The 59,978-nt window shown below is 38.5% G+C and overlaps 4 protein-coding genes, 1 non-coding gene and 2 pseudogenes across 6 annotated transcripts in view; 3 read left to right on the top strand and 4 right to left on the bottom strand.

The window, feature by feature from the left end:
* LOC126615525 (receptor-like protein kinase FERONIA) overlaps nt 1-1,386 on the top strand; it is a 2,559-nt gene extending 1,173 nt beyond the window's left edge. The window contains exons 2-3 of one of the 2 annotated variants that reach the window (XM_050283348.1): nt 1-756; nt 1,194-1,386. The exon at nt 1-756 is cut by the window's left edge and continues 658 nt beyond it. In XM_050283348.1, coding sequence (XP_050139305.1) covers nt 1-736 — 736 coding nt within the window. In that variant the 3' untranslated portion in view covers nt 737-756; nt 1,194-1,386. Of the gene's footprint in view, nt 1,105-1,193 lie in introns of those variants that run through there. The other variant, XM_050283347.1, reaches the window with a different exon arrangement.
* A 13,755-nt stretch (nt 1,387-15,141) lies between these two features.
* LOC126615524 (receptor-like protein kinase FERONIA) lies at nt 15,142-18,350 on the top strand. The gene is made up of 2 exons (XM_050283346.1): nt 15,142-15,556; nt 16,617-18,350. Exons 1-2 carry the CDS (start codon nt 15,376-15,378, stop codon nt 18,041-18,043), a joined length of 1,608 nt encoding a protein of 535 aa, XP_050139303.1. The 5' UTR covers nt 15,142-15,375; the 3' UTR covers nt 18,044-18,350.
* An 859-nt stretch (nt 18,351-19,209) lies between these two features.
* Nucleotides 19,210-26,126, bottom strand: LOC126615534 (SAGA-associated factor 11-like; annotated as a pseudogene).
* A 1,591-nt stretch (nt 26,127-27,717) lies between these two features.
* Nucleotides 27,718-29,073, top strand: LOC126615476 (receptor-like protein kinase FERONIA; annotated as a pseudogene).
* A 603-nt stretch (nt 29,074-29,676) lies between these two features.
* On the bottom strand, nt 29,677-31,801 carry LOC126615533 (SAGA-associated factor 11-like). The gene is made up of 4 exons (XM_050283358.1): nt 31,639-31,801; nt 31,391-31,466; nt 30,237-30,548; nt 29,677-30,130 (listed from the first exon to the last, which is right to left on the bottom strand). Exons 2-4 carry the CDS (start codon nt 31,439-31,441, stop codon nt 29,948-29,950), a joined length of 546 nt encoding a protein of 181 aa, XP_050139315.1. The 5' UTR covers nt 31,442-31,466; nt 31,639-31,801; the 3' UTR covers nt 29,677-29,947.
* Nucleotides 31,802-31,893: 92 nt separating this feature from the next.
* TRNAE-UUC (transfer RNA glutamic acid (anticodon UUC)) lies at nt 31,894-31,965 on the bottom strand. Its single transcript has one exon. It is a non-coding gene; the product is annotated as a tRNA-Glu (tRNA).
* Nucleotides 31,966-35,672: 3,707 nt separating this feature from the next.
* LOC126615528 (probable phytol kinase 3, chloroplastic) lies at nt 35,673-39,013 on the bottom strand. The gene is made up of 6 exons (XM_050283351.1): nt 38,601-39,013; nt 37,405-37,472; nt 37,196-37,327; nt 36,383-36,498; nt 36,143-36,257; nt 35,673-36,049 (listed from the first exon to the last, which is right to left on the bottom strand). The coding sequence occupies exons 1-6, from the start codon at nt 38,946-38,948 to the stop codon at nt 35,872-35,874; spliced, it is 957 nt and encodes a 318-aa protein (XP_050139308.1). The 5' UTR covers nt 38,949-39,013; the 3' UTR covers nt 35,673-35,871.
* Nucleotides 39,014-59,978: the final 20,965 nt, after the last annotated feature.

Below are 59,978 nucleotides of genomic sequence, written 5' to 3'. Positions count from 1 at the left end.
CGATTACATGGCACGCGGCACTCTTGGTGACCATCTCTATCGCACTGGTAACCTTAAACCTCTTCCTTGGGAACAACGACTCCAAATTTGTATTGGCGCAGCGCGAGGATTGCACTACCTTCACAGTGGTGCCAATGGCTCCATTATTCACCGTGATGTTAAGAGCACAAATATTTTATTGGATGAGAAAATGGTAGCCAAGGTTTCGGATTTCGGGTTGTCAAAAATGGGCACGACCAACACGTCCAAAACGCACATCAGCACGGTGGTGAAAGGTAGTTTCGGGTATCTAGACCCGGAATACTTCCGACGTCAACAACTGACTGAGAAGTCTGATGTGTACTCATTTGGAGTGGTTCTGTGGGAGGTATTATGTGCGAGACCAGCTCTGCTGCATACGGTGGAGACTAGGCAAATCAACCTCGCTGAGTGGGCCAAGAGTTGTCATGGAGACGAGACACTTGACCAAATCATTGACCCAAATGTGAAGGGTCAGATTGAAGTCGAGTGCTTGAACAAGTTCGTTGAGATTGCAATAAGTTGCGTACATGATAAAGGAATCGAACGACCGTCGATGAATGATGTTGTGAAGGGCCTTGAGTTTGCACTGCAGCTTCATCAAAAGAGCATTGGAAGTAAGGGTGACAATGGAGTTCAAAGTTGTGCTACCAATGAATCCAAACAACATATATCTGTGACAATCTTCTCTGAGATCAACGAAACAAATGGACGATGATGAGCAAAATTTTACAAAAAGTGAGCAATATTCTGAAAATGATACGTTGATAGGATTTATGTATACATGTATATTGTTGGAAAATATTAGTATTTAAGTTTATTTTAATGTTTGGTTTTTTGGGGCTTGCCCCTAATTAATAACAGAGTTTCGTTTCCTTGCCTATTAGGGTTAGATTAGTTCTCTCTCTCTCTCTCTCTCTCTCTCTCTCTCTCTCTCTCTCTCTATATATATATATATATATATATATATATATATATATATGATACTTTGTAGCTCTGTAGAATAATAAATCAATCACAATGTAATCCTCAGTGATTTGTAGGCGTCATTCCTTATTTTTGGTTAATAAAATTATATTCATTTGATATTCGTTTGTTCATCCATTTGTCCATATGATTAGTTTGTTCATCATGTACTCGGATTTTCAACCTATATGACATTGGGTGATACTCAGATGCAACATCAGACCTATATGACATTGGGTGACACTCAGATGCAACATCAACAACAATGGAAGCCGAAAGATGCAACAAGAAGCCAGCAAGGAACGAAAGTCTGAAAAACTTACTGTCAACTGACATTTGAATTCATACATGAAATGTTTCAAATTTTGATGGTTTGAATCACATTACGAAGACTACAACAGACTTTAGCCGTTGTAATTAACAAAGCTTGGATTGGGTTTTCTTATATATGTAATATAAGTTCAGCAAACCATTAGAATTCAGAAACAAAATCAGCTTTTATGAGATTCAGAATTATCATTCAAGGTACGATCAAGAATGTTATATACACGGCGCTCTTTTTTGTACTGGAAAACGAATGTCATCACATAATTCCTCCAGTCATATTATATAAAGTGGAAAGTGGACTAAACCAACAGACTGCTATTCGAAATTTGGCTTCAATTTCCACAAACATCACGACCTAAGCAAGTAAGCAAGATCCATAGCATCCAAGTAACTTGGGCGCTCTTTTTTCGTAAAATCAACATCACACTAACGAATCGAATACTAAAACAATCCATTGAATAAAAAAATATTGAAAAGCAAAATATAAATTCAAAGTTTTGATTACCTTAAAGTACAATCTTCAAGACCATGTGACAGTTGGTTTAAAAATTCGATAGAAATAGAGAGATTGGGAAGTTGAAAGAAAAAAAGATTGCAAATGGACTTGAGTTTTATAACTTTATATGCATTTGGACTAATGGATTGGCAATAAATTTGAAAAACAAGAAAAATTTAATGACTAAAAAAGGCATCTCCGTGTTTTGAACTTAATACTCCAAAGAAAAAGAAAGCCGAACATTTCCACTGAGCCAACAAATAAATTATGGTATCTTTTATTTTTTCTATATTTATATGTTATTCACATGATATAAAAAAAAATTTGGGCCCCTTCGAAGTAGGGGCCCTAGGCGGGGATCCTACTTGGGTTACCCTTAGGGCCGGCCATGTAACTTGGCAATTGTAAGTAAAGTCATTGCAATTTCTAATATATGCCTATATTTTCATTCAGCAATACCATTCTGTTTAGGTGTATATGGACATGAAATCAAATGAACAATTCCTTTAAAACTCATATATTTCTTAAAAACAACACTCATGTATTCTTCACCACCATTAGATTGAAATAACTTTACAACTGCTTGAAAAATGAGTCTGAATAAAGGCATAGAAAGATTGAAACACTTCAAAAACTTGAGATTTGTCTATTAATGGAAAAATCCAAGTGAATTTAGCACAATCATCTATAAAACTGACATAGTACTTGTAGCCTTCCACATATACAATAGAAGATGGACCCCATATGTAATACCTTAAAATTTTAAATATATAAATATGTGGAGAAAAATTGAGAAAAAAATCGATTTATGGTTATGAAAATAAAAAAATAAAAAATAAAAAAATAAAATTTCGTTCTGGGGGAACGATCTCACTTCCTTCCGTCTCTTCCACCCATTTTTTTTTTGCTGGACTCTCTAGGCGGAGTGCCAATCCCCATCATCTTCATCATCTAAGCCAAATTCGTTTCCCGAATTACCGAAATCACAACATGTGGAGCTTGGTGAGCAACATGCTGCCCTTGCATGTGAGGATTTATGTTGGGTTTAAGTACAAACCCACCACACCGAATCATTCCGACGAACTTGAGTTCAATCTTGAGGGAATTAGATACTGCTGATCAGAATTCATATGCGCAGTCAACAAAGTGAATGGACACGCCAAAAAAGTAAGGGCTTCATCTCTTACTCCTAATGTTTAACATTTTAATTGAATTTAAGAAAAATTTAATGTGATGAGTTGTTCTATTAGCCATTGAAGGCATAAAAAGAAAAATTTATATCCTACCATATATTGTAGGAATGTTATGAGCACTTTTGTTCAGGATGTGGTTTTGAAAATTGGGTTTTTCACCTTCACGTCAAATATCAATTGGAAATTCTGTGGAATCCCCCTCCCACTCCTCGCAGTTTTTACCATTTGCATATGATCTGTTCATGCTGTTTCTATGTTATTTAATGTGAAAAATGGTTTAATGTAAATGAGGAAGAATTAAGTATGATATGGGTAAGCTAGCACATAGAAATAGAAGTTAGATATGATTCCTGGATAGTTTGGGCCTGAAATTGTAAATTGGATTAAAGGAGTATGGGTTTAACATTGCAGAAAACTTGTTCATTTACAGAGAGAAACTATGTTGCAAGTAGCCTACTTTGGCTCTTGATTTCTATGTCCTTGTGAGTTCCTTTCAATCTAATATTGTGGGTTTTGAAATTAGACATGTCTGTGATCAAAACCCATATGATTTCACTAAATTCTGTTGAATTTTGATTGATAAAACATTATGTCCAAAGTTGAGTCACAAGGCTGCCAGACAGCAGCAGAAAACTGGATTTCCAGTTTCAAGACACTCTTTTCTTTTTGGCGTAACTTCCAATTTAGAGCTCTATTTTCTACAAACTTTGTATGCCTTTAAAGTTCAGAAAACAAACCTTAAAACCCATATAATATTATACGCTTTGGTTTAGTTTTGAATGCTCCAAAGGGAGCCTAAACTTGGTCCAATAGCGCTGTTTTTCTTCAGATTTTGTCGAGACATGTTGTTCTAGAAGCACAATGACGAACTACGAATGGCTTGATCCCTTCGTAGGGTACGTAGGCAGTCTAACGAGGAGGTTAGATGCAGCCATAAAGCAACCCAAATTTAGTGTTGTACTTGATTTCTTTAAGGAAAGAAATTTATTAAGTGTATTAGCGTAGAGTTTAGCTATGTTTTATTTCGGGCCTATCTTAATAATTGGCTTCCGAATTAGAAATTTCGGGTCTTTACACCATACATCAGTACTAATTCTCTCAAAAGGTTGTACAAACCCCAAAGTTCGAGACTCAAACACTTGTCTAGACATTTTCCATTGAAGACAAAAACTACATACATGCTTATTTATATCCCTAGTGTAAGTAATATGAGATTGAGACAGTATACTATGAAGAATCTCATTGGTTGGATGCCTTAATCGATGATGCCACAATGATGCTTTGACTAACTGCCTAAGAAAAGCCTTCTTAGTAGACTGTAATAGCTTATTATACTTGAAGAAAAGCCATTTTGGAATATGATATAGGCCCTTATTACTCTTTCCTCTCATGAGTATTGTCTTTGTTGCCTTGTTTTGCACCCAAAATCCAAATTCATCAAGAATAACATAACAATTATTATCTTTGCATAAGGTATAGACAGAGATAAGACTTGCAGCTAACTCCAGTACATGCAAAACAGTATAAAGATTCAAAGGTTTATAAGATGTTTTGATAGAAGATGAACCCATATTCTTCACTTGTAGGCTTTCACCACTACCAACTATGATTTTCTGATCTCCTTCAAATGATGCTATCATGGTCTTGTCTTCAATATTTCCAGTCATGTGATGAGTTGCTTCAGTGTCCATGATCCAAGATTGATCAAGATTAAAAGTAGTTGTGGATTGAGCAGTCATATCATTGATAGATTGAGGGGGTTGAGCTCCCTGGAATGAGTAATTACTCCTATGGAAGCAGTTGAGGGAAGTGTGTCCACGTTTGCCACAGATCTAGCACTTAGGAACATAAGCATTGGAAGAAGTTTGTTTGTTTCTGTAGTAGCCATTGGGAGCAGTGTGGCCTTTCTTGCAACAAATTTAACACTCTGGTATAATCCAAGAATGGGGAAGCTATCTTGGATTTTGCAATGGCATATGATCTCTTCTTAGCCAACACCTTCTTTAAGAAGAGAGAAGAACATGTGATCACCTACAAGAGTGGGTCGTCAAAAACACAAATAGATTTTCTTCTAATGAGGAAAGGGGATCGTATAACTTGTAAGGATTGCAAAGTTATACCAGGAGAGAGCGTGGCTAATCAACATCGCTTGTTGGTGATGGATGTACATATCAAAAGAGTAAGACAAAAGAACAAGACTTGGAAGTGCCCAAGGACTAGATGGTGGAATCTAAAAGAAGAAAAACAAGCCATTTTCAAAGAGAAGGTAATCACCCAATGTGTGTGGGATAGAGAGGGGGAAGCTAGCCAAATGTGGGATTCCATGGCTAGTTGTATCCGAAAAGTAGCAAAAGAGGTATTAGGAGAGTCCAAGGGCTTTGCCCCACACCAAAAGGAATCTTGGTGGTGGAATGAGGAGGTACAAACGAAGGTGAAGGCTAAGAAGGAATGTTGTAAAGCCTTATACAAGGAGAGGACCGATGAAAATGGTGAAAGGTATAGAAAAGCGAAGCAAGAGGCGAAGAAAGCTGTCAGAGAAGCTAAGTTAGCGGCTTACGACGATATGTATAAACGACTAGATACCAAAGAAGGAGAGTTGGATATCTATAAACTATCTAGAGCAAGGGAAGAAGACAAGGGACCTAAACCAAGTGAGGTGCATCAAGGATGAGGATGGAAAGGTTCTTGCTACAGAGAACGCGGTTAAAGACAGATGGAGAGGTTATTTTCATAATCTTTTCAATGAAGGACATGAAATGAGTGCTTCTTTAGGGGAGTTGAGTAACTCAGAAGAGTGTAGAAACTACTCTTTTTATCGTCGAATCCGGAAGGAAGAAGTGGTTGTAGATTTGAAGAAGATGAAGCATAAAAAAGCAATAGGCCCAGACGATATACCAATCGAAGTGTGGAAACTTTTGGGAGAGACAGGTATAACATGGCTCACTGACCTTTTCAATAGGATTTTGAAAACGAAGAAGATGCCAAATGAGTGGCGAACGAGCACTTTGGTGCCTATCTACAAGAATAAGGGCGACGTACAAAATTGCATGAACTATAGGGGTATTAAGCTAATGAGTCATACAATGAAGCTTTGGGAGAGAGTCATTGAGCATAGATTGAGGCAAGAGACACGGGTTTCGGACAACCAATTCGGGTTCATGCCAGGGCGCTCAACCATGGAGGCAATCTATCTCTTACGAAGATTGATGGAAAGATATAGAGATGGGAAAAAGGATTTACACATGGTCTTTATAGATTTGGAAAAAGCGTATGATAGGGTCCCAAGAGACATTCTTTGGAGGATTTTAGAGAAGAAAGAAGTACGAGTAGCATATATCCAAGCTATAAAGGATATGTATGAAGGAGCAAAGACTGCCGTAAGAACTCATGAAGGACAAACCGAAAGCTTTCCCATAACTGTAGGATTACATCAAGGCTCATCCTTAAGTCCTTACCTTTTTGCGTTGGTAATGGATGAGTTAACAGGACATATTCAAGATGATATTCCTTGGTGTATGCTTTTCGCAGACGATATAGTGTTGATAGATGAAACTCAGGAAGGGGTAAATGCAAAGCTTAACCTTTGGAGAGAAGTGTTGGAATCTAAAGGTCTTCGCCTAAGCCGATCAAAGACAGAATATATGGAGTGCAAGTTCAGTGCAAATGGAGGCCAAAACGAGTTAGGGGTGAGGATCGGAGATCAAGAAATACCAAAGAGCGACTGTTTTCGTTACCTAGGATCTATCTTGCAAAAGAACGGAGAATTAGATGGAGATCTCAACCATAGAATACAAGCTGGATGGATGAAGTGGAAGAGTGCATCCGGCGTGTTGTGTGACCGCCGTATGCCACTGAAGCTCAAGGGAAAATTTTATAGGACGGCAATAAGGCCGGCGATGCTGTATGGCACAGAATGTTGGGCGGTGAAACATCAACACGTACACAAAATGGGTGTAGCGGAGATGAGGATGCTTCGTTGGATGTGTGGGCACACGAGAAAGGATAAGATTAGGAATGAGGATATCCGGGGTAAAGTAGGAGTAGCCGAAATTGAAGGAAAGATGAGAGAAAATCGGTTACGGTGGTTTGGACATGTGCAAAGAAGGCCTACTGACGCTCCGATTAGAAGATGCGACTATGGGACAGAGGTTCAGGGCCGAAGGGGTAGAGGAAGACCTAGGAAAACTTTGGAAGAGACTCTAAGAAAAGACTTAGAGTACTTGGATCTAACGAAGGACATGACACAGGATCGAGCACAATGGCGTTCTAAGATTCATATAGCCGATCCCACTCAGTGACTTGGATTTTCCAAGTCTCCAACTGAGAAGTTTTCCTCACTCGGGAAATTAAGGGAACACTACCCCAACCTACATGCTCCACTCAGAAAGCTTCAACATACAAGCTTCAACAAAAGAAAATTCAAAGAACTTAGCGAAGAAGGCTTTGGTGTATTTAACACAATACGTTGAAATGAAGGAAAGCTTATTTATTGATATCCCCGATAAGCTACAAATATGTACATATACATGAGTCAAAATAAACACACAAGAGGGAGCCTTCACAAAGGTTGCTTAGGAGAAGTCTCAGCAGTCGGTAGAGCCCCAGAAAGAGAAGGCACCGGAGGGGGATCATTTGGAGCCTCAGTACTGGACAGAACCCTAGAAGGAGGAGGCATCAGAGGTTGATCATTTGGAGCTTCATTACGCGGTACAGCCCCAGAAGACGAAGGCAATAAATGCCTTTGGAACAAACCCACAAATCTCTGATGATCAAGTAAAACCTGACCATCAGTTTCCTTCATCTGGTCAAGCTTCCTCTTCATGTTTGTAGCATAGTCATGTGCGAGCCGGTGCAACTGTTTATTCTCATGCTTGAGCCCTCTAATCTCCTGTTTGAGACTCATCACTTCAGCCGCCAATGATTCAACTTGGCGGGTTCGAGCAAATAGGCGTTGGGCCATATTAGACACAGAACCTGCACACTGAACACTGAGAGCCAGCGAATCCTTAACAGCTAACTCATCAGACCGTTTGGAAAGTAGTCTGTTATCTTTGGGAGTGAGAAGGTTCCTGGCCACCACCGCAGCGATCATATCATTCTTCATCACGGAATCCCCAACGGTAAGAGGACCAGTAGGGGAGACGAAGGATGGGCGCCATATGTTGTCTGGAGAAGGCGGGGCTGCCTCTTCAACAAGGTTCAAGTCAAAACGACGGTCGGAGGGGCCAGACATTTTCAAAGGTGTTGAAGAGAGAAGAGGTCGGACAAATCAAGATCTTAGAAGTGCAAGAATGAAGCTTCTACTGGTGGAGATTCAAGTGTGCTTTGGAACTTAATGCCAGCCCCTATAAAAATCTGCACTCGACGGAGCTTCAGAAATCGAAGAGGCGCCTGCTCAGAAATCGAAGAGGCGTTTGCTTTCTCAAAAGCTGAGCTGCTTAGAGATCACGAGGGTTGATCTCAGAAATCGAAGAGGCGTTTGCTTTCTCAAAAGTTGGGTTGCTCAAAGACCACGAAGGCCGATCTCAGAAATCGAAGAGGCGCTCGCTTTCTCAAAAGCTGGGCTCCCCAGAGATCACGAGGGCCGATCTCAAAAATCGAAGAGGCACCTACTTTTCCAGCCTTGTCAGCACCTGTCACACGCACACTCAGCTTTGCGGAAATTATGGGCATTCTGTCGAAGACTTCTGGGGAAGTAGAAAACACATGAATCTTACTGTTCAATCACCCACTTCCCACACGCAACAATAGCTCATGGGTACCACAGATAACTTTGCCAAAGTTCTCTGCCAAGGTTGAGCACGTGAAGCTTGCAGCTCCCACTACATCGCTCTGACCAAGAAGGGTAAAAGAATAGCAAAGAAACAGCACTAACAAAGTTTAGACCCATAAATTTTGAAGGTCTAGCTACCATATTATTACCCACAAGGGTAAAGGAACAGTACCACTGCTGGATAATTGGAAAGTCCCTGTGTGTCAACCTCTGTGCTTCGTGGCAAGGTAGACTAGCAAACATGCCCAACCTTTACTCACATTCGAGAAAACACTCCTAATAAGATTGCTTGCTCCAAAATCGAAGAGGCACCGTCCTCCGAATCTCGAGAGCCAGACTCCCAACATGACTACTTTATTAAAAATCGAAGAGAGGGTAAAGGAACAGTACCATTGCTGGATAATTGGAAAGTCCCTGTGTGTCAACCTCTGTGCTTCGTGGCAAGGTAGACTAGCAAACATGCCCAACCTTTACTCACATTCGAGAAAACACTCCCAACAAGATTGCTTGCTCCAAAATCGAAGAGGCACCGTCTTCCGAATCTCGAGAGCCAGACTCCCAACATGATTACTTTCTCAAAAATCGAAGAGACACTGCTCCCCGAATCTTCGAGAGCCAGACCCCCAGCCTGATTGCTTTCTCAAAAATCGATGAGGCATCGTTCTCCGAATCAATCGAAGAGGCGCTCGCTTTCTCAAAAGCTGGGCTGCTCAGAGACCACGAGGGCCGATCTCAGAAATCGAAGAGGCACCTACTTTTCTAGCCTTGTCAGCACCTGTCACACGCACACTCAGCTTTGTAGAAATTATGGGCATTCTATCGAAGATTTCTGGTGAAGTAGAAAGCACATAAATCTTACTGTTCAATTACCCACTTCCCACACGCAACAATAGCTCATGGGTACCACAGATAACTTTGCCAAAGTTCTCTGCCAAAGTTGAGCACGTGAAGCTTGCAGCTCCCACTAAATCGCTCTGACCAAGAAAGGTAAAAGAATAGCAAAGAAACAGCACTAACAAAGTTTAGACACATAAATTTTGAAGGTCTAGCTACCATATTATTACCCACAAGGGTAAAGGAACAGTACCACTGCTGGATAATTGGAAAGTCCCTGTGTGTCAACCTCTCTGCTTCGTGGCAAGGTAGACTAGCAAACATGCCCAACCTTTACTCACATTCGAGAAAACACTCCCAACAAGATTGCTTGCTCCAAAATCGAAGAGGCACCGTCCTCCGAATCTCGAGAGCCAGACTCCCAACATGACTACTTTCTCAAAATCGAAGAGAGGGTAAAGGAACAGTACCATTGCTGGATAATTGGAAAGTCCCTGTGTGTCAACCTTTGTGCTTCGTGGCAAGGTAGATTAGCAAACATGCCCAACCTTTACTCACATTCGAGACAACACTCCCAACAAGATTGCTTGCTCCAAAATCGAAGAGGCACCGCCCTCCGAATCTCGAGAGCCAGACTCCCAACATGATTACTTCCTCAAAAATCGAAGAGACACTGCTCTCCGAATCTCGAGAGCCAGACCCCCAGCATGATCGCTTTCTCAAAAATCGAAGAGGCATCGTTCTCCGAATCTCGAGAGCCAGATACCACAGACCACTTTTTCAAAGTGCTCTGACAGAGTTAAAACATGTGAAACTGACAGCTCCCACTACCGTGCTATGACCAAGCAGGGTAAAGGAATAGCATTACTACTTGTTGTTAGGGAGACTCCTATATATGTCGACCTCCATCCCCAACGGACAGGCAGACCTGCAAAAATGCTCAACCCTTCATCATATCTGAGAGGGCACTTCCAACGAAGCCTTTCGAAATATTCAGCTTTCTTTCCCCCCGATAATACCTCTGCAAACAAGCTATACTAGAGCAAGAATATCTCATATCATCAGGGTTAAAAGCAAGAGTATCCCATATCATGCTTTTTCCCTGTCTTTTCCTTTGGCCTTGTTTTTACCTGTAAGACAAGGAGAAAGAGAGCAATCAGTCAGCACTTGGAATCAAGCTTCCAGCCAGGAACTGACTTCCTGGAACCCCTTACCTGATTACTTACCTGGCATTGCTCTCGAGTACTCATCTTCAACATCTTATGTTTCCAGGGAAGATTCCGCATCTGCTTGAGGAACAGATAGGGCAAGTGCGAAGGATACAAGGAAGCATGTGGAGACAAGCGTAACAGCACACGTGCCGATACATCCATTACTCTGTCAAAAGCAAAAGTATCCCATATCAGCAGGGTGGAACGTACTCTAGATTTGATGGACTTGTTTTGACCCTCAAATTCTTCAGTCGGCCTTATACTCTGGAGGAAACCAGAAAACCCTCCAGCTCAGTTCAAGAATAAGCCTGTGGAAAGTTACTTCTTCAAAAGCAAAAGTATCTCATATCATCTCTTCTCATTTTTCTTCTCTTTATCCTTCATGCTGTTGCAAGACGGGGAGAAGGTGAACAATCAGTCGGAGCTCTGATTGCTTACGTTGTCTGTCACCTCTTTCAGCAGACCCCCTAGCTCGGCGACTTGGGGGACTCCTACTACATGATTTGTATCGCGCTTGACCAAGCCTGAAACTACAAGTAAGCTTCAAGTGAAATTGATACATTACCTTGTGCATCTCCACCAGTTAAAGATACCACCCCTGGATGAAGGAAAAGTACTTCCAGAGAAGATGCCACATCTACTTATGAGACTATTAAGGCAAGTCAAGACGACACCACACTCCGATACTTAGAAGTTTCGTGATTACGAGATCATTCTCCCACAATATTTCCTAATGTCATTTGTACTAAATCATTCACTTGTACTCACTAAAGGAGAGCTTGAACCTATGTACTTGTGTAAACCCTTCACAATTAATGAGAACTCTTCTATTCCGTGGACGTAGCCAATCTGGGTGAACCACGTACATCTTGTGTTTGCTTTCCTATCTCTATCCATTTATATACTTATCCACACTAATGACCGGAGCAATCTAGCGAAGATCACAAAAAGCGACCGTTTTCGCTACCTAGGATCTATCTTGTAAGAGAACGGAGAATTAGATGGAGATCTCAACCATAGAATACGAGCTGGATGGATGAAGTGTAAGAGCGCATCCGGCGTGTTGTGTGACCGTCGTAGGCCACTGAAGCTCAAGGGAAAATTTTATAGGACGGCAATAAGGCCAGCGATGTTGTATGGCACAGAATGTTGGGCGGTGAAGCATCAACACGTACACAAAATGGGTGTAGCGGAGATGAGGATGCTTCGTGGGATGTGTGGGCACACGAGAAAGGATAAGATTGGGAATGAGGATATCCGAGGTAAAGTAGGAGTAGCCGAAATTGTAGGAAAGATGAGAGAAAATCGGCTCCGGTGATTTGGACATGTGCAAAGAAGGCCGACTGACGCTCCGGTTCGAAGATGTGACTACGGGACAGAGGTTCAGGGCCGAATGGGTAGAGGAAGACCTAGGAAAACTTTGGAAGAGACTCTAAGAAAAGACTTAGAGTACTTGGATCTAACGGAGGACATGACACAAAACCGAGCGCAATGGCGTTCTAGGATTCATATAGCCGACCCCACTTAGTGGGAAAAGGCTTTGTTGTTGTTGTTGTTGTTGTTGGTATAATATTAGATTTATGACCATTATTTCCATCCAAGAATTCCAATTTGAACTGCCTTTGTGATTATTAGAAGAGCCAAAAAAACCACAATTTCTGTTTGTAAAACTTCCAGAATTGCCTCCTCCATTAAACCTCTATCTTTGATTGAATCTAGGGTCATTGTAACCATTGTTATTTCTTGGACCTTGAAATTGTTGATGCTGAGAAAAGTTTCCCCCATTAGATCCATTTCCACCATTGTCATTGCCAGAATTCCTTTGGTATTGCCCCACAAATCCAACACCATTATAGGTTTGAGAATTGGAACTAGAACCATATGAATCATTTCCTTGATAAAATGGCATGTTAGCACCTGTTGCAGAAGACTCCCTTTGGTAAAATTGTTTCTGAGCTCCACTAGCAGAAGATTCACCCTAAAAAAACATGCCTGTCATTGGAAGCTGCATTGTAGTTTGATATTCTTCTGTTGTTTTTTCTGCACTCAGTAGTTGTGCACGAAATTCCTTTAAAGTAATAGGTGACTATCTTGCCACAATCACAGTTCTTATCATATTATACTCAAATGGTAAACCAGCTAAGGTAGCAACAATCAAATCACTCTCTGAAATATTTTCTCTTGCAGCGTATAATTGATCCCTAAAATGTTTAAGCCTCAACAAATACTTCTCTATTGAATCAACTCATTTCTTGATTGTGTGTAGCTCAATCTTGAGATGATTTATCCTTGCCCTCGACATAGTAGCATACCTGTCAGTAAGTTATATACAAGCCTCATGAGCTGTCTTGCTTCCTACTGCATATTCAATTGCCTCATCACCAAGTGTTACAATCAGAAGACTCAGCAATGCCTTATCAGTCTTTATCCATTCACCATGCGTTGCAGTTATTTCCTTTGTTACTCCACTCTCCAAAGACAATACATACTTAGGTGGCCAAATATTGGTACCATCAAAGTAGTAAAAAAGATCATAGCCTTCTAGGACAAATTGAAATTGAAATGACCACTTAGCAAAGTTATCATCTTGTAACAGAATAGTAAGCATCCCCAACAAACTTTCCATCTTGAGTGGTGAAGAACTCATGGTACTATAAGACAAAGAACTACAATTAGCCAAACAGACAACTCCACAAAGACCTTAATTCTTCAGAAATACCAAACTCAATAACCTTATATCAACTATACTTCGCCTTTTATCTCTAGATTATATAAAATCAACAATATTCTTGTGCAAACATATATCTTTCACCTGGCAAATAATAGACTTCGTGTCAATAGGACCAAATTCATACACATCAGATAGCTTTATGCCCTAATTTGTGTTTTCTGGAAAGAAATAAGACCTTCGTGCCATAATCATTTTCAACAAATCAAGATTTGAAAAAAACAATAAGCTTCGTGCTACAACAATATCAGAATCAGATTCAGTATCCAAGAAACATATATGGCTTCGTGCCTCAACGATTTTCCAAGAGATTCAACATTTTTACAATAACGACAGAAACTGGACTCGCTTCATGCCTTAATTTTAGTCTCAAGAACAATCAATCACCCTGAGAGTCGAAAGAAAGAACCTGATTTCACAAGTATCATCAAGATCCAAACAGCACCACCATTGTTGAAACTTCAAGAAAAAGAACCAACAATCAAGAGAAAATCCGTTCTGAATCAGCACCAACTTGCTCCGATCAACACCACGCCCCAAAAAAGAACGACCCAGCTCAATACCATCATAACAGTTGTTACAAGGAAGCAGAAAATGACACAGAGAGTTTTAGAGAGAGAATTGTAAAGATGCTTTTGTATTAGAGAGATAAAACCTTCATTACATTGTAAATATAATCCACTCACTATTTATAGAAGATAGAAACCTTAATGGCTAAGTAATCTTCTAACTAACTATTTTCCAATGGTCAACAATCATCCAATCTAGCTAGAATCTAATGGTCTAGAATCAAAGCACATGCTATAACTAAGATTGTGCCACTTGGCATTTACATGGTTAATAAAGCCTTCATTTGTTATATATCATTTAAATAAGTGCATATTTATTATATAACATATAATATATATAAATATTGAAAAATTCTCCTTAGTACTTTGGTAAATCATCTAATGGTATGAGATACGTTCAAGTGATTACGAGTTTGTGGTGCATTACAAAATATTTTTTGAATCTCGTATGAATTTATTTTATATTGTATATGTGTGACTGAGGGCCTTAAAATCGTAGAATTTTCAAAAGTGTCAAAATCATAGAATTTTCAAATTTCAATTAGTTGGTAATCAATATACGTTGGACTAAAACATGAAAAGTGACTAGCATAGTCAAACTCCTCATCTTCTTAATGTTATTTAGACATAGAAAATTGACTTATTTGCTCTTATACTTTCTAATATATATAGGTGAATACCACATATACAAGTGGGACTCATCTACATTAAAAATATATTATCAAGTATGTCAGTTTTTTGTGTTAAATAACGTTATTAAAAAACGAGATTCAGAATTAACTTTAGAAGGTTAAAAACTTTCCACTTTGGCTCCCGTCCATTGGCATGGGAATGTAATTTGCAAGCACACAAAGTTGAGAAATTATTCAGTGTGTCCATAATACGAGATAGTACACCATATATCATTATATAAGTAAATTAACGTTTTATTTTTCTAGTGTTCCTTTCCTTGTATAATAACATGTGGTGTGCCACCCGGTATTCTAGACACATTGAAAAATTTCTTCAACAAAGTTAAGAGGACTAAGCGTCCCACGACTCCCACATATAAGCAAAGCTTTCCAGATGCAGGTCAAGGCTACCGTGTCCAAGACTCCATCCAGTCTTTCATCACTCTTTTCCACTCTTGACTTTTGATGAAAACCGCGTTCCAATTCATGCATCCTTGCCATATATTGACGTACGTATAAACAATACAATTTGGTAAAGTTGGAGATAAAGTCATGCATCATAAAACAGACTGTTCATCGACAGAGAGAAATGGAGAGCAATATGGTTGTTATTTTTGGTGTATTTGTGGCAATGTTTGTGCAAAGTGTGGCAACACAGAAAGTGCATGTTGTGGGAGATAACATGGGTTGGACTATTCCAGTATCTGGGCCACAAGAATATGTAAATTGGGCTGCTACTAACAACAACTTCACGGTTGGTGATACACTCGGTAAGGTTTTGCACTCATGCTATTTCACTCGTATTATAATTTAGAATTCATGAACAACATATATATCATATTGTGATTTTTCTCATTATATGCTATAAACACGTTGCTCTATTTACTCATTATAATCCTTGTAGACGCTTGTGGTCAATATCCTAATGATAAAGTGTTGGGTTTCTACTTATTCGTCCTGGGTTTGAAACAAACATCTTTCTCTCTCCTAAATTATTTTAATAGTTTCAAACCCTAAAGTTGTAGATAGAAGCGAAAAAAAAATCTGGATTATGCTAGAGAAATTAAATTTGAGACAAAATTTACAAACTATATGATGTATTACCAATAAAAATGAGCACGTTTATCAATGCTTAAATAGTAAATCAATCATCAACTTTTATGTCCTTTAGTTTCTAAAATTTAGTCTACAAATTTAGTCTCCTAACATTACCCAAATTTTCACTATATATGTAATGGAACAACGTAAGTTGTAGATAGAAGGAATTACAAACGGTCTCTCTTGAAAGAATAATGGAACTCTAGAAGTTTGAGAGGAACTCTCGATTTTCTGACTAAAAAAATGATAAACTGAATAACTTACAACCCTAAAAGTTGTTTAAATATTCTTAACAAACTTTAGATGCAAAGGAAAATAAAACAGAAAAATTACAAAAATTGTAAAAGTACCCTTTAAACTTCATAATACCCAAACTTTTTGCAAGATGCTCTTTAGATTATCTACATATTTATTTAAAAAATATTTAAAAATAATAATATCTAAATAAGTAAAAAAAAATAAAATAAAACAATAAAAAAAACTAATTGTCACATTGGCAAGCGTGTGTGTAGAGACAATTAATAAAGGCAATAATCAATTCAACTATGATGTTTGTACGATAAAAATATATTTATTATTTCCCAATAGGAAGGAGACAAGTATTTTCCCGAATGAATATACCTCGTTAATTAAGTTAAAAGTAAAAATTGGCCATATTATATTAGTAAAGTTTAAAGCTAAATAACCTAATTTTTTTTGTACTCACAAAATTTCAATAACTCTCCATGCCAGTTTTCAACTTCATCACCGGTGTACACAACGTTGTCCAAGTAACGAAGGCATCATTCCACTCATGCAACGAAGAAGAACGAATTGGCTCATCCCTCACAACAGGCCCAGCAAACATCACACTCACCTCCGCAGGCGACCACTACTACATTTGCAGTTTTAGCAGTCACTGCCAGGCAGGCATGAAGCTAGCCGTCACCGTATCCAATGCTTCCCGAGAATCGCCGCTATCAGGAACAGTGTTCCTCGTCTTTGGTGTAGTTTTTGGCATACTTGTTCTTTCTCCCATCCTAGAGCTTGTTTTGCCTCCCCTCCTAGAGATTTTCCTGCCACGAGGAAAAGTCGAGTCCTTTGGCTCCAACCATGGGAAGACAAAGTCAACAGAGACCCTGGGATCACCTTTACCGACTTATCTATGTCGTTACTTTCCACTGGCTGAGATTAAAGCCGCCACCCAAAACTTTAACGATACTTTTGTTATTGGTGTTGGCGGGTTTGGCAATGTGTACAAAGGGTGCATTGACGGTGGTGTCACTCCAGTTGCTATCAAACGGTTGAAACGGGAATCATCACAAGGGGCCCGTGAGTTCAAGACGGAAATCGAGCTACTTTCCCAACTCCGCCACCGCCATTTGGTTTCACTCATTGGTTATTGCTCCGATAATGGCGAGATGATCTTGGTTTACGATTACATGGCACGCGGCACTCTAGGTGACCATCTCTATCGCACTGGTAACCTTAAACCTCTTCCTTGGGAACAACGACTCCAAATTTGTATTGGCGCAGCGCGAGGATTGCACTATCTTCACAGTGGTGCCAATGGCTCCATTATTCACCGTGATGTTAAGAGCACAAATATTTTATTGGATGAGAAAATGGTCGCCAAGGTTTCAGATTTTGGGTTGTCAAAAATGGGCACGATCAACACGTCCAAAACACACATCAGCACAGTGGTGAAAGGTAGTTTCGGGTATCTAGACCCAGAATACTTTCGACGTCAACAGCTGACTGAGAAGTCTGATGTGTACTCATTTGGAGTGGTTTTGTGGGAGGTATTGTGTGCGAGGCCAGCTCTACTGCATACGGTAGAGAGTAGGCAAATCAGCCTCGCTGAGTGGGCCAAGAGTTGTCATGGAGACGAGACACTTGACCAAATCATTGACCCAAATGTGAAGGGTCAGATTGAAGTCGAGTGCTTGAACAAGTTCGTTGAGATTGCTATAAGTTGCTTACATGATAAAGGAATCGAACGACCGTCGATGAATGATGTTGTGAAGGGCCTTGAGTTTGCACTGCAGCTTCATCAAACGAGCATTGGAAGTAAGGGTGACAATACCAGTAGTACCAAGCAAAGTTGTGCTACCAATGAATCCATACAACATATATCTGTGACAATCTTCTCTGAGATCAATGAATCGAATGGACGATGATGAGCACAATTTTACAAAATGTGAGCAATATTCTGAAAATGATATCTCGATAGGATTTATGTATACGTGTATATTGTTGGAAACTATTAGTATTTAGGTTTGTTTTAATGTTTGCTTTTTTGGGGCTTGCCCCTAATAACAGAGTTTCATTTCCTTGCCTATTAGGGTTAGGTTATATATATATATATATATATATATATGATACTTTGTAGCTCTATAGAATAATAAGTGAATCACAATGTAATCCTCTATGATTTGTAGGCGTCATTCTTTATTTTCGGTTAATAAAATTATATTCATTTGATAATCGTTTGTTCCTCGGTTTGTTCATATGGTTAGTTTGTTCGTCACATACTCTGATTTTCAACCTATATGACATTGGGTGATACTCATATGCAACATCAGACCTATATGACATTGCGTGACACTCAGATGCAACATCAACAACAATGGAAGCCGAAAGATGCAACAAGCAACCAGCAAAGAACGGAAGTATGAAACATTATTGTCAACTGACTTTTGAATTCACACATGAAATGTTTCAAATTTTGATGTTTTGAATCACATTATGAAGACTACAACAGACTTTATACATCTTAATTAACAAAGCTTGGATTGGGTTTTCGTATATATGTAATAGACTTTTTAGTTAAAATGGTCCCTGATCCCTGAGATTGAAATCAACAGAAGTGGATTCTGAATTTGTCAACCATCAATCATTCTGGTCATTTCTTGAAAAATCTCCATTAAATAAGAGAACTTTAACGAAAAGCTCCCAGTACCGTTCACTTTAACAAAAAAATCATATTTTTACACTAAAAAGTCAATCCTTGTACTATTCACTTTACCCTTTATTTTGTCCTTATCCTTAAAACTCAAATTTTTCAAGCATTTTTCATTAGTTTTCCTATTAAATAAAGATAAAATGACAAAAACACCCTCAATCTTTGTCAAATCATTTTGGACTATTGTTTATTAAGTTGAGAGTATTTTTGTCATTTGGTCCTTCCTTTTTCAAGGAATGACCAAAATGATGGATTATGGACAAACTAAGGACCATTTTTATTGATTTCAAATCTCAAGGACCAAAGTGATTAGTTATGCAAATCTCTAGGACCATTTTGGCTTAAAAACCCATGTAATATAAGTTCAGCAAACAATTAGAATTTGGAAACAAAACAACTTTTATGAGATTCAGAATTATCATTCAAGATATGGTCAAGAATGTCATATAGAAGGCGCTAATTCTTCGTACCGGAACATGAATGTCATCACATAATTCCTCCGGTCATATTATATCACAGTGGAAAGTCGACTAAACCGACAGACTACTATTAAAAATTTGGCTTCAATTTCCACAAACATCACAACCTAAGCAAGTATGCAAGATCCATTGCATCCGAGTAACTTGGGGAGCTCACCAGTGCTTAAACTGTTTCATGGCTCGTCCAATGCACCATTTGAGTACTCCTCCCCAGCAACAGCGGATGTTCCATTTGATAACCGGTTTGTGCTGTTGGAATTTAAATATGTTGAGTATGTAGATGCAGGGTTTCCCCGTGAATTCTGAGTCTGTGCAGCCGTGCTACTTCTTGTCACCTTGAGGCGAGCCTTTCTACCCTGTGGTGGAGCAACAGATCACAATATCTATTAGTCTCTCGTTTAAGAACTTCACAAATAAAAACCGGGGGAATGTCTACTACATGAAGAGATGACAGATAATTACATTTCCCATACACTTCTCCAGATGAGGAGCAAACCTCCCAGCAACGATAGACCGATCACAATTCATGCACTCAAACACTTCACTGGCTACAAAAGGATGATCTGCCCAAATATGTCAACCACGTACTTGCCATTTGCTTCACCACTATTACTAGGATCAGCTACCCTCACCTGTGCTTGGGCTGAAAGCCTTGGTTCTTCTTCCTCTTCTTCAAAATTACGATCAAGACCCAACTTTGTTAATCGATGACACTCAGATGCAACATCAACAATAATTGAATAGAGGAGGTCCCCAAAAACATGAGACGAAAGCTGCAACCACAAGCCATGAAATTACGAAATTATATTGTCGACCGATTTCTACATGCACACACGAAATCGTTCAAATGTTAAGTTTTGAGGTTACATTAATCATCTTTATTCTACGTTGCCTACACTAGAAAATTCGCCAACAAAAGGAAAAAACCTATACTGCTCTGAAGTAGAAGTTTATGATAATACCAGAGGGATTGGCCTTCGAACTACATAAACATTTATTGAAAACGTAAAATCCACCAGTTTCTTCCACTATGATAATGAAACTCATATCTTTTGTTCCATCAATTTGCTCATCCATCTTGACAAAGAATTTGGTAAACGGCAGAAGACAACCCTTGTATCATGGGCATTTTCTCCTTCTCGAAAACATGTGATCATCAAACCAAAGCAAGATATCTACAACTTATTAGTACATAACCACTTAGCCATTAAAATCAATAGAGCTAGTAATTTGTTCTTCCAAAAGGTCAAGAACAGATAACTGTGAAATCATCTACAAATGGACAAAATGCATCTCATTGCATTATTTTTATCTTCATTTTTCTCTTGACAAGACAATACTCTAAACCACTCCAATTTACGAGGACAATGATATTAACTAGGCTGCAAAGGGGAGGCACAATATCATAACTATTAGATGGCAATATCATTCAGGATATTTAGTTCCTTGATTGTAGGGATGTAAATCATGTATTGATCTCTTAGAGTTGACTTCCTAGAATAGATGATTTTGCTTTGTATAAATCTTGTATATCTGTACAGATTATATGAATAAGAAAATATTCGGGATTCTCCAAGATCAACAACACAGCCCTAGCATTCTACAAACCCTAGCCGTTCCATATTTTAACATGGTATCAGAGCACTGTTTCTGGTGACTCTGAATACCCAGCCGCTTCCGCAACATCAACTAAACACCATGGGAGAACCGACAGCAAACCAAAAACCAACAGAGATGTCCATTGATATCTCAAACCTCTTTTCTTTACACCCCTCTGATCAACCTGGGAACATCTTAGTTTCCAAAACACTTCAAGGAGACAACTACAACACCTGGAGTCGTGCAATGCGAATCAGCTTGAGCGCGAAGAACAAACTTGGATTGGTTGATGGCACCATCGATCCACCACCAGAAACTGATAAACAGTTTGCATCATGGCAAAGATGCAATGACATGGTCCTTGCTTGGATCTTAAACTCTGTACACGACGATATCGCGAGTAGCGTTTCGTATTACACCTCAGCAGCAGATGTATGGGCGGACTTGCGAGACCGCTTCTCACAAGGAAACGATACACGCATCTATCAGATTAAACGAGACATTGTTGAACACAGGCAAGAACAACAATCTATCTCGGCCTACTATACCAAGTTGAAGGCACTATGGGATGAATTGGCGTCCTATCATGAACCCCCGACCTGCACCTGTGGAGGATTGAAGACGGTCAGCGACCGAGACGAGAAAGAAAGAGTGATGCAGTTCCTCATGGGATTAAACGAGTCCTATGCCGCAGTACGTGGACAAATACTACTGATGCAGCCACTTCCCGACACTCGAAAGACATACTCTCTCGTTCTTCAACAAGAGAAACAAGTGGAGGTATCTCTCAATCGTAATAATGTTAATCTACATGCCATGCACGTAACCAATAATAGGGAACCTGCGGTGCAAGCTTTTCAGACATCCAAGGGAAACACACCCTTTCAGTGTACGTATTGTGATCAGAAATATCACACTGTGGACAAGTGTTTTTACTTGAATGGTTTTCCACCTGGCCACAAATACCATGGGAAATCCGTGAAACCTCCCAACAAGAGAAAGCCTGCTGCCAACCAAGTTAAGGGGGAAGCTGAAGCCATCAAATGTGTTGAACCACGACACAAGGCAACCACTAGTGATGGTCCAAAATTTACCACAGAGGAATACAATCAAATAATGGCAATGCTTAAGAAGACCAATCTCGATGGTAATACACAACACTATGCAAATGCTACAGGTATAATCACACCCTCCTCAAATATGTCAGCATTTTCTTCACAGAAAACATTATATTGGATTATCGATAGCGGGGCCACGGATCACATATCCCCCTCATCACACTTGCTCGACAAGAAATCCTTGTCCATGTTCGAGTCCGTTCAGATGCCCAATGAAGGACAAGCGACCATTGAATCCATTGGTTCCATACGAGTTAACCCTCATATTAAACTTGATGATGTGCTACATGTACCCAATTTTCGGGTTTATTTATTATCTGTTAGCAAGCTTACTGAGGCACTCAGATGCATAGTGATTTTCTTTCCAGATTTTTGTGTGATATAGGACATGGATACGAGGAGGACGATTGGCCTGGGCAGGCGATATAATGGACTCTATTACTTGGCGCCAAAGCAAAACCCTGGCCTCATCCACAATGTTAGTCGTCATTCCAACCTTTGGCACCAACGGTTAGGTCATCCCTCCATCGGTCCTCTTCAAGTTTTGAACAAGCAAGTTCCTACGATCATGGTTGATTCTAGTCATTCATGTGATGTTTGTCCCCTTGCAAAACAAACCCGTTTATCTTTTCCGTCAAGTTTTATTTCTTCTACTGCACATTTTGATTTGATACATTGTGACACTTGGGGACCTCATCGAGTCAATTCCCATTCGGGGGCTCGCTATTTTTTAACCATTGTTGATGATTATTCTCGTTACACTTGGATCCATCTTATGCGTTTTAAATCTGAGACACAAGGGTTGTTACGTTCGTTCATTGCTTGGGTGCACACACAATTTAATTTTATGATCAAAACGATATGGGCTGACAATGGAGGTGAATTCACTTCATTGCGTTCTTTTCTTTCTAGCAAAGGCATTATTTTTCAGTCTTCTTGTCCGTCAACACCCCAACAAAATGGGATTGTTGAGCGGAAACACCGTCATCTCTTGAATGTCGGTCGAGCACTCCGCTTCCAAGCAAATTTACCATTGATTTTTTGGGGGGAAAGTACAAACTGCCTGTTACTTAATTAACCGTTTACCCACACCACTCCTCTCTCACAAAACACCGTATGAACTTTTACATCACCATCTTCCAGATTTTTCCCACCTACGAGTCTTTGGTTGTTTATGTTATGCCACAAATCTCCACCCCACTCACAAATTTGATCAACGTGCCAAGCGATGCATCTTTGTTGGTTATCCTTTAGGCCAAAAAGGTTACCGTGTTTATGATCTCGCCACTCATAAATTCACTACCTCCCGTGATGTTGTTTTCCATGAAACCATCTTTCCCTATATTACTCACCAACCTGATCATCAACCGGATACCTTAGTCTTACCTCTACCACACCAACCTGACACCTCTTTTACTCAAGACACCCATACACCCCTTTCCCCAACCCAACCATCTGTCCCTTTATCCCATACATCACCCACACCCATGCCCCTCTCCACAGATACCTCTCACCCCACCGCCACACCCACCGACACACCTCCAACACCTCCCACCGACACACCTCCAACCGACACACTCACAACTCCTCCGCCACCTGCCCTTCGCCATTCTCGACGCGTCTCCAAGCCTTCCGTAAGGCTTCAAGGGTACCATTTATATCATGTCCAACACCCCAGCGCCTCATCCTCCTCCATGTCAGGTACTCGCTATCCTTTATCTCACTATGTTTCTTATGCTCACCTCTCTCATTCGCATCGCTCATTTGCTTGTGCTATTACCACTACAGTCGAGCCCACATCCTTTGAGCAGGCTCATAGTGATCCTCACTGGAGGGCTGCAATGGACGCTGAACTTCTTGCTCTTGATCAACAAAACACATGGACCCTCACTCCCCTTCCTCCTGGTCATCGCGCCATCGGTTGCAAATGGGTCTATAAGATCAAGTACCACTCTGATGGTACTATTGAACGCTACAAAGCTCGGCTCGTTGCCAAAGGTTTTACACAACAAGAAGGTATCGATTACAAAGAAACCTTCGCTCCCGTTGCCAAATTAATCACAGTGCGCTGCTTCCTCGCCGTTGCCTCCGTACGCAATTGGTCCGTTCATCAACTGGACGTCCAAAATGCCTTTCTTCATGGTGACCTATGTGAAGAAGTCTATATGCACCTACCTCCTGGTCTTTGTCGACAGGGGGAGAACAATGTTTGTCGACTCAACAAATCCCTATACGGACTCAAGCAAGCTTCACGTACCTGGTTCCACAAATTTTCCACAGCCATCCACCAAGCCGGTTACCAACAGTCCAAGGCAGATTACTCTCTATTTACTAAGGTGCGTGGACACTCATTTACTGTTGTACTCATTTATGTTGATGACATGATCATCACAGGTAACGATGAGGTGGCCATCCACGATCTTAAGCATTTCCTTCACACCCATTTTCGAATCAAGGACCTTGGACACTTAAAATATTTCCTTGGCGTGGAGGTAGCTCGGTCCTCTCAAGGGATTTCAATCTCCCAACGAAAATACACACTTGACATACTTGATGAGGCTGGCTTACTGGGTGCAAAACCTGCAAAATTTCCCATGGAAGAACACTTGAAACTATCCTCAACGGAAGGACAGCTTCTCCGCAATGCTTCGCAGTATAGAAGACTTGTTGGGAAACTCATTTATCTCACAATCACTAGACCAGAGATTTCGTATTCAGTTCATATCCTCAGTCAGTTTATGCAACAACCGAGAAAGCCTCATCTCGACGCGGTTCACCGTCTTCTTCGTTATTTGAAGGGGGCGCCTGGACAAGGTCTCATTTTTCCTTCCAAGGGAAATTTAATATTGAGGGGTTATTGTGACGCTAGCTAGGCTCGATGTCCAATCACACGAAGATCCGTTACGGGTTATTGCATATTCCTTGGAGGTGCACCAGTGTCGTGGAAGACCAAGAAACAGTCTACTGTCTCAAGATCCTCGGCCGAAGCCGAGTATCGGGCCATGGCCTCAGCCACATGTGAACTTACATGGATGAAGGTTTTGTTAGCTGACTTACGTGTTGATCACCATGGACCGGCCAAATTATACTGTGATAACCAAGCTGCCCTCCATATAGCAGCTAACCCGGTTTTTCATGAGCGTACCAAGCATATAGAAATCGATTGTCATGTTGTTCGTGAACGGATTCAATCTGGGATTATTACGACTGCCTACATCCCTACTGGACAGCAACTAGCCGACATTTTCACCAAACCATTAGGGCAAGCTGCGTTTCAATCTCTTCTTGGCAAGATGGGTGTTCTTGACATTCACACTCCACCTTGAGGGGGAGTATTAGATGGCAATATCATTCAGGATATTTAGTTCCTTGATTGTAGGGATGTAAATCATGTATTGATCTCTTAGAGTTGACTTCCTAGAATAGATGATTTTGCTTTGTATAAATCTTGTATATCTGTACAGATTATATGAATAAGAAAATATTTGGGATTCTCCAAGATCAACAACACAGCCCTAGCATTCTACAAACCCTAGTCGTTCCATATTTTAACAATAACCAACTAGCCTAACCCACATCTTCATCTCAATGCATTTAAACACATAACAACTCAAAACCCACAAAAATTTTCCAACCCATTTTTCATACAGATTCAAACCAAAAGTTCAAAATCCCTCAACTTCTTCCGGGTCCAATACCGCAAATCCCAAATGCGAAAAGAAACAAAAGGGTGTTGCTTTGAATGTAAAAGGGGAAATACCTGAGCATCGGGAGAAGAGGACATATCATTTTCTTCATTTGGAAGCGACATGAAGGAGCTAAATGGGTTTATAAACCTACCCAAAATACAGAAAATTTATTAGAATTCATCGCCAAACAAAAGAAGAAATTGTTTTTTGAAAAGCAAATTTGATATTAAATCAATATCAATTCAGAATTTATATGTATATAGATCGTGGAATTGAATTGATTAAACTAAGAGAGAGAGAGAGAGAGAGAGAGAGAGAGAGAGAGAGAGAGAGAGAGAGAGAGAGAGACTTACTGATTGTTTCGAAGGGAGAGAGGGAAGTGATCGGAAGCTGCTCTGAGACTGATTGTTTCGAAGGGAAGTGAGCGGAGCAATTATGTATATGCACTCTAATTCCTAATAGCTTCCATTCTTTTTATATAACTAAGAAAGCGGTAAAATGCTAGAATTTTAAAAAAGTATCAAAATTGTGGACTTTTCAATTAGTTGGTAATCAATTTACGTTGGACCAAAACATGCAAAGTGAATAGCACTTTTCCAAAAAACTAATTCAGTATTATAAGGTTCTTAAAGAATTTTATATGCTTATTTAAATAAACGAATGATGTTATTTAGACATAGACAACTAATATATTTGCTCGTACACTTTCTAATAAGTGAGTATCCCATGTCCGAGTATGACTCATTTACATTAAAAAATATATCATTAAGTGTGTCAATTTTTTGTGTTAAATAACGTTAAAAAAATGAGATTCATAACTAATTTTTAAAAGCACTCTGTCTCCCGTTCACTGGGAAGCACACAAAGTTAAAAAAACCAAGCGTCCCACATATATGCAAGCATTCCTAGATGCAGGTCAAAGGCTATGACAGATTTTTCAATGTGTCAAAAACACGGTTCGATACATCAAATATCATAATACAAGTAGTTCAATATTTAAAAAAAAATTCAATTACTTATATTATGATACTTTGTGTACCGAACCGTGTTCTCGATAAACTAAGAATTTCTCCGGTTAAGGCTACCCTTCCAAGACTCCAGCAAGTCTTTCATCACTCTTTTCCACTGTTGACTTTTGAGAAAAACCTCTTTCCAATTCATGCATCCTTGACATACATATATACATATACATATATATACGTATACATATACGTATGTATACATATATTGACATATAATCCATACAATTTGGTGGAGTAGGAGATAAAATCATGCATCAGAAAACAGACTGATCATCGACAGAGAGAAATGGAGAGAAGCCAAAATGGTGAAGCTTTCGTAATACCCAAATTACCCGCCTCCTTTTAAGATTTAAAAACGATATACAAAAGAGACCACATAGTGAAACTGTGGATGGCTATGTTCATTATATTTCAAAATATACTTTAATAAAAAACAATAATATTTAAATAAGTAAAATTATAAAAATAATAATTAAAAAGAGCTAATTATCACACATGTGTAGGCATATGGCGAGAGAAAAGTAATAAAGCGAATAATCAGTTCTGATTATCAAGTTTGTAAGGCGAAGATATGTTAATCTGAAATGGATGGACAAGTAGGTTCACTAATAGGAAGGACACAAGTATTTTCCCAAATGAATATACCTACTTGATTAGGTTCAAAATAAAAATTGGCCATATATTATAGGGAGTTTTAACGAAAAGTCCGCAGTACTGTACACTTTAACGAAAAATCACATTTTTACACTAAAAAGTCAAACCTGGTACTATTCATTTTACTCTTTATTTTGTCCTTATCGTTAAAACTCAAAGTTTTCAAACCTTTTTCATTAGTTTTCCTTATATTTTATATGGTTAATTAGTAAAGTTTTCAGCTAAATAACCTTATTTTTTGTACTCACAGAATTGCAATAACTCTCCATGCCAGTTTTCAACTTCACCACCGGTGTACACAACGTTGTCCAAGTAACGATGGTATCTCACAACTGGCCCAGCAAACATCACACTCACCTCCGCAGGCGACCACTACTACATCTGCAGTTTTAGCAGTCACTGCCAGGAAAGCATGAAGCTAGCCGTCACCGTATCCAGTACTTCCCCAAAACCGCTATTGTCAAGAACTATCTCCCTCGTCTTTGATGAAGTTTTTGTCATACTTGTTTTATCTCTCCTCCTAGGATTCTTCCAAGATATGTTCCAATGATCACGAGGAAAAGTCCAGTCCTTCGACTCCAACCATGGGAAGACAAAGTCAACAGAGACTCCGGGATCACCTTTACCGCCTTATATGTGTCGTTACTTTCCACTGGCTGAGATTAAAGCCGCCGCCCAAAACTTCAACGATACTTTCGTTATTGGGGTTGGCGGGTTTGGCAATGTGTACAAAGGAGGCATTGACGGTGGTGTCACTCCTGTTGCTATCAAACAGCTGAGACCAGAGTCATCACAGGGGGCCCGCGAGTTCAAGACGGAAATCGAGCTGCTTTCCCAACTCCGCCACTGCCACTTGGTTTCACTCATTGGTTACTGCTCAGATAATGGCAAGATGATCTTGGTTTACGATTACATGGTACGCGGCACTCTCGGTGACCATCTCTATCACATTGGTAACCTTAAGCCTCTTCCTTGGGAACAACGACTCCAAATTTGTATTGGCGCAACGCGAGGGTTGCACTACCTTCACAGTGGCGCCAATGGCTCCATTATTCACTGTGATGTTAAGAGCACAAATATTTTATTGGATGAGAAAATGGTCGCCAAGGTTTCAAATTTCGGGTTGTCAAAAATGGGCACGAACAACACATCCAAAACGCACATCAGCACGGTGGTGAAAGGTAGTTTCGGGTATCTAGATCCGGATTACTTCTGACGTCAATAGCTGACTGAGAAGTCTGATGTGTACTCATTTGGAGTAGTTTTGTGGGAGATACTGTGTGCAAGGCCAGCTCTTCTGCATACGGTGGAAACTAGGCAAATCAACCTTGCTGAGTGGGCCAAGAGTTGTCATGGAGACGGGACACTTGACCAAATCATTGACCCAAATGTGAAGGGTAATATTGAAGTCGAGTGCTTGAACAAGTTCGTTGAGATTGCTATAAGTTGCTTACATGATAAAGGAATCGAACAACCGTCAATGAATGATGTTGTGAGGGGCCTTGAGTTTGCACTGCAGCTTCATCAAAAGAGCATTGGAAGTAAGGTTGACAATGGGGTTGCCTTTACCAATGACAGGGGCGACAAAACCAGTAGTACCGAGCAAAGTTGTGCTCCTAATGAATCCAAACAATAAATATCTATGACAATCTTTTCTGAGATCAACGAAACGAATGAAAGATGATGAGCAGCATTTTACGAAATGTGAGCAATATTCTCAAAATGATATCTCGATTGGGTATATTGTTGGAAAATATTAGTATTTAGATTTGTTTTAATGTTTGGTTTTTGGAGCTAGCCCATTAATATAGAGTTTTGTTCCCTTGCCTATTTGAGTTAGGTTATTTTCTATATATATATATATATATATATGATCATTTGTAGCTCTATAAAATAATAAGTCAATCACAATGTAATCCTTAGTGATTTGTAGCCGTCATTCTTTATTTTCGGTTAATAAACTTATATTCATTTGATATTCGTCTGTTCATCCGTTTGTTAGTTTGTTCATCATGTACTCTGATTTTCAACCTATATGACATTGGGTGACACTCAGATGCAACATCAACAAAAATGGAAGCCGAAAATGCAACAAGAAGCCAGCATGGAACGGAAGTCTGAAACACTTACTGGCAACTGACATTTGAATTCATACATGAATTGTTTCAAATTTTGATGTTTTGAATCACATTACGAAGACTACAACAGACTTTAGCCATTGTAATTAACAAAGCTTGGATTGGGTTTTCTTATATATGTAATATATAAGTTCAGCAAACAATTAGAATTCAGAAACAAAATCAACTTTTATGAGACTCAGAATTATCATTCAAGGTACGATCAAGAATGTTATATACACGGTGCTCTTCTTCGTACTAGAAAACGAATGTCATCACATAATTCCTCCGGTCATATTATATCACAGTGGAAAGTGGACTAAACCAACAGACTGCTATTCGAAATTTGGCTTCCATTTCCACAAACATCACGACCTAAGCAAATATGCAAGATCCATTGCATCCAAGTAACTTGGGGAGCTCACCAGTTCTTAAACTGTTTCATGGCTCTTCCAATGCACCATTTGAGTACTCCTCACCAGCAACAGCGGATGCTCCATTTGATAATCGGTTTGTGCTGTTGGAATTTGAATATGTGGAGTATGTAGATGCAGGGTTTCCCCGTGAATTCCGAGTCTGTGCAGCCGTGCTACTTCTTGTCACTTTGAGGCGAGCCTTTCTACCCTGTGGTGGAGCAACAAATCACAATATCTATTAGTCTCTCATTTAAGGACTTCACAAATAAAAACCGGGGGAATGTCTACTACATGAAGAGATGACAGATAATTACCTTTCCCATACACTTCTCCAGATGAGGAGCAAACCTCCCAGCAACGATAGACCGACCACAATTCATGCACACAAACACTTCACTGGCTACAGAAGGATGATTCTGCCCAAATATGTCAACCACATACTTGCCATTTGCTTCACCACTATTACTAGGATCAGCTACCCTCACCCGTGCTTGGGCTGAAAGCCTTAGTTCTTCTTCCTCTTCTTCAAAATTACGATCAAGACCCAACTTTGCTATTCGATGACACTCAGATGCAACATCAACAATAATTGAATCGAGGAGGTCCCCAAAAACATGAGACGAAAGCTGCAACCACAAGCCATCAAATTACGAAATTATATTGTCAACTGATTTCTACATGCACACACGAAATCTTTCAAATGTTAAGTTTCGAGGTTACATTAATCATCTTTATTCTAGGCGTTGCCTACACTAGAACATTCGCCAACAAAATGAAAAACCCTATACTGCTCTGAAGTAGAAATTTATGATAATACCAGAGGGATTGGCCTTCGAACATCCCATACCTAAACATTTATTGAAAACGTAAAATCCACCAGTTTCTTCCACTATGATAATCAAACTCATATCTTTAGTTCCATCAATTTGCTCATCTTGACAAAGAATTTGGTAAATGGCAGAAGACAACCCTTGTATCTTGGGCATTTTCTCTTTCTCGAAAAGATGTGATCACCAAACCAAAGCAAGATATCTACAACTTACTAGTACATAACCACTTAGCCATTGAAATCAACAGAGCTAGTAATTTGTTCTTCCAAAAGGTCAAGAACAGATAACTGTGAAATCATCTACAAATGGACAAAATGCATCTCACTGCATTAATTTTATCTTCATTTTTCTATTGACAAGACACTACTCTAAACTACTCTAATTTACGAGGACGAGGATGCGAACTAGGCTGCAAGGGGGAAGCACAATGTCATAACCAACCGGCCTAACCTACATCTCCATCTCAATGCATTTAAACACATAACAACTCAAAACCCACAAAAATTTTCCAACCCATTTTTCATACAGATTCAAACCAAAAGTTCAAAATCCCTCAACTTCTTCCAGGTCCAATACCGCAAAACCCAAATGCAAAAAGAAACAAAAGGATGTTGCTTTGAATGTAAAAGGGGAAATACCTGAGCATCGGGAGAAGAGGACATATCATTTTCTTCATTTGGAAGCGACATGAAGGAGCTAAATGGGTTTATAAACCTACCCAAAATACAGAAAATTTATTAGATTTCATCACCAAACAAAAGAAGAAATTGTTTTTTGAAAAGCAAATTTGATATTAAATCAAGAATATATAAGTATACAGATCGTGGAATTAAATTGATTGAACTAAGAGAGAGAGAGAGAGAGAGAGAGAGAGAGAGAGACTTACTGATTGTTTTGAAGGGAGAGAGGGAAGTGATCGGAAGCTGCTCCGAGACTGAAGGTAGAGAGGGAAGTGATGCCAAATCGATGGAATTGGGATTTTGAGGAAGGAGAACGGAGGGTGATACACTGCGACGCGCTTGCTTCTGTTATTCACTTCAACCTATCATAACATGCCATCTGGTCCCGAATAACTAAATTTCACCTATCGTTGCAAGCCATCTGGCCAAAAGTGGAAAAAATAATCTGAAAATACAAAAAGTTCCGTTGCCGGGAATCGAACCCGGGTCTCCTGGGTGAAAGCCAGATATCCTAACCGCTGGACGACAACGGATGTTGTTTATAAGTTGACAACTCATTAGTTTCTTATGCCTAATCTCACTTCAAAGAAAAGAGGACCTTTTAATTACTCACAATACTAGATCGTCCCAACGAAGAGATTTACAAATCACAATCCCCAGGTCAATCGCATCTTATTAGACCCTAGTTCGTCGGTCAGCGTTTTACCCCTACAGCTTGAGCCAACCAAAGCAGAAGTTAAGGCCAAAATATTTACCAAAAGGACAGAAAGGTTTAAGACAACCTCAAAACTATAGAGTCATCCAAAATCATCAGCAATTCCTAAACTCAAGCCATTTTAATTATTGCCCCAACTGCCATTTTATTTGGGTTGCCGCAAATTTTACTGTCTACTTAATTAAAATTTTTGGATTGAAATTTTCTTGTTCCAAGCGATAATATATGAAAAATAAAATCTCAAATACCAAAAATCACTTTTAACCACTTGATTTATATGTTTTTTAATTTAACATATTTTGTGCATTGAACTTTGCGTCACATCAAAATTGGTCGAGAAAACAAAAAATTGTCTAGAGTGTGAATTGATTGCCTAATAACAAAAGTAAGCTTGCATCCGTCGCATTGGCAACTAATGGAGGCCTAGTAGGTCAAAACAAGAGTAGCTTGAATTTTCAAAATCTAAATTTTAAGTGGTAAAGTGAAAAATTAGATTGGAGTGTGAATTGCTTCTATCAATAATCTTAACTACATAATTCGTCCAAAGAAAAACCAAGCATGGGAATAGAAAAAGTGGTTTTTCTAATTACGATTTCCCTGCACATTCAAAACCTGGCAAATATTCACTCTTGTGCGAGTTTGATCTCCACGATTCTTCTCCTTCCTAACAATTAACTATATAACACTAACGATATCGTTCTACTAAAAAAAAGGTTGGCAAATTGATATCCAATAGATATATCACGATAATAAAGTAAATATATCAAAAGATTCATAATTACATTGGATACTCGTTGGCCATATACGACAAGAGTAGTGCTATCTATACACGTATTTTTATTTATGACACATTCCTCTCAATTTCGATCATCGAATCAAATTAATTAAAAAAAAATCAATTACAAATATTTAACAAAAAAAATAAAAAATAAAAATAAAAATGTAAATAGCACGATACATGCCACAATCATAAGATTCATAAATATCAATTTCTACTATCACTGCCTTATTTTGAAATACACAGTGAGGACATGACAAGTAGATTCTTAGCCAATTAAGTCCAAAGTAAACGCCAACTAAAAGGCTTTCAAAAATATTGGGCTGAGAATGATGGACCCACTAACCCATAAAATTCAACACAAAAAACAAGATTTGGATTAAGAAATCCTGGCCCACCAGGCCCATAACATTCTTGAAATGTTGTCACTTGTCACTTGTCACACCCCAAAAACTGTTAATGAGACATTTTTACCATTCGACGATTTTGTTCTTATATGCAGTAGTCATACACTTCACACTTCCAACCAAAAAAAGCAGCTCACATTTTTAATAATATTCTTCTTTACTAAGTAAGAGTTTAACTTTTGCATATGGCGAATTCAACACAAGGTTATTATAGTTGATTGGTTATGAGTCTTAATTTACCCTTTAGGGTAATGTATTGTTGTATTTAGAAGAAGAAACTATTCTTTTGTGTGACCGTAACATTATCAAACATTTTCTTATTACATGTGAATTAGTAGCATACACAACGAAGGAAGCAGCATACACAACATGACCACGTGATGGAGAGATTTCTTAGTGTGTTTGAAACACGATCCGGTACACCAATGATCATAATACAAGTAGTTGAATATTTAAAAAAAGAAATTTCTAACCATTTGTATTAGGAATAGTCCATGTGCTTCATACATCCGGTCAATTTGATTCCTATGTTTTCAATTTGGCCAAAAATGTAATGACATAACCCAGTCAACTTCGTCTTCGCTTATCTTTCAAAATCTTTGTTTACTTTCTAAGAAAACTGTAATCTTAAAAATTATTGTGTAGCTGATTTGCAAGCCTGCAAATAGATGTCCACAAGACTATATGTTGCAAAATATTTTAAAGTCTCGTCGTCGTTGATCATCTGATCTTGCGTGCATTTAATGGATTTACAGTGAAATTACACTTTGGTCTCAATTTTAATAGATTGTCTAGGATTGGCTTATTGAGGTAAATACGATGACCAATTTGGCTAAATTAGAAACACAAGCACCAAATTGACCGATAAGTAAAACGCTTGATCATTTTAACATTTAAGTCTTTATATTATGAAATTTAATGTACCGAGTCGTGTTCTCGACTCACTAAAAAATTTCTCCATGTGACGGTTCCAAATCATTTCGTTACTGATGAGAAATTTTTAGTTGTGATGGGAACACATGTAGTACACCAAGTGTTTTTATGTAAGTGGTGGAAATTTTTATTTTTTAAGTTATTAACTTTTTAACACATATATTCCACAATTTATATAGTGATACGTTGTGTATCATCTCGTGTAATGGTCATACTGACAAATCTCTCGTTGCTGATAGGCATAAAAAATAAACCACCAATACAGCTGTATAGTCGCAATAACTTAGCAAGCAAGAGAGATTAGAAATTCAGAGATGAGGATGGTGACAGAAGCAGGACCATGGGCACCTTCCATGGCTCCTACGGCTTCTTCCCCACAAGACCAAGACGGGATTCGCACCTTGCTCGACAGGCACTACGCCTTGCATGGAGAGGTCATGATGGTGGTTGTGATTCTTCTGTTTGCTGCCTTCATTTTCTGCCTTCTCGTGTTTTCCCGTTTCCGGCGAGCGAAGAATCGTCATCCGCGATCTTCGCTCAATGAAGACTCCAACGTCGTTCGGAAACCGTGTAGTTGTTTTTCATCATGGTTTATGAAAAGGAGGGCAGATGAACATGGTGCAAGCTCAACAGAATTGCCATTAAGGAGGTGTAGTAGTGAAGTTGCAAGAAACCCTAGTTGATAACGTTGCGGTTTCAACCCACCTTTTTTTTTCCTGTTGCACGCGCTTGTTTATTTCTAGCCTTTGGATCGAATATATCGAACCAGAATAAGCGTGTAGAAATGAACAAAAATGTGCAGAAGGAGAAAAATGGCGTGCGGATATCATTCATGTTGTACTCAGAGAACTTTGCGTAGGAGATTTGGTGTCTGGGCTTTGTATGGCTAACATGTAATCGGGGATGTGGTTCTGATGAGAGCCTTCCATATCGGTATCACTGTAAAATGTCTCTTTAACCCCTACAGCTTGTCTAAAGTAGGCTTATATATCTGTGTATATATATGGTCCGAATTGTCAACCATCCACCTAAATATCTTTCTATTTTCATTCATGTTTTCTGGTATTATTTCGCTAAATTCATCTGCCTCCTTTGAGTTAGTAAAATGATTGATATCGAAAACTTCTTTCAAAACTTCGCCTCTCATCATGTCGAAGAACTTTGTTTCGGTTTTTTATGCTCCTGCTACATGTATCTGTGATCTAAGCATTTTCTGGAACTCAAAAATGCTTAAACCAGAGTGGAAGATTGTGCAGCAAACATTTTCCGTTGATTTCTGGGCTAAATTAAGACTACATAGAACACATACAGAAAATGCATCGATACACGCTGAATGCTTCAGATTGCAAGAAGAAACAGAGTTTTATTATTCATGCAGGAATGTTAAGTGATTTGCAATGTCTAGAATTTTCACGAAAGAGAATCGCAGTTTCATCGTTTATTGATACAGCAGTATTGTTACATATAGTCAAGCTAATAAACTATGCTAGAGTACACATACAATACAACACCCAACCAAGTTGGCCAACGGCAACTGATGCTTGTTCCCCGAACTTGGCTTCATCGATTTTCCTAATTTGGCTGCTATTTACAAGGGTTCCCCGTATCAGAAAACCAAACTGCCAACTAACACAGAAGTAAGTGAAACTGTTAGGTTGTCGTCAAGCTCAGTGCTTATGGGAAGAGATTCTACCAGTGCCGAGGCAAGAGACACAACCAAGAAACCCAAAACCATGCCCCAACTTTCCTGAACAAACCCGAAGCTGGAGAAATAGTGCATGTACCTGTCACAGCATTACCAATTGTTAAGAAACATCCTAGATTCTGATATTCAATCCAGGTCTGAAAGAGCAGAAAAGTAAACCAGCAAAAGCTACCCGATAGATGTTAAAAAACCAGCAGATGCCATTGCAACACTACCGGCTATAGATTTGCTTCTGTTGTATGGAATTTTCCGAGTACCAAACCGCCTACCAACAATGTCAGCTAAACCTGAAGCAATCAAGTGATAGAAATTTGAGAGAAGTCCTGAGCAGCTCTGCTGTGAGATCTAGTGTTTTATTAAAAAAAAGAAGTCCAAGAGAACAGAATGGACAAACTGAATCAATTAGATGTACCATCTCCAGCGCACAAATTGCATATAAGAGCAATTGCAATAGGAGAAGTTCTCCAATAGATTAGACAAGCCAAAGTTATTGTCGTGGCATAGTACAGTGGTCCCTTAAGAAGTTCCCTGATGCATAAAGTAAAGGTTAATTAAAAAATCATGTTAGTTTAGGTAATCAACCAATGGCAATAGGCATCGAACAAAATTTGTTTTTTGCCTTTGCTCATACATAGCTTTGTACAAATTTTGGTTCCCGCTAGCAGGTATCGCAAATTAGGTGGCCAACGAAGTAGTAAATAACCAAAACCTATTCCTTCTGTTGGCCAATGAGATGAAGCAATTTTTACTCTGGTCAAGCTAAGTTTTTTAGGAATTGCGGCATGAGATACTTGGGTCTTCCATCCGTAGTCTCTGTGTTAAATTATGGGATCCAGTTGTGAAGAAAGTAGAGAAGAGATTGAAAGGATGGTAGACTATAAATTTTATTGGATTTGAGTTCGGGCATTATGTTGATTATCATCTCTCTCTTTACAGTTCTACGCAAAGTTACAAACACATCGGAAAAACTAATGAGACATTTCTTTTGGAATGTTTTGGTGAAGGGAAAAGAGGTCATATGGTAAGTTGGGAACTGAAACTTACCGCTACATTTGTCCCTGTTTTTTATATTATGTTAATAAAAATTATTTTGTTTTTCATAAAAAGATGGGGTCAAGTAGCTGGGTTACTTCACAGCAAATTAGCAAGGAACTCTCTAAAAAGGATCATGGCAGAGATATTAGACTTGACATGGTTGAAGTAACAGATCGTTCAAAACCACTACCTGTAGTCTCCGTATCTGCTCATTGATTTCACTGTGGCTTCATCTTTCCATATTCCGAGTCCCAATAGAAGCATTCGGAAGATATTGAGGCCTGGAGTAAGACATGCTAAAAATGCTCCTCGAAGGCCAGAACTGCAATTGTACATAGTAGCTACTATTGAGCAGATTCATGAAGAAAAGTATTATGACCTTTTTAGTCGAGAGAGTACCTGAACAGTGGCCAGCAAAGCATGAAAACTAGGCCAATGCTTACGTGCACAAGCTTTCTATTGAGTTTCTACATGAGAAAAAGTAACTGAATTCAAATGGACAGGCTTCCAAGACAAGTTAAATTGAGAAGGTTATGATCGACCACTTTGAATTATAATAAAACGTTATAACGATTAAATTGAATCCAATGTAAAGATTTTGCCCATCAAAATACGTATATTGGAGCAGAACCCAAGCTAGGATCAGATACCCTTCTCCTCTATCTGAACTGAAGAAGGCAAAAAGCCAAGCAAAAGTCTTAAAGTAATAAATTTACAAGACCAATGTATCATAATCAGGTTCTGACACAATAATTTGAAACCAATGCAAGCTATGTAGTATTATGTGCACATTTATGCTTAGAGGCCCCGAATAAAGCTGAGAATTTGATCAATGACGTACTGCATTAGACAAAACTGTAAGGCCTGATACAACTCCTGGATTGTAAGACCATCTAGTACATCCCATTCTCAACTGATCACTCCCTTGTTTGGGGTATAATGATCCATAGCATAAAAACGATACAACAAATCTAATTGCAATCATGCTATCAAAAGATGGTAATAGATAAGAAAATCTGAAAGTATTTTCAGCATGGATAACTACCATACAGAACCCCTAAACACTAACTGATCAAGTTTTTACGAAGTCATTCTTTAGTCTTAACTGTTAGAATGTGAAGAACATCCCAAAACCAATTGGCAATGCGCAAAGAGGCTTAAGATCAGTTAAACTATCATCCAAGACTACAATTCCGGGACGCGGGATTCACACTCTCAACATTAGCTATTGCTTATACCAACTACATTCACTTTTGCTGCATGAGGCATGCTTTCGGTCCACTCTTCGCATCCATGGCGGCTTTAGTGGAACAACCAAGTACACTTCTTTGATACTCAAATATCAAACAGCCTCATTTGGAAATTGGAAGTGATTAGTCATTAGTGCACTAATTCAAAAGTGTTAAAAATTTCAACTTTTAACCCATTTGTGTTACAGTTCTTAATTGTCAGCAAAAAGATCAGTACTTTCCTACAAATCAATCAAAACCCAACAAAACCCACCAAGGCTAAGACCAAAAATAGCGTTCCCAAATAGAAACAGTACTAAAATACGTATAAAATAAACATTATACGATTAAAGATGGGATTTTGACCTGGTCGAAGATCCCACGCTTGGCGGTTTCTTCCCACAACAGCAGGAAGAAAAGAGCAACGCCGCCTGCAATGAAGGCGGCGCAAATATCAGCAACCACAGGGTATTCTGGAAGCATAGTGGCGGGAGCTGACGTCAGTTGGCGGCGGCCCGACGCTTGGAGATTGTTGTGGTGAGTGGGAATCTGAGTGAGCCAGCGAGAAGAGAGAGGGTGGAAGTGTCTGAAATTGATTTGGGAAGAAGAAGACCGAGTCTGGACGTAGAAGACGAACTTGGAAGGCGGCCTACCTGGCAGAGGAAGGAAGGAACTTGGCCTGGTTATGCCTTCTATGGCAAGGCAGGAGTGCATCTCTGCATCTCTGCTCCAATGAAAGGCTCTGAACTTGCGTCTCTTCACTGGCACTTGCTTTATTTTAATAAAACAATTTGTTTTTTAGAGTAAACTGCCGATTTGCCCCCTGAACTATCACCCAACTTTCGATTTGCCCCCTGAACTTTTTAATTGGAAAATTAAGGACTTAAACTAATTTTTTTGGCCAATTTGCCCCCTGCTGTTAATTTTTCATTCATTCCATCCAAATTTCTGTTAAATGGAAGCATATGCACAACATGTGTGGATAGTTCGGTCACTTCATTCTTTAAAATAATTGAAAACTTTAGATTTCTAAAATATAAACCTATGCAAATATGTGTGATTATATAGCTTTTCTGTCTGAAGGTCTAGTGAAATGACGCTTTTGTCCACAAATGAGAGTTACGTGGTTTGCACATGATAAGAGTTAACGTTAATTTGGATGAAATTTATGAAAAACTAACGGTAGGGGGGAAATTGGCCAAAAAAATTAGTTTAAGTCCTTAATTTTCTAATCAAAAAGTTCAGGGGGCAAATCGAAAGTTGGGTGACAGTTCAGGGGGCAAATCGGCAGTTTACTCTTGTTTTTTATCACTTTGACTATGAATATTTTTCTTAAAATACCAAATAATATCGGAATAAAAATAAACTCGTTAAATAATATTTAATAATCTAATTATCATAATTTACATTATTTGGTTTATAAAATTCAGTTTATCAATTTGGTCTCTTTATCATTTGGTTTACAAAAGAGGAACAATTGACAAATTTACAAACCAAATAATGTAATTGTTGATAATTGGATTATTACTTAAACGTTGATTAACGTGTTTATTTCGTATTGATGACACATCATTAGGTTTGTATATTTGGTCTAAAATTTTGATCACTCTATCATTACCCGCTAAATAATATGCTTTGACTAAATTTTTTGACAAAAAAATAACGGAAGTGGTGCGTCTAAATTGAAATGGAGTTGAGCGGTAAATTGTTTTTTAGCTTGAGTAGTGTTTGCTCACTCCTAGTATAGTCCAAGTAGTATGTATATAAATTTCCCTTTTTTCATCGAGGAAATTATGTACTATTGTTTTAATAAGAGAAAATAGCAATAAACAATTGTTATTTAAAAAAAAAAAAATAGGGACAAGGATCCTCTTCTCTTTATGGGAATCCGGGGATCAATCAATCGTATTCATTCATTGTATATCGTACGATCAGTTTTCGTTAAATACTATTTATATTTAATTTTAAATTAAAATTGTAAAATAATTTTTAACTACACGATATACCATGAACGAACACAAATTTCTCAACATCTCATCCGACAAAAAAATATTTTGAATCTGAACCAACCGAAGTAAATCACTCCATATAATAGAACATGTGCTCCTTCATAACAAACCTAGTAGTTGTTTGTTCCTCCTAATCTAAGTTCGCTTTTCCTTCTCTCTCTTGCTCTGCAATCTCTCTCTCTTGTGCCATCTTCCTTTCCCTTCACCAATGGTACTACTCAATCCCTCAACCATCTCTTGTCTCTCTCAATTCTCATACGATAGAATCAACAAGTATGATACCAATTCAATTAGATCTGATAGGATCTAAATAGTTTGGTCAGTCGCAGCAGTACGATATTGTTGTTTCTCATCTGAGATCATCCAAAATCATTAGAACTGACAACCCCTTCCAGAAACCATCAGTCTGGTCTCGTTTGGTTGTCACAATTTTATTAAGAATAATCGAACAAAACCAAAATCGTCCATGCATGGTAGCTCTTTGGTCAGTGGTTGAGCAGCGGTGGTAGGGTGAACCTTAACATGGCCACTCCCTTCTAAATATGTACACAAATTTTTAGAGTTAAGAAATTAACAAACCTCGAATTAAAGGGTTTAAGCTTTAAGTTATGTTACCTTATTAATGTAAAATTTATGTAGCAACATTTATACGTAGGAGATGTTACCTACATTGTCAGAAGTGGATGTTAGAATACCCCAATGATCCCTCACTCGCCACATAATCCAGCTACTAAGTCCTGGAGGTGGAGAACAGAAAGTGTGAGGGACAAAAATAATGATTTATTTAAAACCTTTGGTTTTTGTAACATAGTCACTCCTCATTGTAAAACCCGTATAGCTTCCAAAATCATACTACGTATAAGTATGAAAACCAAAGTAAATTGTATAAAAGCAATTATGCTAAGGGTATGGGTAAATCACAAATATCTCAACAACATAATATAATATGCTCATCTAAATTATGCGGACACACAAACGCATGCATAAAGTAGCTATATAAACAGACTGGTATAATAATCTACTTTTTAGTACTACATAAACATGAAGCTAGTGTTAAACGTGTCAAATACAAGTCTTAGATGCAAAAGAAATTAGTGCAGTCTGGCACCTACAATGGATCCATTATAAGCGTAACTGTGTGATGTGAACCTACACATGAAGTTGGTCCTGGCACAAACAAGTACTATAAACATCAATGCAAGCATACATGATGACCAAATAAAGTATGTATCATCATGCCATCATAATTTCATAGATATTAACATCATCCAATAATACTTGTATTTATAAGTAAAAGCATGACAGAATGTAAAAACACCTTACCAATGCAGTTATGAAAACTGTTGATGCACAAAATCAGTGAGGACTTTGGTACAACAGAAAGTGTCAAGTTTGTGACCTTCGCTAGATTACTCCGGTCACTAGTGTGGATAAGTATGTAAATGGATAAAGACAGGGAAGCAAACACAAGATGTACGTGGTTTACCCAGATTGTCTACGTCCACGGAGTATAGGAGTTCTCATTAATTGTGAAGGGTTTACACAAATACATAGGTTCAAGCTCTCTTTTAGTGAATACTAGTGAATGATTTAGTACAAATGACATTAGGGATTATTGTGGGAGAATGATCTCCTTTTATAGAAGAGAGTTTCTAGCTTTGTTATGGCCTTGACACGTGTCATATTGTGATTGGCCTTTGATGTTGACACGTGTCGCCCTGTGATTGGCCTCTTGGTGTTGACACGTGTTACGTTATGATTGGCCATCTTCTGGGTCCTTGATGGTATAACGTTGATTGGTGCTCCGTAGTTTTGGGATTGGTTAAGTATGGTACAAACAGTGCTCCCCTAAGTTCCCAAGTGAGGGAAGCTTCTCGGTTAGGGACTTACAAGATCCAAGCCGCTGAGTAATCACGAAACTTCTAAATACCGAAGTGTGGTATCGTCTTCACTTGCCTTATCTATCTCATAGGTAGATGTGGCATCTTCTCTGGAAGTACTTTTCCTCCATCCAGGGGTGGTATCTTTAACCGGTGGAGATGCACAAGGTAATGTATCAATTTGACTTGAAGCTTACTTGTAGTTTTAGGCTTGGTCAAACGTGATACAAATCATGTAGTAGGAGTCCTCCAAGTCGCCGAGCTAGGAGATTTACCGAAAAAGGTGATAGACAAGGTAAGCACTCAGAGTTCCAAGCAATCAGTCCCAGATCAGAAGTTTGATTTCGAGTTCCGGCTGATTGTTCTCATTCTCCCTATCTTGCAGGCAGCAAGAAGGATAAAAAGAAGAAAAAGGAGAAGAGATGATATGAGATACTTTTGCTTTTGAAGAAGTAACTTTCCACAGGCTTATTCTTGAACTGGGTTGGAGGGTTTTCTGGTTTCCTCCAGAGTATAAGGCCGACTCAAGAATTTGAGGGTCAAAACAAGTCCATCAAATCTAGAGTACGTTCGACCTTGATGATATGGGATACTTTTACTGTTGACAAAGTAGTGGATGTATCGGCACGTGTTCTGTTACGCTTGTCTCCACATGCTTCCTTGTATCCTTCTCACTTGCCCTATATGTTCCTCAAGCAGATGTGGTATTTTCTCTGGAAGCATAAGATGTTGAAGATGAGTACTCGAGAGCAATGTCAGGTAAGTAATCAGGCAAGGGGTTCCAGGCAGTCAATTCCTGACTGGAAGCTTAATTCAAAGTGCTGACTGATTGCTTTATTTCTCCTTGTCTTGCAGGTAAGAACAAGGGCAAATGAAAAGACAGGGAAAAAGCATGATATTGGATACTCTTACTTTTGACCCTGATGATATGAGATACTCTTACTCTGGTGTGGCTGATTTGCATAGGTATTATTGGGGGGGGGAAGAAAGCTGAGTATTTCGAGAGGCTTCGTTGAGAGTGCCCTCTTAGATATGAGGAAGGGTTAAGTATTTTTGCAGGTTTGCCTGTCCGTAGAGGATGAAGGTCGACATACATAGGAGTCTCCCTAACAACAAGTAGTAATGTTATTCCTTTACCTTTCTTGATCATAGTAAATTAGTAATGTAGTGGGAGCTGCAAGCTTCAAGTGTTTTAACTTTGTCAAAGCACTTTGAAAAAGTGGTTAGTGGTATCTGGAAAGCTGATGTTGCGTGTAAAGATTGCAGACAAATTTTATCCAAGGAAATATAGCTTTCGAAGTTCGAAGAACGGTGCTTCTTCAGTTTTCGAACAAGCAATCATGTTGGGGATCTGACTCTTGAGATTTAGAGAGCGGTGCCTCTTCGATTTTTTAGAAAGCACATCGGGACTTTCCAGTTATCAAGCAGTGGTGCTGTTCATTTACCCTTGTGGGTAATGGTAGGGTAGCTGGACCTTCAAAATTTATGTGTCTAAACTTTGTCAGAGATCTTTGGCAAAGTTATCTGTGGTACCCGATGAGCTGATGTTGCGCGTGGGGATTGTCGACATATTTTACTTAGGAAAATCTGCTTCTCGAAATTCGGAGAGTGGTGCCTCTTCGATTTTTGAACAAACAGCCCTGCTGCTTTTATTTTATAGGGGCATTAATTGTGTGCAAGAAGTACGTTCATAGAGTTATTGCTTGTAGGAATTTTCCCCTTATTTTCGTATTTGTCACATCTCGGCCCGGGTCCACCACATCCCAGGCCCATTCCACTACCGTAGCATGATATTGTCCGCTTTGGGCTTACCATTCCCTTACGGTTTTGTTTTTGGGAACTCACGAGCAACTTCCCAATTTGTCACTCATCCTGAGAGTGCTCTGGCCTCTTTCTCGCTTAACTTCGGAGTTCCTACGGAACCCGAAGCCAGTGAGCTCCCAAAAGGCCTCGTGCTAGGTAGGGATAAGAATATACATTTAAGGATCACTCCCTTGGGCGATGTGGGATGTTACAATCCACCCCTCTTAAGGGCTCGATGTCCTCGTTGGCACACCACGACCAGGGTTAGGTTCTGATACCAATTGTCACATCTCGGCCCAGGTTCACCACATCTTGGGCCCATTCCACCACCGTAGCACGATATTGTCCGCTTTGGGCTTACCATTCCCTCACGGTTTTGTTTTTGGGAACTCACGACCAACTTCCCAATGGGTCACCCATCCTAGGAGTGCTCTGGCCTCCTTCTCGCTTAACCTTGAAGTTCATACGGAACCCGAAGCCAGTGAGCTCCCAAAAGGTCTCGTGCTAGGTAGGGATGAGAATATACATTTAAGGATCACTCCCCTAGGCGATGTGAGATGTTACATTACTTCAGAGATTTATTGGACCTCATTTCTCCTTCATCATTTCTGAAAATGTCTAGCCCATCCGACCGTCGTTTTGACTTGAACTTTGGTGAAGAGGCAGCCATGCCTTCTCAAGACAACATATGGCGCTCATCCTTCTTATCCTCTACTGGTCCTCTTACCGTTGGGGACTCTGTGATGAAGAATGATATAATCGCTGCGGTGATGGCCAGGAACATTCTCACTCCCAAATATAACAGACTACTTTCCAAACGGTCTGATGAGTTGGCTGTTAAGGATTCTTTGGCTCTCAGTGTTCAGTGTGCAGGTTCTGTGTCTAATATGGCCCAACGCCTATTTGCTCGAACCCGCCAAGTTTAATCATTGGCGGCTGAAGTGATAAGTCTCAAACAGGAGATTAGAGGGCTTAAGCATGAGAATAAACAGTTGCACAGGCTCGCACATGACTATGCTACAAACATGAAGATGAAGCTTGACCAGATGCAGCAATCTGATGGTCAGATTTTACTTGATCATTAAAGGTTTGTGGGCTATACCGCGTAATAAAGCTTCAAAGATCAACTTCCGATGCCTCCTCCTTCTGGGGTTCTGTCCAGTATTGAGGCTCCGAATGATCACCCTTCGGTGCCTTCTCTTTCTAGGGCTCTGCCGACTGCTGAGACTTCTCCTGAGCAACATTTGTGAAGGCTCCCTCTTGTTTGTTTATTTTGATTCATGTATATGTACATATTTGTAACTTATTAGAGATATCAATAAATAAGATTTGCTTCATTTCAACGTATTGTGTTAAATACACCAAAGCCTTCTTCACTAAGTTCTTTGAATTTTTTCTTTTGTTGAAGCTTGTATGTTGAAGTAGTGCTCCCTTAATTTCCTGAGTGAGGAAAACTTCTTGGTTGGAGACTTGAAAAATCCAAGTCACCGAGTGGTCGTGAGACTTCTGAGTATTAAGGTGCAGTAGCATATGATAGGAGTCCCCCAAGTCTCCGGTCGAGAAAGTTGATGAATGAGGCATTTCCTTTCTAAGTGGTAGCCCAAAACTTCTCTTTCATATATATTTGTTATGAAAGTTGTTAGGCCCAAAGAAGAGGAGGCCTAGGTTTTTTTTTTTTTTTTCGATTTTTCAAATTTTAGAATTTTGGAATTTTGGAATTTCCGAATATATATATATTTAAGCTTTGTAGGTGAAGCTTTGAGATTGAAGCTTTGTTGGGTACCATGAATTGATTTTACTTCACACTATCTTAATCAAGAGTGTGTGAAGCTTTTGTAGGTGAGCTTTTGTGTTGAAACTTTGTGGGTGAAGCTTTTGTAGGTGAAGCTTTGGAGTTGAAGTTTTTGTTGGGTACCATGAATTGATTTTGCTTCACACTATCTTGATCAAGAATGTGTGAAGCTTTTGAGAATTGTAGTTGCCCTCCATTTGTTGAAGTTGTTGAATTTCCCAATTTCCTTTTTTTTTTTTTTGGGAAAACTAGAAATTTGTTGAATTTCCTAATTCTTTTTTTTTGGGAAAATTAGAAATTTGAAAATGTGGGAGAGAAAACATATAAAAATTTTGCTTCCACACTGTTGAGCAAGAGATTGTGATGCAAACCACACCTTGTAGTAGTCGAAGGTTTGGATGAACCATATAAATTGAATTTGCTTCGAACAGTCTTGATCAAGAGTGTGTAAAGCTTTCTACGAGTTGTAGTTACCCTTCATTGATGAAGCTTTTGTTGGCACCATAAATTGGTTTTGCTTCACACTGTCTTGATCAAAAGTGTGTGAATCTTTTGAGAATTGTGGTTGTCCTCCATTGATGAAGCTCTTGTTGGCATCATAAATTGGTTTTGCTTCACACTGTCTTGACCAAGAGTGTGTGAAGCTTTTGAGAATTGTGGTTGAACTCCTTTGATGAAGCTTTTGTTGGCACCATAAATTGGTTTTACTTCACACTGTCTTGATCAAGAGTGTGTGAAGCTTTTGAGAATTATGGTTGCCCTCCATTAATGAAGTTCTTGTTGGCACCATAAATTGGTTTTGCTTCACACTATTTTGATCAAGAGTGTGTGAAGCTTTTGAGAATTGTGGTTGCCCTCTATTGATGAAGCTCTTGTTGGCACTATAAATTGATTTTGCTTCACACTGTCTTGATCAAGAGTGTGAAGCTTTTGAGAATTGTGGTTGAACTCCTTTGATGAAGCTCTTGTTGGCACCATAAATTGGTTTTGCTTCACACTGTCTTGATCAAGAGTGTGTGAAGCTTTCTACGAGTTATAGTGTTTGCATTGTTACAGAGGAGAAATGTCTTAAGCAGATGCAAGACAGCTGAATAACTTGATCTTCATATGCCATGCACTGAAGTTGTTGTTGGCTTGCAATAAGACTTTGTTAGTGACTATAACTCTTGTTGGGCATAAGTGCTCCCCTAGTTAAGTTGTCAAGCTTAAGGGTTTTTGATTATTTGTGAATGCTAGGAGTTCAAATGTACAAGTTATACCACTCGTCTTCTGGTAGGTGGAATGAATAGTGAGTTGCTTTCATCACTTGGTTGGTGGTACGAAGATGAGTTCCTTCATCACCTTTCATCACATTTCATCACCTAGTTGGTGGCACGAAGATGAGTTCATTCTTCATCTGGTTGGTGGCATGAAGGAGAGTATGGGTTGTACATTTCATCACCTGGTTGGTGGCATGAAGATGAGTTCCTTCTTCACCTGGTTGGTGGCATGAGTAGCAAGTTGCCAAATGATATTAGAGTATAGGTTGTACATTTCATCACCTGGTTGGTGGCATGAAGGAGAGTACGGGTTGTACATTTTATCACCTGGTTGATGACATGAAGATAAGTTCATTCTTCACATTTCATCACCTGGTTGGTAAGAATAAGGGCAAGGTGTCGAGGCACATTGTAGCAAGTGTCGAATGACATAAAGTATGTTAAACCCTTTCGAAGCACAGTTGGCTTATGTATGAATGTGTTGGAATGTATGATTGAACGAATATACTGTGAAGCTGTTCGTTTATTTGTATAGTCTTGTTGACATATACTTAGACTTTGTTTCATGTTGGAAGCATTCATGTTGAAACTTTGAACCCGAGTGTTTCATTGCTAGGAATGTAAGAGGATTAGGACCGAGTTGTCTAAATCACCTCTTTATTGAATTCATGCCAAATAGTCTTCGTTACATAGGATGCCGAACGGCTGAAGCTTAACACTTGTACAATGTGAGTTTACTTGTAATAGTACTTCAAGTGATCAGCGTTCCATGGATGGTCAAGGGTCTTGCTATCAGAGCTTCTAAGCTTGTAGGAGCCATGGCGACTGATGCCAACAACTTCAAACGATCCATCCCAGTTTAGACTAAGTGTTCCTTCATTCGGGACTCTATCGCAGAGTAATCTTTTCTTCAATACCCAGTCCCCCACTTTGAAAGAACGAGGTTTGACCCTTAAGTCATAGTAGTTGGAAATGCGCTGCTTGTAGGCGACATTCCTCAAGTGAGCCTGGTTTCTGTGTTCCTCGACTAGATCTAAGTTGAGGGTAAGTTATTTATCATTTTCATTTTGCATGTAGTTCTGGACTCGGAACGTTGCTTGCTCAAGCTCAACTGGGACAACTGCCTCTGTACCAAAAGCAAGTGAGAATATGGTTTCTCCTGTTGATGTCCGATACAAAGTGCGGTATGACCAAAGAACTTGGGGTATAAATTCTGGCCAACAACCTTTAGCCTTGTCCAAGTTGGTTTTCAAAGTTCGCTTGATTATTTTGTTGATGGCTTCGACTTTATCCATTAGACTGGGGATGAGCTGGGGAGGCAAAACATAAGTTGATGTTGAACTTATAACAGAACATCCTGAACTTATTGTTGTTGAACTGTCATCCGTTGTAAGTGACTATCGCATTGGGAATGCCGAATCTGCAAAGGATGTTCTTCCATACGAAGTCTTCTATTTTTTTCACGATCTTTATTTCAAAATAAAGCTTGAAATGAGAGGAATAAGATTATACCTCTTGGGAATCCATAAGATGGTAAAAAATGGCTTGAAACTGGTCGAAAACCTAGGTTGCAAATCTCTTCGAATCCATGCAGATCCGAGCATGAAATACTTGAATTTTGAACAAGGGGTGATGGTGGGTTGATTTGTGACTCCAACTTGTCAAACTTGACGAGATTAAGTCGGAAAAGCTCGTCGAAGTTTTGCAAAACTCGTCGGAAATTGCAAAGGAGAAAACTTTCTTTAATTTGCATCAAAATCTCATCGTTTTCTCCTAATAGAACACAAATCTTACACTACTCAACACGAGAAAGAGATTGGTAGTGGTTAGAAGCCTTACCTTCATTAGAGCATAGCGAGAACTTGCCGAGAAATTGGAACCTCATAGGAGCTCGTTGTATCAGCCTCTAACTTGGTTTCTCACAAGGCAAAACTCAAATTTGAGTTCGTGGTTGTGAAAAGATGAAGGTGGTGGTACTTTGGATGCTTAGTTCATTGGGGAATGGAGGTGTGACAATATGAGATGTTTATGCTATACACTAAATTTGAATCAAACATATCATAAGACAATAATGAAATTAATCAATGATTGTCATCTACAATATTAAACAGTGTTCTAAAAATCGGCCTAGGTGACGCTTAGGCACTGGTCGGTAACGTGATGTCCCGATTAGGTGCCAATTGGTGGACAAAAGTAAAGAGGTGTTATGACACCCCCGATCCAGAATGTCCACTAGAACTCTAAATTGAGCTGTGTTGGCCGACACCTGGATTGTGACGAAGCCATAAAGTGTAATTATGTGGAAAATATGAATAAATTTAAACCTAAAAGTGTCTAAATATAAGAGTGTGCTGTGAACGGGAATGAACCGGTTTCACACGTGATGTCAGAGTATAAGTACAGTACAATAAGATATCAGAGCCAGGTTCATATTGAATTTCCCTCAAGTTTAGCAAAACTATGCCAAGAAGAACAATCAAGAATTTGAGGGTCAAACAAGTCCATCAAATCTAGAATACAAGGTAATTGAAATTAATGCATGACATCTCTCTACAACGGTAGCTTCTAGAACATTCAATCACCAACGATTATGATTCGTTTAGTAGAGTATTTGTTGGGTAATTGAAGCATTAAATGTCAAAACTAAATTTTTTTAAATGTTCAAGCGTTTCACCTAAACTATCTATCCGCTTCAAAATCAATACGAAATGTTGTAGGGTGGACACATACCCAAGGATGACTAGAATGCCTTCCGACACAAATAGGTGAATATGGAATCACCATCAAAGTAGATGCTGAACGAAATGCTAGAAATTCTGATAAATTCAAGAATGGGTAATTTTACCAAATGGTCTAAACATAGTCCCTCTAGACCAGCAGAAAATGAGCTACTTGTCACGTTTCATGTACAAGATACCTCGTATTGGAAGCTTATGGTGATATTTCCCATCCTTAAATAGATACATGAAGTGATTATAACCATTCGAACAATTATTGATGATTCAAAAATAACGTCAAATCGATGCTTATGAACTCCAGCTGAAATGGGATAGGAATGGCTGGAAATGTTCAAGGGTAAATATGTCTTTCGCTACAGTAAACAGTAATTACGCTTGCACAACCGAGATGATGCACGATAAGGCAATTATAAACGTTGATTTGGTTCTTCCATCACCAATGTCAGAAATCTAGTTCCTTTCAATTGAAGATGTATTTGAGAAGTCTAGGGTTGATAAAGATTCTAGACACGTTTCTCCACAGAGAAGTGTCATCCAATTTTCCAAATGAAGATGATGACAATTGACTCTAGGTCATGAATAAGATGATTCATTTTGAACGGCTCTACACACTGGGAATTATAAGCGATACCCTACCATGCTTCCTCTACACAGCCGAAACATCCAAAGAACACATCATCGTGTAAATGAGGAAAAACACTATAACTGAAAAATCGCTAACCAATTGTCGATAAACTTGACAAAACGAAGGATATTTCGAATCTCACATGTTAGGCGCCCCTAGGCGGTCCTTTTTTTTTCTCGCATACTCTTAGACTTGCAATCATTGTTTTCCCTGTCACCTTACACCTCTGGTCGCATCGAGTCACCGACCTCAAATTTCCTGACGAAATCTGAGTGAAAGAGAGAGGGAAAGAGATAGAGAGGGAGAGAGAGAACGATCTCTCCAGGGAGGGATGGAGGGAGAGAGATCTCTGCATTCTACAAAGATTGAGATAAAAGAGATAGAAACAACATATGAGATTTGAGAGAAAAATAGGGTGGGTGGGGCTAATGTTTGCTAGTGTTAGTAGATTTTTTTTTTTTAATTAAAGTTTTGTGGCAGTTTTTTTTTTTTTTTTTTTAAGATTTATAGCAGACCCAACTTCAAATTTATTAAAAAAATAATAATAAGGCCCAATAATAGTTTAAAACTTATGGTCTTTAAAAAAAACTCTAAAATTTATACAATACATTATTTTTATAATAAATATTTATTTATTTTTTCATTAAGTATAATTTTTTAGTGTAAACATGCACCTATTTATATATCATATAATAAATTTATTTAAAAAATACAAATCCAATTAGTCCGTCTAGGCACTAGGCTTCAGTCTGCCGCCCGACTAGCGTCTAGTGTTTTTTAGAACCATGTTGTTAGAAGCGTTGCACTGTATGTCATGTCAAAATTATTTTGCATATATAGCGAATTATAGGTGGGAGATGTTCTCTGTACAAACAATGAATTTGTATCAAACTCTGTACAAACAGTGAATCTAGAATTTTTTTATCCAGATAAACTGTTCATGAATACACATAGGAAGTCTAATTTATTGAACATTCTGAGTGGATCGTAGCTAGCATGAAATATAAGGATAATACTTGGATACTCATTGATGAATACTTACCTTTTGATTTTTTAGCACATGTTTTATTGTTTTAAAAAATAATGGACATATTAAAATTTTTATTTTTTACTTTAAGAAATAAGAAACACGTGACTTTTTTTTTTAATAGGCTAAATCAGAAAATGAGTGTATATAGTACTCACTATATACACTATATAAGCTAAATCAGAAAGTGAGTATATATAGTCCTTACTAGGAGTACCTAAGTTTTATCCGAAGTATAATGCTTTGCATGTATAGAAAATTGTTATATGTTCCGGTTAGATATAATAAGCCATTAGCTAAAAATTATATATACCTGAGTGAACCACACCCTTAATTATGTGGTGAGTTTATAAAATAAAGAGATGCTAAAATCTTTTACCATTCGCAATATGCACTAAACACGTTTACAAAATGTATACAATACTTTCTTCTCACTTATAAGTGCTTTATCAGACATTCATTTTAGCCGCGTAATAGTAGTAACAATTAATTTTCATGTTTTGTAATTGGGAACTCTATTACTCTATCATACATCATCTTTAGTTGTCCTCTTGCAAAATAGGAATGTATTACGGATGAGAAAACCTAATTGGGTTGTCACAAAGTGGTTGCTCTAATTAAATTACGAGCTCAATGTGATATCTATAGAGAAACAAGCTCGATCCTATCCAAGACATCTCTTGTTGTTCCCCTTTGTCACATATACGTACCAGACCCTAATACTCACTTGCTTACGTGCTCTGATCATTTCTTTCTTTTGTGAGGTTAGTGTTTATAGGATCTTTTTACTTTTTATGTTTCATTGGTTAAGTTTGCAGCTTCTTCTTCACTAACTCTATGGCAACTGCTTGGATTTTGTTCTAGGTAAACATATAAATAATGGAGGGCTTCAACGAGAAGACAAACATGAAGATGCCACCACTCCCAACCCTTCCATCATCACATTTAGGGCTTCAGATCTCAAACAACGACTCTATCACCATTCGATTGGCACCACCATCCTATCAGATCAATGGCGACGTAGACAAAGCTAAAGGAGTTGCACCACCCCCTGAAGAATCTAACATGGACCAGAAAAAGCTCAAAAGGTTGATTATCTAGCCTTCTAGATCTCTTTTCCCTATATATTTTGGAAAATCAAATCGATCGTTGGAAATTTGAACTTTGGCTATTTTGGTTGAAATTGAAGGACCTAGCCCAAAACCAATTGGTAATGAATGTACAGGCTCACGATGCATTGTAGAGCATTGACATTTCCGATGTAGGAATTTACACTCTCAAACAATTTCCCTCCTCCAAAAAATTTAGCTATTTTCCATATAAGTACTTAAACATAAAGAACATCGTATTATAAAGATCTACTATAGAAACCTTCATTTTCGTATTGTTTTTAATTATTTATAAATTAATTACATAAATATTTGATCTGTTTTCTCTAGACTTTTGGCTAGCAGACAGTACTCACAAAGGTATCGACAGAAGCAGGCAAGCTATGTTGAGCAACTCGAAAACGAACTGAAGGCACTTCAAGTAAATATCACATGTGAACCCGACTTGCTCCTTAATTATATATGAGTTTTTGTGTATGACTTAATTTATATAAAAATTATAATTGTTGCATGCTTTTATATGTACATATATATTCATGTGCAGACTGAAGTAGCTATCAAGGCTCCAAGAGTCAAATTCGCTGATCAGCGTAATATGCTGCTCAGAGCCGAAAACAATACAATGAGGCAAATGGTTGATGCCAAATCTGGCGAATATATGTACAAAAGAGGTTTCTCTCTCTCTCTCTCTCTCTCTCTCATAAAGCGTACGAGTACTATAGCTATTTGTACTATCTTAATTGATCACGTGATGAAGTTGGACCAATAGTTTTATTCTTGAATGACATATGAATTAGTCAATTAGAAAGGTGTGTTCTTAAATCTTGGGTCTTATATGCAGCTGAACATGACTTATTGAAGGGAGAAAAGGACTCGTTGCTTCAGCTCTATGAAGCAACTCGACAACAACGAGCAGCTGAGGCCTTCAGGCCTCCAAATTATCATCAAATGACCAATTTGAGTCTGAACCAGCCTGGCCTTGGATTTGGGGTTGCTTATCAATTCAACCAGCCGGCCAGCCCCATTGACACCCTGGTGCTGAAGCAAACTACTGATGATCTGAACCAACATGCTGCTGGACAGTCCTTTGTGGACATGATGAACAATGCGGATACATACAACATGAGCATGAAGAACAATGGCATGAACAACATTATAGACATGAATGATCATATGGATATGAATCCTCTGGAGATGATCAACAATGACTTTGATGAGTCTGATCAGCAGAACCCAGATGGGTCCGCCAACAAGTTCATGTGAAACTTCATGATCCTCTAGCTAGCTAGCTTGGTGTAGTAGTTCAATTTTGTGTACACATACACATCCATGCTTTGTGCACGGGGATTTATTTGCGTAGTCTTCTTTTCTTATAGCAGTGAACACATTTTTGTAGTCTGAAAGAGAGAAATTAATAATATGGACGGCTATATTTTTTTTTAGACGTTTTAATGTGTTGACTCCTTGCCAGTGGTTGAATTTAAATTATTTAATTAGTTAAACCTTACTTATGAGCCGTGGCGTAATGAAAAAGTTGCTCTCTTGCAACCGGAATGTCATGGTTTGAATCATGGAAACAGCTCTTTTGCAAACAAGGGTAAGACTGCGGATGATAGATGTTCCCCTTCCCCCTCCTCCGGTCTGCAAAGCGGATAGCCTTATAGGCGCTGCCCTTTTACTTAAACCTTACTTGTCCATTATGCATGTTTTAGTGAAAACCCTACTGGTTCATTAGGTACGTCTACACTTCAAGTAGGATTTCTCATAATCTTGGAGTGGTTGACAAAACAAAATTAATTATATTTTTGTATAATTTTAAGGTTACTTCATTGTCAATTAATAGTTTGGCATTATGAATTGGTAGTAATGTGAAAAAGTCTGAAAAACAGAGACAAAAGCCTGATTAATGAAGGCTATGTTAGTCCTTTACTTGTAATTTTCAAACACTACTTTGCCTCCCCCTCTTTTTGCATTTGATATTATTTTGTTTTACCCTACGCATTTTCAGTTTACTTCTCAAGAATTACCACAGTTGTTTTAGGCATTTGTATTATATATGTAAACCTCTTAATAATTTATTCTTTCCTTCTTGGATTGGCTCCATTTGCACCAAAACAAATAACCTGATTAGGCGATGACCCAAAACATTGTATCAGCTAATCACATTAGGAAATCTGCATAAATAAAGAAATGCTTTTATGCTTGACAGTTAATTTGCCAACTATACCAGACTGTCAATATGAATGGACCTTAATTTCTTCAGGTAGATTCATTGTTTGATTTATTTGGTAAATACTTAATTTTTTTATACAGGGTAAGTTCTTAAATTCTTTTATACAAGGTAAATTCTTAATTAAAATACCTATTATGTCTTCCTCTTTCGTGCTTTCTTTCAGAGGAGGGCGTCCCCAAAGGAAAGATGGGACGTCGGGATAAGGACTGGTTTTTCATCCTTCCTCCAGGACATATACCATATATATATATATATATATATATATATATATATATCTAATTAATTAGGATTCCATGCAAAGGATATGTACAAATCCAGACATTCCTAGGTTGGACTTCTTGAGAAGGTGCATGAACCCTAATAAATTTTCATGGTGTATTTTCTATTTCCTAATATGAAATTTGTACCCAACTAATCTGTTTTTTTTCTTCTTCTTTTTCCACTTATGTTGGAATGGGAATATTCAAATCATGGGTGAACTGCCAATTTAGTCCATGAATTATCACATTAGTGAAAATTAGGACGCTAAACTTTTTTTTTTTCCTTCAGAAAAATCAATCCTTAAATTATAAAAATCTGGCAATTACATTCTTAAGATTATATCCAAAGCTACTATATTCAATTTTCTGTCAATTTAAGTCACATTACTTGCATGTGATACACATTGGAGGGTAGATTAGTAGTTTTTCATAAAGAAATGGTGTATGAAGTTAACTTTGGAGGGTAAATTTGTAGTTTTCATAAGAATAGTGTAAGTTAACTTTGGAGAGTAAATTAGACGATAGAGTCGCAACCTATATGAAATGTTAAAGGCTTATAGGCGAGAAAATAACGGTATTACATTCTAAAGTGTGTCAAGTGACTTAAGTTGATGAAAAATTGGATAAAATAGTTTTGAATATAATAATAGGGATGAAATTAGCAATTTTTAATGAATTTTCACTGAGGTGATAGTTCATGGACTAAAGGCACTTCACCCTTCAAACCATTGCTACTACTTGAAAACTAACTAGCTAGCAGATTATGAAAAGAAAAAAAGAAGAAGAAAATAATCCGCAACAGTCGAGCATCCTGTAACACTAGGCTCTTCAAGTCTATGTTAATTCAAACTCTTAATTTGTTAGCTGATCAATTCGCTCCTTAGCATAAATCTAACGAGTTGTCTAATCATTTTTTTGTAGTTGCTCACAATTTATATTAGGAGGTTGGAAGTTATCAACCCTTTTTTTTTTTTCTTAATATGAACAGATATCTTTGGTAAGTATGGATCGAAAATCGGCCTCAAATCCCTCACAATCGAAGGTGAGATTAGTGCCTTTGGCAAGCAAAATTGAAACCTATAAGCTCCAGATAGATTTCAGCATCTTAAATTTTCCCTTATCCCAAATTGATAGGGAGCGAATTGGACTAAATAGGAGTACGCGGGGTTTGAGATTCGTAATTGATATAATACTTGGCCCACTAGTTATATAGTCATCGAATTGTACAAATTAAATGAAAACTACTAACAAAAGCTAAACATAAGGATATAAAAGGGTAAAAATGGTGTGTTTATCATTTCTCAAATTGATAAGTAAAGCTTGAACAAATTGAAGATTACTTCATAAAAAATTAAAACATAATTAATTAAGTTGATCGAACCTTTATCCTATTAGACGTTATATTATTATGACGAAATGCGAGTTATTAACTAGCTCGAGGCCGGGCATTCATGTGGCTTCCCTTTCTCCAGCCAAAACCAAACAACATCATGCTCATCCTCTGCAATTAAAATACAACCAAAAAAAAGACATCAAAATGATAGGAATACAAATTTAAAAGATTCTTTTTTTCTCAGATTCTCAATCTTCTCTAATCAAAACAACTTACCCTTTTCAAAACCCTACAAATAACAGATCGAAGGGTTTATGCTGTTGGAAAATATTTGTATTTTGGTTTATTTGAATGTTTAGTTTTCTAGGCTTAGCCCGTTAGCATTAGGGTTTCGGTCTCTTGCCTTTTAGGGTTAGGGTTAGTTTATTATAAATAGCATGCTTGTTATTCAGTTGAGAATAAGTTATTCACAATGTAGTCTCTTAGGGTTTTGTAGCCGTTCCGGCATTCTAGTTTGTTTAATAATATTCTTATTATTTTGTTAGTCTTGTTTATTGCGCACTCTGATATTCAACTTGGTATCAGAGCAGGTTCAATCCTCCGGGATTTAATCTGGTTGGTCGGGTTGGTATTCTGTTTGTTAGTATGTATGTATTCTTGTTTTTGTCGTTGGTTTAGTTTGCAGAAGAAAACAAAAACCCGAACCTTCCCTTCCTTCAGATCCTACCTCGCCGTCTTGCTGACTATCCTCAAACCCACATCGCACTGTTGCCGCAAAACCCACTTCTAACCCCGATCCATCACCGTATTTGAATGAAACCCAGAAATCACTATCGTGGATGCGTCTGCTTAAGCATCACGCCTACACCACTGCTTAATCGACCTTGCAGCTTAACTGCCCGCTGCTTGACCGTCTTTGAACTTCTGTGCCTTGTCGAAGTCTGCTTGTTTCACGCCTACAATCGTATTGCCGCCGCACCAATGATGAAGGTGTATGGCATGCATCTCTAGTTTGTCAATCCAGAAAGAAGGAAAAACGAAAAAAAGGAAAAAGGAAGTAAAGAAAAAAATGGAAAAGAAAATAAGAAAGAAAAAAAAAGGAAAAAAGGAAAAGAAAATTGTTTGCTGTTGGTTTTAGGCCCACACGGGCCAGGAAAAAAAAACATAGTTAAGTTTGTTTTTGGGCCACACAAGTTGTTGGCATTGCTCGTTTGTTGGTACAATTGAGATATGGAAATCTTGTCCGTTTAGTGACGGGTTCTTTCCATACTCTCAATACTAGCCAGTTTGTCAGCCAAAATCAGCTTGCCAGCAAGAATCAGTTTGCCAGTTCGCTAGTTCACCTATCTGTCCGATCTACGGAGCCTGTTTGTCTGTCCTAGCTGCGGAGCCTGCCTATCTGTCTGTTCATGCTGCGGAGCCTGCCTGTCTGTCTGTCTGTCCACGCTGAGGAGCCTGCATGTCTGTCTGTCCGAGTTGCGGAGCCTGCCTGTCTGTCTGTCCGAGTTGCGGAGCCTGTCTGTCTGTCTGTTCGCCTAATGGAGCCAGTCTGCATCTGCTTGTTTGCAAACCCATGTCGTATACCGCCATGAGTTTAACCGCGGGGGGGGGGGGGGAAGGTGTTGGAAAATATTTGTATTTTGGTTTATTTGAATGTTTGGTTTTCTAGGCTTAGCTCGTTAGTATTAGGGTTTCGGTTTCTTACCTTTTAGGGTTAGGGTTAGTTTATTATAAATAGCATGCTTGTTATTCAATTGAGAATAAGCTATTCACAATGTAGTCTCTTAGGGTTTTGTAGCCGTTCCAGCATTCTTGTTTGTTTAATAATATTCTTATTATTTTGTTAGTCTTGTTCGTTGCACACTCTGATATTCAACTTATGTAGACCCAAATTCAACCATTAGAGAAAAGGCAGTGGCGATGGACTTCTGGAGAGATAAAGTGGTTTGAAGGAAGAAAGAGAAATGGAATTTTAAAGAGAAAGAGAGCAAAAAGGCGAGCGAGAGGAAGAGTTGATTTGTGTTTGTCGTTCGTGGATTCCAATTGGACAGATCTGCACTGGAAGGAAATGGGAAGGTTTACTGAACCTTCGAGATAGAGCTCGAGAAATCTGAGAGAGAACAAGCGTCCACCATGTGTAAACCTGGCAGAAATGAAATTAAACAAATCAAGTAGGGGTAAAATTGGGAGACCATTGTGCTTATGAACAGTGTTTCAGTTCATTTTCTCTTTTAGTATATATAAATATATAATTTCCAGCTTTCTAAGTGCTTCAAGGGCATGTTAATGTCTGCTGGATCTGCATTTTAGGATTTCAAGAAAACTCACCTCCTGATTTTATATGCATTCCAAATATTATTTCGGTCTCCAGATACTCTTCTTAGTCTAATTAATTTAGTCTTATGTTGTCTCTTTGTATTTGATGTTTTTCATGGTCTTGTTCTTTTGGTTAGGGGTTGTCATTATTTCTGTTTGTGTTTGAGATGTACTGGTTGCAATATAGCTTAATTACGAATTTGTAAATATGTCATCAGAATGATTCTCTTGATGTTTAGGATTTACTTGTCTACATTTTTCTGGGACCTATTATCCTTTTAAGTTTCGCCCCTCTTTCAGACTATTCTTGGCTTCGCCAGTGTACCTAACTAGGTATATGAGCCCCAACGTGGGCTAGTTTGTTCCACATAAAAATTTGTCACTTAGTACTACGGTCTAGTTGTATTCCTCTTCACTTGTAATTAAGAGGTCTTAGGTTTGATTCTTGCCAAAAGCGAGTTTTAACCACATTGCTAGCCCATTGTGAGGCTAAGTCCACTCTCTCTTCTTTAATATAGATAATATCGTTGTTCAAAAAAATTTACATTATAATCAAAAGGGAACTCTGGTAGCCTAAGGAAAAGAAGAGAAAAAGAAAAGTAGAACCTTCCAACCTTCTACGCAGTCATTTCTCTCTCATGACTTTACATGTTCTATGTTGCTTCGCATTAGGCCATTGTAACTTTCATATATCGGACTCATTAGCATCGCATGGATATGGTGTTTATAACTCTTTATATAGAATATTTTAATAGATATATAACTCTATATACTCTTTAAAGAAAACAGTGTAACTCCTTGATCACTCAAACAATATTAGATGGCTTTTTTTATTAGCATCCCACAAAATATTGAATGCATCCCACATTAAAATTTAATATTAAATGACTTATTTATCTCACTATGCAATAACAATTTTGACCTTATTAGGTTTTAAAAAAATAAAATAAAAATCTCTAAATACACCCCAAATCACTAAACCCTATTATTTATCTTCTAAACTATCAAAACCCTCACAACCTCCATTGTTGAACAAAAGCCTAACCAAAGAAACTACAAACATGTTGATTGAGAAAAATTGCTTATGACGAATGAAACACAAAATCAATGTTTCGGAAGCTTCACATGTTGATTGAGAAAAATTGCTTTTGACCAATGAAACCACAAACTGATGCAGCACGATAGAAGCTGCTACGGTCACATTCAAGGAAGCAGTACCACCTCCATACTGCGGAATTTACACAAAGAAGTAACATATCTCCAATTATTTAGCAGAAAGGCTCGTTCCCTACAAACAACACAAAGAAGAAAAGCAGTGCTCTTGGTGAAGGGGTGATGATTTACAGGCAGAGCATTATCA

This window comes from Malus sylvestris, chromosome 3 (genome assembly GCF_916048215.2).
Source record: "Malus sylvestris chromosome 3, drMalSylv7.2, whole genome shotgun sequence".
NCBI lineage: Eukaryota > Viridiplantae > Streptophyta > Magnoliopsida > Rosales > Rosaceae > Malus > Malus sylvestris.
Note: the sequence above shows the minus strand (reverse complement) of the source record. Positions and strands in the feature narration are given on the sequence as shown.

What these genes read in the sequence shown, in the direction of transcription:
- LOC126615524 (XM_050283346.1), top strand. Translation starts at nt 15,376, where the DNA reads ATGGAGAGCAATATGGTTGTTATTTTTGGTGTATTTGTGGCAATGTTT. An exon ending in CACGGTTGGTGATACACTCG is followed by an intron (nt 15,557 to 16,616) that starts GTAAGGTTTTGC and finishes TCTCCATGCCAG; the next exon opens with TTTTCAACTTCATCACCGGT.
- LOC126615533 (XM_050283358.1), bottom strand. Translation starts at nt 31,441, where the DNA reads ATGTCGCTTCCAAATGAAGAAAATGATATGTCCTCTTCTCCCGATGCT. An exon ending in CCTCTTCTCCCGATGCTCAG is followed by an intron (nt 30,549 to 31,390) that starts GTATTTCCCCTT and finishes TTGTGGTTGCAG; the next exon opens with CTTTCGTCTCATGTTTTTGG. An exon ending in TGGAGAAGTGTATGGGAAAG is followed by an intron (nt 30,131 to 30,236) that starts GTAATTATCTGT and finishes GCTCCACCACAG; the next exon opens with GGTAGAAAGGCTCGCCTCAA.
- LOC126615528 (XM_050283351.1), bottom strand. Translation starts at nt 38,948, where the DNA reads ATGCACTCCTGCCTTGCCATAGAAGGCATAACCAGGCCAAGTTCCTTC. An exon ending in CTTTGCTGGCCACTGTTCAG is followed by an intron (nt 37,328 to 37,404) that starts GTACTCTCTCGA and finishes GTACAATTGCAG; the next exon opens with TTCTGGCCTTCGAGGAGCAT. An exon ending in CAATTTGTGCGCTGGAGATG is followed by an intron (nt 36,258 to 36,382) that starts GTACATCTAATT and finishes TGATTGCTTCAG; the next exon opens with GTTTAGCTGACATTGTTGGT.